The sequence below is a fragment of the Panicum virgatum genome, chromosome 6N (assembly GCF_016808335.1).
Source record: "Panicum virgatum strain AP13 chromosome 6N, P.virgatum_v5, whole genome shotgun sequence".
Classification (NCBI taxonomy): domain Eukaryota; kingdom Viridiplantae; phylum Streptophyta; class Magnoliopsida; order Poales; family Poaceae; genus Panicum; species Panicum virgatum.
Window position 1 is genome coordinate 11367299 of NC_053150.1, and position 71074 is coordinate 11438372.

At 46.8% G+C, this 71074-nt stretch overlaps 3 protein-coding genes across 6 annotated transcripts; 1 reads left to right on the forward strand and 2 right to left on the reverse strand.

Moving 5' to 3' along the window:
- Positions 1 to 3611: 3611 nt before the first annotated feature.
- On the forward strand, positions 3612 to 7138 carry LOC120677910 (acyl-[acyl-carrier-protein] desaturase 7, chloroplastic-like). Its single transcript, XM_039959098.1, has 2 exons — positions 3612 to 3659; positions 5901 to 7138. Exons 1-2 carry the CDS (start codon positions 3612 to 3614, stop codon positions 6891 to 6893), a joined length of 1041 nt encoding a protein of 346 aa, XP_039815032.1. The 3' UTR covers positions 6894 to 7138.
- An 11766-nt stretch (positions 7139 to 18904) lies between these two features.
- On the reverse strand, positions 18905 to 29746 carry LOC120679053 (obg-like ATPase 1). 4 transcript variants are annotated; one of them, XM_039960542.1, is made up of 12 exons: positions 29404 to 29746; positions 26285 to 28874; positions 25949 to 26072; positions 25349 to 25440; positions 25161 to 25259; positions 24930 to 25043; positions 23064 to 23127; positions 21351 to 21466; positions 20524 to 20644; positions 20138 to 20369; positions 19588 to 19638; positions 18905 to 19499 (listed from the first exon to the last, which is right to left on the reverse strand). In XM_039960542.1, exon 2 carries the CDS (start codon positions 28806 to 28808, stop codon positions 26355 to 26357), a length of 2454 nt encoding a protein of 817 aa, XP_039816476.1. In that variant the 5' UTR covers positions 28809 to 28874; positions 29404 to 29746; the 3' UTR covers positions 18905 to 19499; positions 19588 to 19638; positions 20138 to 20369; positions 20524 to 20644; positions 21351 to 21466; positions 23064 to 23127; positions 24930 to 25043; positions 25161 to 25259; positions 25349 to 25440; positions 25949 to 26072; positions 26285 to 26354. The 4 variants fall into 4 exon arrangements, with proteins under 4 accessions (XP_039816476.1, XP_039816477.1, XP_039816475.1 ...); XM_039960541.1 differs by lacking the exon at positions 20524 to 20644 and having other exon boundaries at positions 18907 to 19191; positions 19316 to 19499; XM_039960543.1 differs by lacking the exons at positions 20524 to 20644; positions 21351 to 21466; positions 29404 to 29746 and having other exon boundaries at positions 18905 to 19191; positions 19316 to 19499; positions 20138 to 20158; positions 20305 to 20369; positions 26285 to 26507.
- Positions 29747 to 31370: 1624 nt separating this feature from the next.
- Positions 31371 to 38412, reverse strand: LOC120679054 (obg-like ATPase 1). The gene is made up of 12 exons (XM_039960545.1): positions 38210 to 38412; positions 37105 to 37272; positions 36879 to 37002; positions 36290 to 36381; positions 36105 to 36203; positions 35874 to 35987; positions 34012 to 34076; positions 33325 to 33441; positions 32692 to 32767; positions 32310 to 32402; positions 31780 to 31830; positions 31371 to 31691 (listed from the first exon to the last, which is right to left on the reverse strand). The coding sequence occupies exons 1-12, from the start codon at positions 38291 to 38293 to the stop codon at positions 31593 to 31595; spliced, it is 1182 nt and encodes a 393-aa protein (XP_039816479.1). The 5' UTR covers positions 38294 to 38412; the 3' UTR covers positions 31371 to 31592.
- Between the last annotated feature and the right edge of the window lie 32662 nt (positions 38413 to 71074).

Consider the following 71074-nt stretch of genomic DNA (forward strand, 5'->3'; position numbering starts at 1 on the left):
AAAGAATACAATGATTAGTGAGAATGCAGAATTTAGAGTTTGAAAGCACCAAAAAGTGTAATGACTTACCCAAGCATCCCTGTACTAGGGAAGGCCTCGGCTGCCTTGATGGTGTGGCGCACCTTGCATCAACAAGCGGCGCTCCCGGCATAAGTTGTGCCGCTGAATCCACTCCTCGCTAAGCCACATGTCCACCATAATTTCCCAGCACGCGCCCTTGCCAGCACACCAGTTCGGAGGCACCTACACGTAATTAAGCAAAGTGGATGACATTTCCGAAAATGAAATTCAAAAGAAATGAGTAGTGATTTCGTCATTTACCCTCAAGTATTGTTCCCGCGTGAGAAACATATTTCTTGCTACGTCCTTGCCGACCTTCCTTTTTTCCACATCGGCGCAGTAGGTAATTACGGCCTGAACACGCGCCTCGTAGTGCATGTCCTTCACTAGTTTGCGACATGCTGTGTCAGCCACCTGAGCCGCTATGGCCTCGTATCCTGGCTCGCACCTGTAGAAATCCTGCATAGACTCGATAATTGCAGTCAATATTCAAAGAGTTTCAAATATATGGTAACTATTCACCAATATAGTGCGACGACTTACCCAAAATTCTCCCACCACCCGTCTCGCCTTGTTGCCGAAGGACCTCCCTTCCCGATCTTCTGCATCTGGGACGGCGATGTAGTGGTCCCACGTGTATGCCGGCTCCAGGTTCCCGGCATGCATCACCAGCCCAGGGAAGAGCTCCCTGCATAGGGTTCCCAGGATGCCGTTGGGCTTCCTTTTGTGGGCACCCGCCTGCACGAGCATCCAATACCTGTAAAAGTGTATAACATAAAGTATTAGTATCTTGTCATTTTGAACATATGAATTGAAAAATAAATGCCATTGTGTATAACATAAAGTATTACCTGTCCAGTACCGGTCGAATGATCGGGCGTCTCGCAAGAGGTATCGGCCGCTGCGGCAGTTGCGACGGTCCTCGCAACCACACCGCCCTCGTATCTCCTCCTGGTCCTCCTCCTCCTCCTGGTCCTCCGCCTGTCTCGGCTCCTCCTGCTCCCGCTCCTCCTCCTCCTCCTCCTCCTCCTCCTCCTCCTCCTCCTCCTCCTCCGCCGCCGCCGCTGCCGTCAAATCTGGAGGTGTCCTCTCCCTCCTGCTCCTCTCGTCCTCCCCTAGTCTCCACCACCTGTCTTACCTCCTCTCGTTCTCCCTGGCCCTCGTCCCCAACGCCTCCTGGACCCCTCTGAGACATTGGACCCCCCTGCTACACTGGACCCCTCAGGAGCCTCTTGCTCTCCACCACTACTCCTGTACAAGGCGCTCAGGAAACCAATCTTGCCCCCGCCTGGCATTTCGAATCAATAACCTGCAATCAATAATTTTAAATGAATCAGCAAAAATGAACAATATGTACTTAACAAATTCTGCAAAATAAACAATAAATATATCTACAAATATGCAAAATCAGTTCATAGAATTAAACAATTCGGTTCATAGCAAATTAAGCAAAATAAAATAATATATATACATAGAATTAAATAATTTAGTTCATACATGTATTAGAAATAGTCATCATAATCGGGATTAGCTGGATCATAATCCTCATCATCACTATTTGGCTCCTCGACTTAATCAGCATAATTCGAAGGAGGAATGTCATCTTCACTGTCTCTGCCCAAACGCAGCCGCTCGAGTAATTCTAAATCATGAGCATTTTCAACCTCGTATCCAGCTTCCTCGTCAGCAATCCTTTCATTGTCCACTTCCATTCCCATCACGTCACTTAAATGAACACGTTAAATGAGAGTGTGGTACGGAACCTCGAAACTTGAGTTCGTATATTTCTTCAAGTCTTCCATAATACTCGACCCCATCTTGGCCTGGCGTAAATACTCCAGTATTAGTGGTTTTTCGATTGGGCCGACTTTGCTCGTATCCTGTTGTGTGAAAGCGATATCCATTCACGTCATAAACGTTAAATGACCTAACCCTATAGCTAAATCCATCAGCCACTTGTCTCAACTCGGCACTCATGGACGAATCGGTTTGCCCCTGAAAGCGAAAGGGACAAAGTTCGTCATATTGTTCGAAATGTTAAATGACTTGAACCTATAGCTATAGCAAAGATCCTGTGAACCGGAGTTTACCTTTTGTTGCAACCAATAAATGAAATCGGGCTGAGAATTTCCGGCGCCATTTTTTAGAAGAGACTCCGATTCGTTCTAGGTTGGCAACCTTGAGCGACGCCAGAATTGACGAACAAATTGCCTGTGTGAAATATGATCAAGGGGTTGGATGCTGCTTAGTGCAAACGCAAGAAGATGTTAAATGAGATGCTAAATCGTGGAACATCGTGAACACGTTAAATGAGAACTTACCCTATGTACGGCTCCACCTCAGAAAGGTTGGTCAACAAATAAAGCATGATACGACGCCACTCTTCATGGTTCAGGGTCTTGTACCTCGCATCACTTGCACTTCCAAGTTGCCCTCGGAAAATACTAAGACTCGATTCATTATCGCCAGCATTGTAACGAGGAGGTGGATTATGCACGCTGGGAAGCTTCTCACCATAGTATTTAGTCGTGAAGTTTGACACCTCCTCCAAAATGTATGCCTCAGCAATCGAAGCCTCAATTTTGCATTTATTCTTACATTTTGTTCGAAGAACCTTCTGGCATCTTTCAACTGGATAGCACCAACGGAACTGCACAGGCCCTCCCATTCTTGCCTCATAAGGCAGATGCAGAAGCAAATGCTGCATTGGATTGAAGAAGGCTAGTGGAAAGATCTTCTCCAACTTACAGAGCAACACGGGAGCCATTTTTTCCATGTCCGCAATAACAGCCCGAGATAACTCCTTAGCACAAAGCTGACGGAAAAAATTGCTCAACTCTGCTAGCACGAGCCATACATTATCAGGTAAGTAGCCTCGAACCATCACCGGAAGAAGCCGCTCAATCCATATATGGTAGTCATGACTCTTTAGCCCGTTGATTCGCATAGTAGTCAAGTTCACACCCCTCCTAAGATTCGCTGCATATCCATCGGGAAATTGTAACTTTTGGATCCACTCTAGTGCTTCTTTCTTCTGGGCCCTCGTAAGGTCGAAGTCGGCCTGTGTCTTCTTCCATTTCCTCCCGGGTCCAGGAGTCCTCATTTCATATCTTGGTCTATCGCACAACATTGCCAGATCCACTCTTGCCTTTACGTTGTCCTTTGTCTTATCAGAAATATCCATGACTGTTCCAAAAAGTGCCTCCCCCCAATTCTTTTTAGTATGCATCACATCAATGTTGTGTGGTAGCAGAATATCATCAATATAAGGGAGCCTCCACAGCCCAGACTTCTGAGTCCAAGCATGTTCCTCACCGTACCCAACAAAACCACCGCCATCGTTGACTCGGAGAGCGTCTATCTGAGCATGAATCGCAGCACCCGTCATGATCGGCGGTGCAATTTCTGTAATTTTTACACCTTTCGTGAAGTTCTTAACGTCTTGTCTAAAAGGATGGTCAGCGGGGAGGAATTGTCGATGTTTGTCAAATGACGAATACTTACCCCCTTCCTCAACCAGATGAACTGCAGAGCTGCCTTGCATGTGGGACATGGGAACTTCCCATGAGTACACCAGCCGCAGAATATGCCATACGCGGGTAAGTCATGCAGGGAGAATTGGTACCAAACATACATTCTAAAATTTGTCTTTGTTGCTCGATCATAGGTCCACACCCCTTCGTCCCATGCCTTGACCAAATCATCAATCAGAGGCTCCATGTAAACACTCATTTTATTCCCCGGGTGCTCTGGAATAATCAACGACACGAATATGGACTGTCGTTGAAATAGGACCCCTGGAGGGAGATTCAGAGGGATAACAAACACATGCCAGCATGAGTACGAGGCGGCCACCATCCCATAAGGATTGAACCCATCTGTTGCAAGCGCAATACGTACATTACGAGCTTCATTAGCCTTGTCACGATGAATCCTATCAAAATTCTTCCATGACTCACCATCGGATGGATGCACCATCTTCTCAGGGTTGTATCGAACACCTTTCTTGTGCCAGGTCATCTGTTGCGCGGATTCCTCGGTCATGAATAGTCGTTGGATCCTCGGAATAAAAGGAAGGTAGCGTAGGATTTTCACGGGAATCGTGAGCTGCTTCTTAGCGCAGCCTCCGGGGGCGGGGAGCCGGCGCGGGCGGCCCCCGAGGTGCGGAGGGCGACCGCGGCCTCCGGGGCGGGGGCGGGGAGGCGGCGCGGGTGCGGCGGCGGGGGCGGGGGCGCGGCGCGGGTGCGGCGGCGGGGGCGGGGGCGCGGCGCGGGCGGCGGCGGCAGTGCGTGTGTGAGCGCGTGTGCGTGCGTCTGGTCTGTTGTGTGTGTGAGCGCGTGTGCGGGCGCCGCGACTAAGTGTCGCAGACTTTGCCGAGTGCCCCGATCTGGCACTCGGCAAAGAGAAAGTTTGCCGAGTGCCAGATCTGGGCACTCGGCATATTAAACTTTTGCCGAGTGCCCTGACTGGACACTCGGCAAAGTGGCCTTTGCCGAGTGCCCCGACTGGACACTCGGCAAAGTGGCCTTTCTGAATTTATTTTCAGAAATTTGTTTGAATACAATTTAAATTTTCACAAATTTCTTCAAATCATGGAAAATTTCATTGCCCATTTCACACAAGAATTCTTACTCATGTTTTACCGAAACTTTTTCCCATTATTTCAATCACAATTATTAGCTATATTTCAATTTATATGAACTAATTCTTTACATCACAAAAAAATAAAAATTACAAAACAAATTTGAAAAATAACCGAAATTTAACATTAACCAATTTATGCAGTCTATTGCATATACAAAAAAATTAGCATGCTACAGCAAAAAAATGGCATTATTTCATGCACTTTTAGTTCAAATTTAATTTAAATACTCTAGTTCGGAGAAAAAAAATAAAAATTGTCAAATGAATTCAAAAAATCTCCAAAATTTAACATTACACAATTCTTCATATCTTATGACTACAAAAAAAATGCAAGTAAAACTCCAACTCGAACATCACTCTGACTCAAAATCTCAAAGAATCCTTCTGAGTTCTCTGAAACTTCTTCGGAGATGCCTCGTTTGATAAACTACATACATGACAACTTTTCCAAAACCATTTCAAATTTTTAGCATAGACTCCCTGTATGAAGCCATGATGTCATGACAAATTTCAAGAATTTCTGATTACATTTGAATTTTATAAATTAAAAACCAATTTGTCCATAGCACACTTTGTCCCATTTCAGGATCAAGATGTTCAACTTTCCCATTCATTTATTTGAAAATGTCTCAAATTAGACTAAATAACATAAAAATCATTTTTCCATTCATTATAGTTCATTTATACTATATTTTGCAGTTCAAAATTGTATTATCCCCAAAATATCCTTTTAATGAAATAAATTAACTAAATATAGTAAACATAACAAAAAAATGTACCAAATGCTAATATGCAGTATTTTGTATAGTATAGTAGCTAAGGAAAAAGTTTGGACTGTGTTGGGGAAAAAATTTTTGTTGTTTCGCCGAGAGCTAAAGCGGACACTCGGCAAAGAGTCTGAATGCCGAGTGCCATTATAATTACACTCGGCATTAATAAATCTTTTCCGAGTGCCACAACCTGGCACTCGGCAAACGATAACGGTAACGTTTAACGGCTGTGACAGGCAACGGGCGCGGCGAGCGTACGCGTACACGTGAGGCTGTGTGCCGAGTGCTGCCCGCGTGGCACTCGGCAAAGTCAGGTTTGCCGAGTGTCTTTTGGTAGGCACTCTGCAATTTGTAACTTTGCCGAGTGCTCGATATATTGCTCTCGGCAACGCCTTCAGCACTCGGCAAATGTCGGGTTTCCGGTAGTGCTGGGCGGAGGCGCACGTGCTGCCGCTGCTGCGGCCGGCCGAGGTGGCGTGGCAGCCGTCGGACCTGCTCCCGGACCCGTCGGCGCTGGGCGACGACGGCTTCCACGCGGCGTGCCGCGAGCTCCGCGCGCGGGCGGCCGGCGTGCCCGACGCCCACCTGGTGTGCCTCGTCGGCAACATGATCACCGAGGAGGCGCTGCCCACGTACCAGAGCGTGCCCAACCGCTTCGAGGGCGTGCGCGACCTCACCGGCGCCGACGGCACCGCCTGGGCGCGCTGGATCCGCGGCTGGTCCGCCGAGGAGAACCGCCACGGCGACGTGCTCAGCCGCTACCTGTTCCTCTCCGGCCGCGTCGACATGCGGCAGGTGGACCGCACCGTGCACCGCCTCATCGCCGCCGGGATGGCCATGAACGCCGCCCGGAGCCCCTACCACGGCTTCATCTACGTCGCCTTCCAGGAGCGCGCCACCGCCGTCTCGCACGGCAACACGGCGCGCCACGTCGGCGCGCACGGCGACGACGCGCTCGCCCGCGTCTGCGGCGCCATCATGGCCGACGAGAAGCGCCACGAGGCCGCCTACACCCGCATCGTCGGCAAGCTCTTCGAGGCCGACCCCGACGCCGCCGTGCGCGCGCTGGGCTACATGATGCGCCGCCGGATCACCATGCCCGCCGCGCTCATGACCGACGGCCGCGACGGCGACCTCTACGCGCACTACGCCGCCGCCGCGCAGCAGACCGGCGTGTACACGACCTCCGACTACCGCGCCATCCTGGAGCACATGATACGGCAGTGGGGCGTGGAGGAGCTCGCGGCGGGGCTCTCCGGCGAGGGGCGGCGCGCGCGGGACTACGTGTGCGGCCTGCCGCAGAAGATCCGGAGGATGGAGGAGAAGGCCCACGACAGGGCGGCCCAGGCGCGAAAGAAGCCCACGCCTATCCCGTTTAGCTGGATCTTCGACAGGCCCGTCAGTGTCTTGCTGCCATAATTCATTCACTAGCTCCTCTTCTTCCACGAATGATAAAAGTTCTTCAAAAGTTTTACTCCAAAAGTTGTCGTCAATCTAAGCTATGCTGCTGTTTGCTTTCAACATTTTAGCATGTGATACTGATTGGAGACGTGTTCTTGAGTGTGTGAGTGTAGTGTGCATGTGTGTTGTCATTGTAATTCAGGAAACAGAAGTTGTGCTTCTACATGTGTCATGTGGTACTGCTGGTGATAATAATAAGGGTTCTCTTGATGAGCTAGGATGTATATGGTGAGCAATAATCGAAACTTTACTCTCTTTTTTTTTGGGATGTGGTTCACTGGTTCCTATGTTTGAAGCAGATCTGAATTCTTTTTCCTTTTTTTTTTGGTTCCAAGAATGCATAAAAGAAAAGAAGGTAGTAGCACAACGTCGTAAACTTGATACTTTGGACTGTAGCTAACCGGCGTATTCAATCAATCACGGGGGGAACGGACCCATGCATGCATACCCCAACAGCACGCATCACGGCCGGGCTCACGGCTGACAGGCACAGAGCCGGAGGTCGTCACATCAAAAGAAATAGAATCCTAGATAATTCTATCCTAAGTCAAATTTTACTGAGTTAGATCAAATGCGAGAAGACTATCAATATTGAAAGTCGATCAATTTTTTTATAATTTTGATCAAATTAAAAAGTTTAATTTAGGACTAAACTAAATTGTATTTTTTTATAATAAATTGTATTATTTTTAGGACGAAACGAGTAGGTATGCATTGTATTCGTCACCAAGCAAATAATTCTTCCCATTCATCTTCCTACTCATATATCAGCCGTAAACATGCATGTCTCCTATCCACCCAGGATAGAAAATTCTCTAGGCCAATCTCAATAGAAGTGTTATGAGCATTAAATTTGTTGGCATAACAGAAGAAAGAAGAGGGAGTGTCATGGGATGTGATAAAAATGTCATCACCATAACACTTTTCTAGCTCGGTTATCTAAACCTTATTTAGTTGTCTCCTTTGAAATGGAACCTTTGCACATTTAAAGTATTAAACATTCATTAATCACAAAACTAATTACAAAATTCATCTATAAACTACGAGACGAATTTATTAAGATTAATTAATCCAGCATTAGCACATATTTACTGTAGCAATTTAGTGTCTAACCATAGCCTAATTAGACTCATTAGATTCGTCTCACAATTTACAAGCAAACTATGCAATTTGTTTTTTTATTTCGTCTACATTTAATACTCCATGCATGTAAGATTCTCTTTCGATGTGATAGTTTTGGAATTTTGAATTTTACAACTAAACAAGATCCTAATTAACAGTCTTGGTAACTGTACTATCACACTCGCCACTAAGGCTGATCTAAATCATGCATTTGACATTTCATACCATCACAGACCATGCTTCCTTTTTGCAGACGCTGCTCCCCCTCGCCCATGTCTGTCACTCAGTTCCACCGAGAAATAAATTAAAACAACAAACGTGTCGGCATCGATCATCTCGGGAATTGCAACTTTCAAAATTTCTAAACAGAACAACAAGATATATATAGTTATAATATTCCATAATACATACATACATATACTAAAATAAGTTCTGAGTTCGAACAAAATCCATTGCGCGCTGTTCTGCCCATCTCCGCTGTGAGAATGAAGCCCTAATTTGCCAATTTGTATTGGAGGGCTCCGTCTCTTAGTAGGTAAGTAGTAAGTAAAACTTTCAGCAAACCCTCGTGTCTTGGCCAAAATGGGATATATATGCATCACACTTCTACAACAATCTTGTTTTTCGTCCCTTTGTTGAATTTCGTACAAAAGGACAAGTATTTGTGATTGAAAGATTTAAATGGCCGGAACTCGCCGGATGCAGGAACCTTACTCCCTCATTTTCAAATTATACACCGTTTTGATTTCTCTACGTTCTTAGTAAAAACTATGAATCTAAATATATATTACATCCTAATGCAGAGTAAGCACTATAAATCTAGAAAAGACGAAATAACATGCATTTTAAAACGGACGGATGCGAGCTAAGATTAATATTTGCCTCAATATGCTAATTAACATGTCTATTCCATGATTAAAACTAAACTTTTATTAATCCTTACATCGGAAAATTTTCCAATCCCTCGGTTCAATTTAAATCCAATAGGTTAACGATTGAATCGTCCCAATAATCCCCAACAAACTAGCAACATCATATCCATGAGTATTACTTCCATGAAAAAACATGTTGGTTTCTTTTTTCTTTTGGAATGAAAATAGGCGGATTTCTAGATTCATGTGCTAGAAGCTAGATCATCATAATTCCAGTTCCAATCCTAGAACTGATTTTTAGAATTTTATCTTCAAAAGTAGCTTCCAATTAGACTGATTTCTAGCATCTTTAAAAAATTTAGCATTTATTCGAATCTAGATCTGAATGGAATCGGACACACGGCATCAAATCCAAACATCTTAGCAAACAATCCTTGGGAGAGAAGGTTGGTAACTACTAACCTATTTTCACACCTCTTAACATGAGGCGTAAATTCATGAGCTGATGGATTTGTAAATCCCATTTGCATACCTAGCAAGTGAAAGGCGAGGTTCATTCCAATAACACAACAAAAAGTGCTTGCAAGAATAATCATCTTGTCCTTGCAACCATGATAGATTGTGATTTGTCATAGTTTACTCTTATCCCTGCAGAAGCAACAAAAGATTTAATGTGATGTGCAGCTCCTAATTTCACCAATTTGGAAGCTCATTAGCTCATTTGTTATGCAAAATAAGTCCTATAGATGTTGTATGCTAAAATTGGAGTTGTTTGTAATATTTTTGAGCTCCGAGGGCTATTTTGAAAAGTTTTCTTTATATGGTTCTTCCACACCTCGGGAATAGACAGAGAGAATTGAAGGTGCTTGTTCTTCCTCTTTATAGGGTAAATCACCGTGCGCATGCCCCGACGGGTCCCTCCGGGCAGACCTAGTCCATCGAAATTAGAAGTTCTAGTTTCTAAAACTAGAAGTTCTGGTTTCCACAACTACGCAGCAAGGAGTGTTGCTGCGGTGCATGTTTAGTGCTCAAGTATTTGGCGTGACACGTTTTCCGTCCACATCATGTTTAAGGAATCAATACTCTGGGGGTTATTTTGGTATATGCCTATAAGGTGTTCGGTGAAATTCTTGTAAGTAATTAGCTTGCTAATTTCGACGCTTCCACTGTCCCTCTGCGCTCACATTTAAGTAATACCATTAGCAAGTGAAGCTGCCTTGCACAATCTTGTTACTAGTCCCTCCATCGAATTCTTGTCGTCGTATAAGGAAATGATGAGATTCCAATATTGGTCTTCTGAATAATATTCATAATGTTCAGGAGCCTGCTATGTCTTGGGTAGGACGAGTGGTGCCTGAATCACATATTGTGCAATATTTACACGCCAAATAAACGGGCTAAACAGCCGGTAGGTGAATAATGGTATCAAGTACCTCCAGCATAATACACTATACAGAAAGACAAAGGTAGATTAATAAGACCTTATGCTTTGCGTTGCTACGGCCAGAGATTAATGCATACATTATTACCTGTTTTTTATTTTAGAAATAGTAGAGATAGAGATTAGGATTCCCAATAGAATTCGGATTGACGGCCTTGTGAATCATTGCTTTTTAAAAAAAATAGTCGAGATCGAGATTCATAATCGATCGCAAAAAGTTAGCCACCCTAGTAAACAGAAGGGTGGTATAAGGTCACCCTTCCTTGCCCGGTCCATATCAGCCAATCAACTAGCCGTGCTTTTCTCTCACAACAAATTAGCACCAGTCATAGCCAAGCGAACATAATGAATAGTGATTGGTTAGAATAATACTAACATACAGGTGTCGGAGGGGTCACCCTTTTTAACTCCTCTTTTTAACTCCTCTTGTGTATCTAGTAATTTTCAAATCTTAAAATTCTAACTTTCTTATGTCTATATTGATTGCAATCACGTACAATGGTTAAAAGAACAAGTTTAAAAAAAGTATAACGAACTTGGCATGCGCGGGCTGACGACCTACGCCGACTTCACGTTTTGGGCACAAAACTCAAAAAAAAAACGCATGCAATTGACGTACGTACGGGATAGATGTAGGACGGGCGTCAGAATGTCAGATCATGATCTGCATTAATATAATCGCCGACCAACATTACAACGAATCGGCATCACGGTTCTTTGCACCATAACGTAATTACCCCACTGGAACCGTACTGTTTAGCGTTAATACTGTGGCAGGCGGTCTGGAAAGGTGGCCTATCACCTATGAGTAGTGAGTAGTCGTTGTAGACTTAATGCCACGGAGCATGCATCCAGACAACAACAAAATGGTTTTATTTTTTAAACACCGACCAATATCTATGGAAGCTTGCAAAGCAACATTTAAGCATATGAATCTGCGATGGTTATCACTAGAATAAAGAAAAAATAGCTCTCAATAATTGTAGAATGGACAAATCATAAAGTATAATATATATTTTCCTTTTTCTCATATGCATTGAAAATATTTTCTAATATATAATATTTAATTGAGGACGGGTTTATTTAGCTCCCTGCAATGGTGGAGCCTCTACCAAAGCTCCTGAGAGCACTCTCGCCGCAAATTACTCAGTTTTCACATACGACAGTAAAAATCTAATCCAACCTATATTGCCCATCCATTTTAATGCCCGTTTGATTTGTTGACATCACGAGATACTCCGAGCATTTGTGAAGCGATTGGATTTACGTTGCACGCATGGGTCATCTTCTTGCGTGTAAAAAGCTATCTGTTTTGATGTCGCAGTAGTAAAAATTATATTAGCACCATGAGTAAAAATTTAGTGCGCACGATGGTGCCCTCGCCAGACCTCCGACAGTCTAAAATTACACCCTAAGAGCAAGTATTGTAACCGGCGGGAGAGTCGGCGAGATCCCAGGTGGCGGTGAGAGAAACGAAGAGAGAGAAGAGACCGGCATCTCGCGGCGCGCCGACTGACAGCCGGCGGATGCGCGCAGCGCGTGCTCTCATTTGCTGCGCTTCTACTGCGCCGCACTGGCCGCTTGCCGCAGCTGCCGCTGCCGCAGTAAATGTAGGCCACCCTGGCGTTCATTTCGCCCGCAGCCGGCGCATCTATAAAACATGCTCTAACACCCCGCGGTAGTAAAAAGTGTGTCCCATACCGTCCGTATGTCCTAATTTAAAGCTCACTTGTACAAACAACAGCAAGTTTGTCCTGATTTAATGTTCGCTTCACCAAACAGCCTGCTGCCCTCAGTGAGCGGGTGTTTAGTTGGTGAAAAATTTTGGGTTGGGCTACTGTAGCACTTTTATTTGTATTTGGTAAATATTGTCACACCATGAATTAACTTGACTCATAAGATTCTTCTCGCAATTTCCAGCTAAGCTGTGCAATTAGTTATTTTGTCTAACTACATTTAATGCTCCATGCATCGCGAAGAAATTTGATGTGATAAGCTACTGTAGCACTTTTTGGGTTTCTTTTTCGGAACTAAACAGCCCCTGAAGGTTTTGGCGCGATTTCAGTTGATCGGTCGTCGCGCGCGGGGTCATTGGCGGAGTTCCGACAAGCTAAAGTTATGCTCTCAGCGTGGGCAAGAGTAAAAAGCGAGCATGGGTCATCATCTAGTGCGTAAAACAAATTCGATTGATGTTGCATGTGGCAAGTGCTTGTGGCTGTACGTGTCGTCATGGGGACGTCTATTCATCGCGCGCGTCGCCGAGGAGGCTCCGGCGGTGAGATCCGGCGAGATCCGATGGCCGAAGGCAGGGGTGGAGGCGGCCGGAGGCGGAGCCGGAGGCCGGAGCCGGAGGACGAGGCGGAGGCGGAGGCGGAGGCGGGGGGGGGAGACGGAGGCGGCGGAGGTGGCGGGCGGAGGCGACGGAGGCGGGCAGAGGCGGCGGAGGAGATCGGGGCGGAGGATGAGGCGGGGCCGGCTGCGATAGCTCCACGCGAGTCGGGCGAGCTAGGAATAGACGTCCCCGGTCGTCACGGTGTTTGCTTTTAATTGCGTTGGATGTGGTGCACGCTGGTGGGGTAATAAGGGGGTGTTTTGGAATAGGGACTTAAAAAAAGTCCCAGGGACTTTTTAATATTTAGAAGTATTAAATAAATGTTAATTATAAAACTAACTGCAGAACCCTAGGGCTAAACTGCGAGACGAATCTAATGAGGTATCTTAATCCATGATTAGCGAATGATTACTGTAGCATCACTGTAGCAAATTATGAATTAATTAGGCTCATTAGATTCGTCTCGCGAAAAAGCACTCAGCTGTCAAAAAACATTTATAAACAGATTTTATTTAATACTATAAAATAGTAAGATTTCTTTTGATGTGATAGGGACTTCTGAAAAAAGTTGGGATCCAAACAGGGCCTAAATATCCCTACCCCTAAAGGACCAATGCAAATTACGCTCGGTCCACCCAGGAATTCCTCCCCCGCTGAGGAGCTGCGTCGTTGTGCACCCGCAAAATCGTCCCTAGAAAACTGTCTCTATGAAAATTGATGATCCAGATCGAAGCCTGGAAGGCTTCAACGCCATCCAACGATCCAAGTTTTAAGGATCATCCGCGTTGCGTTGAAGCCTGGTGCGATGCGTTGAAGCCTGCCCGCGTTCTGCGGCCGCGCGTCCCCGGTTCGAATCACACTCCCCTCTCTTCCTCACCCTCTCTTGTCTTTTTTTCGCCCAGATCTCCTGCGCCGCTCCTCCGCCCTCCTCGCTCCTCCTCGCTCGTCCGCCCAGATCCCCCCCTCCCTCCTCCTCGCTCGTCCGCGCCAGCCGCCACCGCGTGCTCCGTTGTACGCGCGGCGGGCGCCGCCGCTCGCCCGTGCCGGACGGCGCAGAGGCTGAAGCGGCCGAGTTCGAGCATGCGCTAGCATCACGCGGAATGCGTCGAGGGGCACCGCTCGCGGGAGCCATCGCCGGGCGCTTGGCCCAGAGGACGAGGGGGAGGAGGAGGCCGCAGACTGCTGCACGGGCGGTCTGCCGGCGTATCTTGGGGCGGCAGGCCTGGATCTCGGGGCGGCCCGTCTCGACCGCCGCCGGCCCACGCTTGGCCGCCAGGGGGAGGAGGGAGGAGGTGGAGGCCGCCGGCACTGCAAGTGCGGTCCGCCGGCGGCGGAACAAACACCTAGGCCGCCGGCGCTCGGTCCCCGTTGCGCTCGCGCCGCCCTCGCCCTCTCCGACGCGCTCATGCCGGCCTCGCCCTCCCCGTCGCGCTAGCGCCGCCCTCGCCCTCCTCCGCCGAGGCGCCAACCCACGCACCTTGTGCTCCACCCCTACCTCTCGTTCTTGTATTTTGCTTTGATGTCATTTTCTCTAATCCATATCCCTACCTCTCGATCTGGTATGCTTTGATGCTATTTCTCCTGATCTCTAATCTTGCCTCTCGATTCAGGTTGCTTGATAGATTTTTTTTGGTGAGTTTTGCAGGAATGGTTGGGTTGCGAATCTGATTTTGGGAAAAGACAGGTGATTTCACCTCATCTCTTTCCCTTTCTTTTGATTTGATGCCAAGCTGATTAGTTTAAGTTGTAATGCTTGTTTGTTTCTAAGCATGACTCAATCTTTAGTGACCATATGCAGTGATGATTATTCTGACTTTTTCACTCTAACTGATGATTATTCTAACTGATGATAAAGATGTTGTGAGGTACTGGGCGCCGATTATTCTAACTTTTCCACTCTCTATGTGCCCTTAGGCTCCAACATCATGATCAAATGATGATAATATTTTTCTGAGACCCCTAAGACCTGTTATTTATCTTCTTATGTTAACAAGTCATGGTGGATATGCTCTGATGATCAAATATCTTGTGAGGTACTAGGCATGGTCCTTTTTTTCTCTTTACTAGACTTCCTACCATGCCGTGATGCTCCAAGTTCACGAAGGTGGCTTTTCTCTATACTGGTAACCCCCACGGTGGTTTTGAAGGTGGCTTTTGCTGCCATTGCAGCTAATCTATTCTTTGATTTGATTGCTTCAAACTTTTTGTTTGTACTCTTTTGAGCTCTTAGATACTGATGAATATTGATTCGAACAGGGGACGCGCAGTCGCGGAACGCAGGAATCAAATGCGGGAAGGCTTCAACGCACCCAGGGATGATCCTTAAAACACAGATCATTGGACGGCGTTGAAGCCTTCCAGGCTGAGATCTGGACCATCGATTTTCATAGAGGCAGTTTACTCGGGACGATTTCGTGGGTGCACAAGGACGCAGCTCCTCAGCGGGGGCAGATTTCCTGGGTGGCCTTATCAAAAGAAACTTCGTGCTAAATTATTTTCCTTTTCTTGCACATGCCTAACTTCATGCAGTTACCTTCTATCTTGCTGCAATATCAGTGCTTCCCCTGCATGAAAATACTTTCAGTTACCTTCTTTTATCTCAAAATTTCTCACAATTATTTCTTGAGTTATGTTTAGGTCCTGTACTCCAGTTGGACCTGGGTGAGTTTGGACTCTGAAGGCATTGTGGTTTTGGCAATTACCAGGAACCTTTGGGCCATCAGAACAATTATGTCTGTGCTGTGTTGGTCCATTCTGGTAGTTCTATGCATTCCTTTGTTTGTTCAATTTTCTTTTCCACTTGTGTCTGTTTATCTTCCGTTTGTACTGTCCTTCAGTGGCAGCGATGATCGAATGCCCCATAGATCTATTGCTTTTTAGAATCCCTGAATTGTTGTTACCTTTAGTGTTTTGCTGCAAAACTAGGATGGCTTGTACCATTACAAGTAACCAGTTTTGCAACTAATTGCTGTCATTTTTGCTCCTTTGGCGGCGGCAAAGCCGGTGGTTGTGTAGCAGTAGTACATATTGGAATGAACGATCCTACTTAAAAAGTTCATTTCAGAGAGAGAGGGATGGGGGGAGGGAGGGAGGGATTACATGGTTCTTCCACCAAGTATTGTGTTGATATTGGGGGCAGATCTGAGCCATTTGAATGACCTTACTATTTTTGCTTTATCATTGTTTTTTGTACTTAAATACTCTTTTGCTCTCTATCTACTTATTCCTTAATGCTTATCCAGTATTTTTCTATGCGTGCGTTCAAATTGACTAAGATGTCAACTTGTCATCTGTCTTTGATGCATCCATATGTGGGTACATTCTTTGTTCTGTTGGATGAATTGCATGTCCATGTACATTCTAGGAATCAAAGATTGATTACTAGCATTATTTATATACCTGTTGGATGGTGACATTTTTCTAGCTAGCTCCCACAAGCAAAACATGATGCCCGCATTGCTATGGACCTGGTTCGCGTTCTCTTACTCTACTGAACTTATATAATGGAGACAATGGAATTTGACCAGTTTAAGTTTTTTTGCCTCAAGTCAAATAAAATCAGCATTGATTACTACTTTTTATTGAGATGGAATTTCAAGGAGACTGAAGAGGATGTGAGTTGCCCAATCTATTTTCTTGAGGCTTGGACTATTGGAATTTCTGGAGTATAAGATCTTTTAGGAGCCTATTTACAAAGACTTTTGATATATTTTTTGTTTTCAATACTATTTTGTTTGGCTAAGTTCTCTGAATATTTCATGGAATAAGACTATCTGAAACTTGGTCATATGCCCAGTGACATACTTTGCTCTTTTCTTTAATTGCGATTTAATGATACAATAGCCATAGCAGCCCAGAGATCGCTTTCTTTTGGCCTTTTATTTAAAGTTTCTAGAGCTAGCAATTCTTTTGAAAATTGGAAGCCCAAATGATTGCGGTTTTTGGGAGTGCTTAGGTGAGTTCATATTTGGAAAGCTTTAAAAAGGAGAGAGGATACATGATGGAGTCTGACAGACTGTCGGTAAGAAAAACACCATGGAAGACCACATAAGGTTTGATTTCAGTCTTCTAAAGATTAGAAATGCTATTTATTTCTCTTTAGTTTGTTACACTGAGAAAAATGGAGATACTGAAATGACTAGCTCCATTTTGGGACTTCTTTGGTCGGTCTCCGGGGAAAAAAAGTTGAGCCAGCTCGTCAAATTGCATATCAAGCTGTATGGATGTTGTACTGTATATTTGTTTTGTGCATTTAAGAATACATCAGCATCTAGCATAAAGTGATTTCTAAAATGCATTCCTGAAAGCACTAGCTCATGTATGTTCAGTCAAGTCCTGTTTTCCTGGAGATGAGTGTTGCAGACGGAACAACTGCGCCATCACCTGTGCCTGTCCTGTTTTCCTGGAGATGAGTGTTGCAGACGGAACAACTGCGCATCACCTGTAGCATCAGTGCCTTCCGGTGAGGTTAGCAAGAAAGAAAATGTTATAACTAAATCAGTGGAGAATGTCAAGGAGACTACAGCAGTTTTGTTTCTCGTATTGCTTTCAACTATAACAATGTTAATATTTTTGCGGTCGTGGACTCGTGGGTGGTGACGGTTGGATATTTGCAACTCATGTTTTTTTTTTGTAATCTGTAATTTATCCGTGGCGTTAGCACGGGTATCTTACTAGTCGGATGCAAATGGCTTGTGATTTTTTCTCACCGGAGTTGGGGCGGCGCGCCGGTGTGTTGAATTGTAGTCGACAGACTGTGTATGGAATAGTAGTTACCGTTTAATTGATACATAATTAGGCGTGGTCCCCCTATTCCATAAAAGGATTCATTGTTGTTCCAAATGCCAACAAGGCCCACTCTGCACTGGCCAGTGCGGATTCATTGCGCATGACGACAAACCTATCGACCTAGAATGCGATATGGTGTCTGGTACATATGCAATCAATCGGTGATGTACCGTAGCATATTCACAATGAACAATATCGATATTGTGAAGGGTTTGTTTGTTTACCACGACTTATAGGTACCTGAAGCAAAAGGTTAAAAATAAATAAGCTGACATAGAGGGACACAGATTATATAAGTTGGGGTGTTCTTGTTCAACAGAGTTTGTATTAGTTGATCATAAAGTTAAATAAGCTGAATTATATAACCTGGGGGTGTTGGGGGGGGGGGGGGTCTAGATTTTGCCAGTTATCTCCTAGCCTACTCACCGTTTGGGGGGAAAAAAGCAATCACATGTACCAGTTAGGTTTCTGTGGCGACATTGCGATAATACGGACTTTAACTTGGGGCATACATTAAAAGTAAGAACTTTTGGACTGAATGGGGATATAGTCTGTTTAGATGAGTTAAAGTTAAATACTAAATTTTAGCACCTATTAGCATTACTCTATACTTAACTTTTTCAATCTTTATCTAAGGTTTAGCCCAAACTATTAGCACTCCTGTTTGTAGTAGGAGTAACTATTGCTAAAGTTTAGCATTATTCGATATTAGCACTTGGATCCAAACACTCCTTAGATGTGCACAACAAAGAGGACTTGAAGTACGGAGATCTAGGTTTGAAATGTTTATGAGGGATATGAAATATGGTACCACGTTATTTGAACGATTGGCGTGGATGGCTAATACATTTGTTTTTGTTTGCTCGGGCACATGGTTAGCAATCAACTCTATGGATTGAGAGCAGGTGCTTTTAGTATGCCTGAACTTTATATATATATATATATATATATAGATGAGGCTAAAATGCAATAAGGTGCATTCTCTGTACAAAATGCACCATCCTGCAGTTGCAACTGAAAGACAACACCAATTGCAACTGGGAGAATAGACCAATTGCAACTGGACGGAACTGGTTGCAACTGGGCACGACCTGGTTGCAACTGGACATGAACTAGTTGCAACTCAGACCGACCTAGTTGCAACTCGACGTGAACCAGTTGCAACTGAACGCGAACTAGTTACAACTCAAATAGAATCAGTTGCAACTCAGACGACCTAATTGCAACTTAGACCCAATTGCAACTGGATGCAAACCAGTTGCAACTCAGACTGATCCGGTTGCAACTCAAACTGATCCGGATGCAACTCAATCTGATCCAGTTGTAATTAGAACAGTCACAGTTGCAACTGAGAAGGTAAGTCTATTCTCTATATAGAATGCACCCAGGTGCATTATAACAAAAACATTGGTCCTTGCATAATTGTTCTGTCTGTTTATTCTTTTTTTTTTTTGAACTGTATAGCGGGGGAGACCCCCACTGTCTGTTTATTCTTTGGTCAAATTCATTGAACAAATGGAGCCACATCCAACCATCTTAGCGTGCGGCCCAGAACCAGACCCAGTAGAAGGCCCAAACATGACACAGGCACATTCTGCCCTCTTCAGACAACTTCCCACCACAGCAAACAAATCATTTGCAGCATACCATGGTCCTCAATGTAAAGCCCAACAAAAAACAACTCCAGTGTTTCCAAGTTTCCTGGCACGCAGACGACACGGTAACAGTGAGCTCCTCATGATATACAACCGTACATGTTATTTGAATACAATCTTTCCAACTGTTTAAAGCTTCATTGAACAATCTTAAACTTGCACTCTGGTACCTGGCTAGTGGCTAGTGGCCTCAAAAATGTAGGAATCCAGGGTAAGATGTAACACACAACCAAACGCTACCATCTCCTGACGTTTTCACTTCTTCCCGCCATCAGACACGTTGAACTTGAAGAAGATACTGTCCCCATCCTGCACCACGTAAGTCTTCCCCTCCTGCTTGTATTTTCCAGCAGCCTACAGTACACATGGAGTTGGACTTCTAAGGCCAAAACTCAACACAAGTAATTGAATAAGAACGGTTGTTCAGGGGAGGCACACATACCTTGACAGCAGATTCACTGCCCAACTCTTTAAGATCATCAAACTTCATTACCTGACCCACAAAAGTAGATGCAACAATCACATACTCCTTCCAGCCAGGATTAGTTGACGTTTATCAGTTATCACAGCAAAATATAACCAAGTGCAGGCCAATTTGGTTGTCCTTTGGTTGTCTGAAACGACAACAAATTTTGACTCGAGGGAGTAACTAACTTGGTTCAAACATGAATAGAGCTCTAGTAAATGACTGACCTAAGTTCTACAAGATTCAAATCACATCGTTCAGGCTTTAAAAGGGCGTATGCATCTTGTATTTTTCCTTAATAAACGTGTGCACAAGTTTGAAACATCAATTAAAGAACTTGGAGTGCTGTTAATCAATGAACATCAACGACACAAATACATCAAGAGGTGATGACAAGTTACTTTACAAGACAATCAAAATGTTCAAGTAGGACAACTATGCAAAATCAGGTTACATGTAACTTACAGCTGCTGCAGATCACCATAATTAACAAACATATCAGCTACTTAAAATAGCAGAGGGTTACCTCAGCACATATCCCCTTTCGGTCTCATGTTTTGAGCTGGTTCGGAACTTTCATCTTTCTTCTGGTGCTGCCAAGACAAAATTCTTTTATTTTAGATAGAAGAAAAGTGACTCAATTGGCTGGCTTCCCTCAGCTCAGACTGGTGTCGCCACCTCTCCCAGGACCGGAATGAAATTGGAGTGAATTGCACCAGCAGCTTGAGGGGCCTTAGTTTGACCTGCCAACACTTGACCTGAACAAAGAATTCACAGGTGTCACTGAACCAGCTAATTCAAATTCATACTCCTAATGGAAAACTGAACACTGTTAAAGTTCAATGAAAAGCAAATTAATGGCACTCCATCCAGTCTTGACATTTGACATTTCTTACAACAAAACACAACTACCTGCAGACTAATTTGGCTGTCTGAAACACCATGTAATATTGACCTAGGTAGCATACCATTTTGTACCAGGCACGTTTTGTCCTGTTACATTTTAGCAGCACATAACAGAAGATAGACTATGCTGCAGTGAAATGAACAAGTACCTCATCAGGAACAGCAGTCAAAAAGTATATCAGATGGCTGTGTTTAGTTCGCGAAAAAGTTTGGGTTTTGGTACTGTAGCATATTTCGTTGTTATTTGACAATTAATGTGCAAAGATTCGATGTGACAAGTACTGTAGAAAATTTTTTGGGAACTAAAAATGGCCTCTTGAATTGCTGGAAAACCAGTCCTGGTAGTTTTTGGGATCATGCTGCAGGACATAATAGAGAAACTTTTCAGTTGAAATTTAGAACCAATAAGAGAACTCAGAAAGTTGTCAAATAACTGACACTTTAATCAATTAATGAGATAACTCAGAAAGTTGTCAAATAACTGACACTTTTAGGAAAATGTTTTTTTATTTTACAAATACTTGGCACTTCCCTAGTACTCTCAAAATGGCCCCCTTTATTTCTGCTTGAGATGATATTAAGGGATATTATACCACATTTTAACAAAAAAAGTTATTGCTTAATCATGTGTAATCGGTCAAAGTTGGCAATTATTTGAAAGCTGGGGATGTACATATAGAAGAATTACGTCAACTTAATAATTGCCATAGAGGTGAGTATTCCAGCTTCTAAAGTTTTAGAATTTAAATGTAAATTGTTCGAATTCCATGAATAAGAGAAATAAAATCTTTGTGTGTAAAGATGTTAGGTTGTCCTTGTAGAAGTTAACTTGCCTTGTTAATTGGTTTTCAGCACAATATTTGGCAGCTTTGCGTTCTGGCATATCCACTAGTTTTTGTTCAAAAGCACAGCTGAAAGGAAGTATGGTTTCACTTTCACCACCATGTTCCTACACCATGAAAAAATATATTTTATATTAGCCCATCTGTGCTTATAGCGCTGATGTTTACAGAACATACACTACCAAAGGAATAGATCATATTTTTTATCAGTACAGTGGCTACGACAAGCTATACCATCTATGGCTGGGCAAAAAACCCAATACCCGAAGTCCGAACCCGAAAAACCCGAGCCCGAACTCGAAAAACCCGAGCCCGAAAAACCCGAATCCAAATCCGGGTTTCAACCCACGGAACCCGAAATTAGTTCGGGTAATTCGGGTTTTGGACCACGGTACCCGAAATACCCGATCTACCCGAAAATTTGACAAGCCCATTAACTTCATTGTATTCAGCCCAACCCACTGACAGTCCAACACCAAGCCCAGGCAGGCGGGCAGCATACCCCCCGCGCCGCACCCCCCAGTCCCCCACCCCCGCGACCCCAAACCCAAACCCGACGGGGGGGGGGGGGCAGCAGAGAACCCTAGAGCCAGATGGCGACTAGCGGGCTGGCCAGCGGCGAGGAGGAGTCGGCGGCACCGGCGCCGGAGGAGGAGCGGGATTGGTCGGAGATGACGCCGGTGTGCCTGGCAGAGGCGTTCTCGCGTCTGGCGCTGGAGGACCTGTGGCGGGGCGCCATGGCGTGCTGCCGCTCCTGGCGCGATGCCGCGCGGTCCCGCCCGGGGCTCTTCGTGGCTCTCGACCTCGAGCCAGGGTTCGCGGAGTCAACCCCCGGCGCCGAGGCGGCGGCGTGGTGGACGCCCGCCTTCCAGCGCCGCGTCGACGCCATGCTCCGCTCCGCCGCCACGCTCGCCGCGGGGAAGCTTCGCGAAGTCCACGTCAGGCACTGCTCCGATGACGGGCTATCATTCGCGGCCGAGAGGTATTGATTTGTGAGAATTAATGCCTCATGGGTGTGTCGTGATGACCACAAGCTCTCCCATGACGAAATGTTTGAGCAAGATTGAGTCTTTTTCCCCAGCATGTATTGGTAGACCTACCGAACCCCGTGATCTGATTAGATGCTCAGATTTGCTGTAATGATGCATAGTGTGAGAAATTTGATATGTGAAGTGTGAGAAATTCGGATAATCCGGGTAAACCCGAACCCGAACCCGAATTTTCGGGTTCTTTTTTCAAACTAATTTCGGGTAGTATTTTTGGAAACCCGAAATACCCGAAACCCGAACTACCCGACCCGAAATTTTCGGGTAACCCGAACGCCCAGCCATACCATCTGTGTAACATGTATAGAAGAATTAAAAAAATGCAGGATTTTCTGTTCAAATGTAAAAAATATAGTTTTTTGGCACACGTCACTTAACTGATGTATTGTGGTCCATTTATCCAATTACACCACAAAGTTCCACCATGAACCAAAAAACAAGATTTCTTAAATCTAGATTCCATTTACAGCTGATGTGGGTCTACACTAGAAGCTAATGAGGGACCAACTTGCTAAATTGAATTAACATCTGCTGTCAAATGGGATCAAAATTTTAAACCCTGGTATTTGTATGTGCAAAATTTGACAAAATCTAGGGTTTTGTCACTTTGACCACAAAACCTAGCGCTTTGGGAAGTATAATCTTAAAGAAGTAATACCAAGCATGTATCTTGGGTAGAAACTTGTTCTTTTCCTCTGGAAGTCCTTCTCAATCATATTCACCTGCACAAATAACATATTGGTTTAAAACATACAGCACCCAAGTCATTTAAAAATGGTCAGTCAAGCCCTTGTGAAAGGCCTTGTAAAAAATCCATTGTAGAAGGCCATATACAGTTACAAAATTTAGCCTATCCATTTCAATTATTAATAAAGGTTCATATCAGAAGATCGAATCAGTTCTGGAAAAAAGATCCCAGTCCAATGGTTAATTTATAACCAGATTTGGTTGAATGTTGACTGGGTCCATTCATAGAAAAAATGCATTCTCTTCTGCTACGACACATGTATGATTAATTCGATATCAGAATACATCATATACGAATAATAATTTTAGAACCATTTAAAGCAAATGAATGACCTAGTACTAAGTTGCCTTTCATATAATATGACAATGTTTAATGGCTCCAAATAAATGTTGATAACAGGAAGGAGAGAAATAGATACAAGGAAACAGAGCAGAGAGCATTGCAGAAAGGAGCGATGTCATAAAAAGCACATGTTAGACACTTCCACCTAAAAAAGGCACATATAAAAAGAATAAAATCATATAGCTGTCTACCTTTTTTTCCTTAGGGCACCAGCAACAGGCCTACATCACTCTATAGCGGAGCCACGTCAGAGAGAAACTAAGAGAGAGAAGAAACTGTCCCTAGATGTAGCGAGAGTCGCCAGCACGCCACTCCACGCCATGCTGGCCCCACAACACGCTTTCCTTGCACCGAGCGGGCCTAGTGGAGATGGTAGCATGGACAGGAGAGACGTGCTGCGCAGCTGCTGGGGAAGGCGGGGGCGCGCACGGTGGCTGCCGCAGATGGAGGAGCGGCCGTGGCTGCTGCCGGGGTGGGCGGAGGGGCAAGCTCGGTATCCTACAGCATGGGTTGAGGCGGCCGCGCAGGAGGAGGTGCAGCAGCTGTCGGCACCAGAAAGGCCTGGGAGCATAGGCTACCTGCAAGGCAAGCCACGATCGCCGTCGGGGTGCGCTACCGCAAGCAGCGCGAGTCCGTAGCACTGTCGAGTCGAACTGCTCGCAGCCACCGCCGGGGCATGCGGGGGACGGGCGCGCACGGCTACTGCGGCCGTCCACTGCTGCACAGAGCCTTGTGGCCTATCTCGCCAGCCACTGCTGAAGCACCGAGGAGAGCACAGCTACAGGCAACAAGAGGTGAGGGGTGTGGCCGCCAATGAGACTTCGAGAAAGAAGATTATGATGAACAAATCTGACACGCGCATGGGGTCCATATAATGTTAAATGTTAGAGTAAATGATATAGATAACCTATTATGTGAATTGTCTACCATGCTCTCTATAGCTGATGTGGACAATGTTATAGAGAGTTGCTCTCTATAACTGTTGCGGGTGTCCTTAGAAACCCATATACAACAACAACAACATAGCCTTTTTTCCCAAGCAAGTTGGGGTAGGCTAGAGATGAAACCCGAAAGAAATAAGTTCAAAGTTCAGGCACATTGATAGCTAGTCTCCAAGCGCTCCTATCCAAAGCTATCTCTTTAGAGATATTCCAATCCTTAAGGTCTCTCTTAACCGACTCATCCCACGTCAGTTTAGGTCTACCTCTACCCCTCTTTACATTATCGACCCGCTCAAGAACCCCATTACGCACCGGCGCCTCAGGAGGCCTTCATTGGACATGTCCAAACCCATATGATACCCCAATTAACTGTGAGTCTGAATTAAGCACCATGGACATGGAGACATTAAAAACATGAAAAGAAAAACATCAAGTTTCTCGTAGTAGACAGTTGACAAATAGAAAGGGCATGTAGATGAACAAGAACCCATACCAAGTAGACAACTGGCTTTGCGGTAAGTAGCTGGAAGTTATTCAAGATCTCAATGTCAGCAGCTTTCCAATCGCCTAAGCGGACATCTTTCCCATCCTGGAGATGTTTTATGACCTGTCGAGAGATAAAACCCAAGTTACCAATAAAAAATATCTCATTTTCAGTTACATTTAGGGTCACTAACAGATACATGGCTATGAGGCAGAATTGAAGAAGTAATCGGTGCCCCACCCTCTCACATAATTCATGTTCAATTTTGAGCTGCTTATCATTGCTCCTCTTCATTGACTTCTCAAGGTCCTCAAATTTCTTATTCATGAAATCTATATCCTGCACAGAAAATACAATTAACCATTGTCAAAAGAAGCTTCAAATGTTGTACAACTGATGCGCCAATCAAAAAAAAAAATCCTATTAACCTTTAGTCTGAGCTCTTCACTAATAGTATCCAAATCTCTAACAGGATCTGCTGTATCATCAACATGAGTAATTTCTGAGCATTCAAATGCCCCTGAAAACCATATGCAGCGCCAGCACTCAATCAGTAAAAAGGTATAACAAAGAATGTGTAGTTAAATTAGTAAAAAAAACCTTGGTAAAGAACATATATTCCTTGAATGGAATGACATGAGCAATTAACCTGTTCATTTTGGTCTACGTTCGAAAATAATCTCTTTGTTCTGGAACAAAAAATTACTAGAAACACTATGAGGCATCAGCAGACAAGAAGATACAAAAAGGGAAAGAATGAAACCAATCACACATTAATCGCAAATGTTCTTTTGCCTCAAACTGAAATAATATGGTAACCATATTATCACTATATGTCAAGTTAATACTTCCAGTTTATATGACACTACAGACTAAAGAAGCATTAGATCAAACAAATTATAAGATTGAAGGTATTGTAAAAACCAAATGGATAATTTGCAGCATAGTGGTGAATGTTTACTAAAATGAGGCATAATTCACTAGTCACCAGAATACTAAACATTAACAAAACTAGAACAATAACATACTCAAGACATGAAAGATTCCATCAACCGCATGTATATGAGACAGGAACATATTGCCCAGACCATCCCCTGCATGAGAACCTCTAATAAGCCCAGCTATGTCAATTATTTCCAGATATGCAGGCACCTGCAGAGAATTCCCATGGTCACAATACAGCTGAAACGTGATTTCAACAGTCACTTTTCATCAAAACTTAACATAGGAAGCTAGTCCATACTTTATGAGCAAAGAAAAGAAACAGACCTCACTCTTTGGCTAAACATCATTATATTGGATAAGCTAAAATATTTAGTAAATCCATGATGACAAGATGAAATGCAATTACGAGACAACATTACCTTTATGTTGGCATGATCTCCAGTCATTCATCAACACACAGCCATGTACACCATAAATATGAATGAACCTTTATCTCCAGGTTCTCTGATGTAATACTGAAAACGTCAGTTCATCTGGCTTCATTCCCTTATCTATCATTTCTTGTAAAAGATCTTCAGCCTTAGCTATATCTCCCTGGCTGCAGTATCCATTTATGAGAGCTGTGTATGTGTAAACATCAGGAGTAAGTCCTTTCGTTAACATCTCATCGAACAATCCCCGAGCTTCATCTAGATATTCTGCTTTGCACTGTCCATTAATCAATACTGTGTAACAGGTTACATCAGGTTCAATTTCCATGTCTTTCATAGAGCTCAGCAACTTCTTATGCTCTGCTCTAAGATGAAAACTCTTCATTTCCTTGGATTCAAAATCCTGCCACCCTCGGAGCAGGATCTCCTTTAGGTGGCCATCCAATAGCACAGTGTATGCAACTACATCAGGCTTGATTCCTAAATTTCTCATTTGATCAAATAAGTCAAATGCTTCTTTAAACCGGCGAACCTTGCAATAACCATTTATCAGTACAGTGTATGCAATCACATCAGAAAGTCCTCGCTCGACCATATCATCGAACCATAAGCGAGCAATGTGCATATCTCCTGTCTGACAATAAGCTGATATAAGTTTGCTATAGGAAATTACATCAGGAACATTATTCTTTTCCAGCATCATACTACATACAGTTGAAGCCTCTTCAACTTTTCCATCTCTACAAAGGCCGTTTATCAATTTTAAACATGAAAATCGATCCACCATATTTCCTTGTTTAGCAACCCTAAGAAAAAGCAGGTAAGCATGGTCAGTCCAGCCTGAGTGCAAATAACCACAAACCATAGAACTGTACATCACTTCAATATTATTGATCCCTTTTTCTTCTACTATATTAAATAACACCTCTGCTTCACTCAGGTTGCCTCCTCTACAAAAGCCAGCAATAACTACACCATAGGTGAGTGAATTAGGCTCCAACCCTTGATCCATCATGTGCTCTAGAAGATCAAATACCTTCATAACAAGACCATTTCTGCTATATCCGCTAGCCAGTATGTTATATGTAACTACATCTGGTTTTATATTTGCCTTCAGCATCTCTTCAAATACTTGCCAAGCATTTTCTGCTTCTCCTTTTAGACAGTAACCGTTGATCAGGCATGTATAGTGGATTTTGTCTGGTACCAAACCTTCAGCCATCATTTCATTCAGTAGCTGAACTGCCTCATTCATGTTCCCGAGCTTGCAATAAGCATCCATGCCAATGTTATAAAGCACGCCATCAAAATGGACTCCTAAATCTCTAAATTTCTGGAAGTACACAATAACTTCTGATGTCATGCCTAGTTTCCTGAGGCACTGTAGAAGGTAGCCAACAATGTGACAATTTATATCAATGCCATGGGATACCATGGCTTCAACATGTTGCCACGCCTTTTCTAGGTTACCCATTTTGCAATAACTATGAATGAGATAGCTGTAACCATAGAGATCAGGGGCAGATCCATGTTTGGTCTTGTTTTCCAAGACTTTTTCAGCCTCCTCCATTTTCATTTCTTTGCATAGTCCATCAATTACCAAGTTATAAGCCATGGCTTCAATAGGAACCCTCTCCTGGGTGATTTCTTGTAGAACAGTATATCTGCTTACCATGTTATAAGCTAGTTCATACTTTCCACAATCACAAAGGCCAATTATAAATGACGAGTATCCACGTACATCTGGTTTCACTCCCATTTCAATCATCCCAATCCACACTTGGAATGCTTCATCTGCCTTCTTTGCTTGAAAAAGCGACCTAGTGACTATGTTCAATGAATGAGAATCCAGCGTCAACTGAAAGCACTTCATTTGATCATAAGCTGTGACAACCATATCCGACTCACCACTCTGAGATACAAATTTGAGCACAAAGTTGCAAGCCCAAACTGTTGGGAGAAATCCAAGCCTGCAAAGGTGACAAAATTCCTCTAATGTTGCTTGTGCATCATAGCATGTGGTGTATGCCTTGATCAAGCAATTTACTGCAAACGTGAGCACGTGAGAAGTGACACATGATTTCCTGAGGTGATCAAGCAGTGTTAAGATTTCTGGACCGCCACTATCAGTTGCTGAGATAATCTCACAAAACAAGGATACCAGCATCTTCCCCTGGAATGAATGGGATAAAATTTGTGTGATCTCGGAGAAGGTTGAGAAGTCATGGTGAAACCCAAGGCTCTGTGTATCTTTAAAGTAGGCAAATGCAACAGCAGGCTTCCTCCTCAGGCAGCGGAGCGTCTGCACAACACTGTCAGAGCTCAGATGCCGGCGTCGTTTCCGGAAAGGTTCGTTATCTGGAGCACAATTCAGCTTTTCATCACCGCTCGAGTCATCTAACTGAGCTGAAGCAGTGAATACGGAGAAGGGGCAGGAAGCAGCTTCCCAAGGGAAAAACTTCCTGTGCCTGAACCATTCAGCAGTGCATTTGGGCCACCGCCACAGGAGCATTGGAGCTATGAATCTTTCAGTTCTTCCTAAGACCCATCAATCATTATTGATAAAAAAGAAATATGCCTGCATCGAAAAAGAAATATCAGGAAACAGAACATTTAAATTCAATGCCCATTGCACATAATGGCCAGACCCAAGAGATGGTTGGAGGAAAGAATATTTCTTGTGAATTTCTGTGTCTCTATATAGTAATATTATAGTAAATCAGCTAAAACAGTTAAAGCCACTAATTACAAGTAAGGATGCAAGCAGGTGTTGCAGTACCCACCAGCTATTTATCTGCATGCTACAAACAGTGGCGGCCCTAGTTATTAAAACTAAGGTAGTCTTGGCAAAAATTTCAAAGCACAATCTGGTATACTCTAGTAGCACTTCGGCAACAATACGGTATATAATGGTCAAATTCACAATAACATAAGTAATAAGTCACATAATACATTCAATTCAACAAATTAGTTCAGAACTCAAATAATTTACAATATAAATAGTTGCAACATCAATAAGAAATTGCATAAATAGAGCAATGTTTCATTAGGTAGGATTGAGATGAAACCACAGAACCGCTTCATGTTTCTGAAAAAGAAGTACTTACCAGTGAGGGGATTGGCAATGGAGCTGGTCAGCTAGCTGCCTAGCTTCTGCAACCGGGTGCCGGATCGAAGGGTCGGGGCGGCGGTCGCGCGGGTGCGGGGACGGCGGGAGGCGGGAGAGACCGCCGCGCCGGGTTTGCCGCGGCCGCGTGCCCGCGCACGGCGCCGGCGGGAGGCGGGAGGCGCGCGCTCGCTCAGGCGCCCAGCAGGCACCAGCAGGGTGCAGGGGCCGCGGCCTGCGGGCGCAGTGCGGCAGGCGGTAGCCAGCGGGTGGCGCGGCCTCGCGGGTGGCGGCGGCCGGCGGTGCTCTCGGGGTCGGGTGGCGGCGGCCGCACGGGAGAGGGTGGGGGATGGCCACGCTTGGGCTGAGTGAGAGGGAGATGTGACCGGTTATTGTGCTGAGGGTTGTTGGGCCACATTTTTTAAGATCTAAAAATTGTTGGGCCGAATTTTAGGGTAATCCTGAGCCCACCGTTAGCCCGCCACTGGCAACAAACGTCTGCCAGGCTTGCCGGCTGAACCTGCCAAGCCTAGCAGAGCCGGCAAGCAGTCATCGATCACACAATGCAGGACAAGTAGAAGACAATCTCAAAGTAACAATCACGTTTGGACAGCTCTCGCAGACAGGTTTGACAAGTCAGTAAATTCATTCTTTTTTATCACAACTGGAATCACCAAACTCAAGTATAAATTACAAGGAGACTGGCATCGCAATCTTGGTGCAAACTGGTATATCTGGCAGGCAAACCAATTTAATCCTACAAGAAGGCTACAACCGGCTAGGAAAGGTAGGGTGGGGATTCTTCTTACCACAGAAGAAGAAATCAACCTGGCTCCGGACGGATGGGTGCGCACTGCACGCCGGCGACGACGACAGGGGAGCGCGGCCGCACTAGCGAGTGCTGCGTCAGTGGTGCAGGGGCAGAGAGGAAGAAGTATTAGGCGTATTCTTCCTTTAGGACTGTATATGGGGGTACAAGCCTAGCCTAGTACGACGGGCCTGTTTGGATGAACTAAAATTCGGTGCTAAACTTTACCACCTATTAGCACTTTATACTCTATGCTGAAGTTCTTGAGTTCGGGCTAAAGTTTAGCTCACATTATTACCACTCCTATTTAAAAGGAGCTAGTGCTAAAGTTTAGCACTTTTGGACATTAACACTTGAATCGAAACACCATGTGTATAGCGAAGAGGACTTGAAGGATGGAAATCTAGGTTGGAAATGTTTATGAGCTATATCAAATATAATACCGCCTTCGAAAAAACACTTCTATCTCTGCAGCAGCATCTCAACGGTTGGCACGAGTGGTTAATACATTTTCTTTTTTACTTGAGCACATAGGTTGCAATCATACTTCGGTTGGCGCAGTTGGCCAATACATTTTCTTTTTACTTAGGCACATAGATGGCAATATACTCTATGGATTGAGAGCACGTGCTGTTATTATGCCTGAACTTTTGTCAATTCTTTGGTAAGACCGTTTATCTTGGTTATGCAGAGATCACGAGTGTTTCAAGTTATTAGTGTGATATCTATGCAACGTTCCAAAAACTAGTAAAGCTTCACATAACACCAAAACGTTCCTTCAAAAGAAAAAGCACCAAAACGCTTTCAGATTAAAAGCAGATTCCTTCCATTGAACACAGCTTTTTTTTTCAACATTGAACACTTTAATGCCTCCTTCGAAGCGGCGACGGGGACACAAGCTCATTTGATTTTTGGGACCGAGACATAAGCAGATTCCTTCCATCGATTTGGGACCGAGACAAAAGCAGATTCCTTCCATCGAATAAAGCTTTTGCGGCCCATGAGCGCGGCCGAGGGCCAGACCCAGTAAAAGAGGCCCACAAAAGAGCACATTCTGCCCTGACTAGTTCAAATAACTTGCCTCTACAACTAACAAATCATTTGCCGCATGCCCGCATACCAGGTTACTCAATGCAAAGCCCAACAACACAACTCCAGTGTTTCCAAGTTTCCTGGCACGCAGACGACTCGGTAACAGTGAGCACCTCATGATATACAACCGTACATGTTATTTGAATACAATCTTTCCAACTGTTTAAAGCCTCATTGTACAATCTTAAACATGCACTCTGGTACCTTGGCTACTGGCTAGTGGCCTCAAAAATGTAGGAACCCAGGGTAAGATGTAACACACTATCAAACGCTACCATCTCCTGACGTTTTCACTTCTTCCCACCACCAGACACGTTGAACTTGAAGAAGATAATGTCCCCGTCCTGCACCACGCAAGTCTTCCCCTCCTGCTTGTATTTTCCAGCAGCCTACAGTACACATGGAGTTGGACTTCTAAGGCCAAAACTCAACACAAGTAATTGAATAAGAACGGTTGTTCAGGGGAGGCACACATACCTTGACAGCAGATTCACTGCCCAACTCTTTAAGATCATCAAACTTCATTACCTGACCCACAAAAGTAGATGCAACAATCACATACTTCTTCAAGCCAGGATTAATTGATGTTTATCATAGTGAAATATAACCAAGTGCAGGCCAATTTGGTTGTCTGAAACGACAATAAATTTTGACTGGAGGGAGTAACTACCTTTGTTCAAACATGAATAGAGCTCTAGTAAAAGACAGACCTAAGTTCTACAAGATTCAAGTCACTGTTCAGGCTTTAAAAGGGCGAATGCATCTTGTGTTTTTCAGTGGTAAACGTGTGCACAAGTTTGAAACACCAAATAAAGAACTTGGAGTGCTGTTTATCAATGAACATCATCGACACAAATATATCAAGAGGTGAAAACAAGTTACTTTAGAAGCATCTAGATTCAGACAATCAAAATGTTCAATTAGGACAACTATGTAAAATCAGGTACACATAACTTACAGCTGCTGTAGATCACAATTATCAGCTAAGTAAAATAGCAGAGGGTTACCTCAGCACATATGAAGCCCCTTTCGAAATCAGAGTGAATTGCACCAGCAGCTTGAGGGGCCTTAGTTTGACGTCTGATCTGCCAACACTTGACCTGAACAAAGAATTCACAGGTGTCACTGAACCAGCTAATTAAAATTCAAACTCCTAATGGAAAAATGAACACTATTAAAGTTCAATAAAAAGCAAATTAATGGCAGTCCATCCAGTCTTGACATTTCTTACAACAAAACACAACTACCTGCAGACTAATTTGGCTGTCTGAAACACCATGTAATATTGACCTAGGTAGTATACCATTTTGTACCAGGCACGTTTTGTCCTGTTACATTTTAGCAACACATAACAGAAGATAGATTCTGCTGCAGTGAAAGAACAAGTACCTCATCAGGACCAGCAGTGAAAAAGTATATCAGATGAATTGCTGCAAAACCAGTCTTGATAATTTTTGGGATCATGCTGCAGGACATAATAGAGGAACTTTTTAGTTGAAATTTAGAACCAATGAGTGAACTCAGAAAGTTGTCAAATAACTGACACTTTAATCAGTTAATGAGCGAACTCAGAAAGATGTCAAATAACTGACACTTTTAGGAAAATGTTTTTTATTTTACAAATACTTGGCACTTCCCTAGCATCAAGTCTTGTACTCTCAAAATGCCCCCTGCTTGAGATAATATTAAGGGATATTTTACCGCATTTTAACAAAAAAATTATTGCTTAATCATGTGTATTGGTCAAAAGTTGGCAATTATTTGAAAGCTGGGGATGTACATAAAGAAGAATTACTTCAACTTAATATTTGCCTTGGGGGTGAATATTCCAGCTTCTAAAGTTTTAGAATTTAAATGTAAATTGTTCGAATTCCATGAATAAGAGAAATAAAATCGTGGTGTTAAGAAGTTAGTTTGTCTTAGTAGAAACTGCCACCTCATGACATAGGTCCAATACGCATCACTACAAGCATTTAGCACAACCAAGCTAACCAATTCAAATATCACTGCAAGTTAACTTGCCTTGTTAGTTGGTTTTCAGCACAATATTTGGCAGCTTCGTCTTCTGGCATATCCACTAGTTTTTGTTCAAAAGCACAGCTGAAAGGAAGTATGGTTTCACCACCATGTTCCTGCACCCTGAAAAAATATATTTATATTAGGCCATCTGTGCTTATAGCGCTGACGTTTACAGAACATACACAACCAATGGAATAGATCATATTTTTTATCAGTACAGTGGCTCATCTGTGCTTATAGCGCTGACGTTTACAGAACATACACAACCAATGGAATAGATCATATTTTTTTTCAGTACAGTGGCTACGACAAGCTATACCATCTGTGTAACATGTATAGAAGAATTAAAAAAAACCAAGGTTTTTCTGTTCAAAAGTAAAAAATATAGTTCTTTGGCACACGTCACTTAACTGATGTATTGTGGTCCATTTATCCAATTACACCACAAAGTTCCACCATGAACAAAAAACAAGATTTCTTAAATCTAGATTCCATTTACAGCTGATGTGGGTCTACACTAGAAGCTAATGAGGGACCAACTTGCTAAATTGAATTAACATCTGCTATCAAGTGGGATCAAAATTTTAAACCCTGGTATTTGTATGTGCAAAATTTGACAAAATCTAGGGTTTTGTCACTTTGACCACAAAACCTAGCGCTTTGGGAAGTATAATCTTAAAGAAGTAATACCAAGCATGTATCTTGGGTAGAAACTTGTTCTTTTTCCTCTGGAAGTCCTTCTCACTCATATTCACCTGCACAAATAACATATTGGTTTAAAACATACAGCACCCAAGTCATTTAAAAATGGTCAGTCAAGCCCTTGTGAAAGGCCTTGTAAAAAATCCATTGTAGAAGGCCATATACGGTTACAAAATTTAGCCTATCCATTTCAATTATTAATAAAGGTTCATATCAAAAGATCGAATCAGTTCTGGAAAAAAGATCCCAGTCCAATGGTTAATTTATAACCAAATTTGGTTGAATGTTGGCTGGGTCCATTCATAGAAAAAATGCATTCTCTTCTGCTACGACACATGTATGATTAATTCGATATCAGAATACATCATATACGAATAATAATTTTAGAACCATTTAAAGCAAATGAATGACCTAGTACTAAGTTGCCTTTCATATAATATGACAATGTGTAATGGCTCCAAATAAATGTTGATAACAGGAAGGAGAGAAATAGATACAAGGAAACAGAGCAGAGAGCATTGCAGAAAGGAGCGATGTCGTAAAAAGCACATGTTAGACACTTCCACCTAAAAAAGGCACATATAAAAAGAATAAAATCATATAGCTGTCTACCTTTTTTTCCTTAGGGCACCTGCAACAGGCCTACATCACTCTATAGCGGAGCCACGTCAGAGAGAAACTAAGAGAGAGAAGAAACTGTCCCTAGATGTAGCGAGAGTCGCCAGCACGCCACTCCACGCCATGCTGGCCCCACAATGCGCTTTCCTTGCACCGAGCGGGCCTAGTGGAGATGGTAGCATGGACAGGAGAGACGTGCTGCGCAGCTGCTGGGGAAGGCGGGGGCGCGCATGGTGGCTGCCGCAGGTGGAGGAGCGGCCGTGGCTGCTGCTGGGGTGGGGCAAGCTCGGTATCCTACAGCGTGGGTTGAGGCGGCGGCGCAGAAGGAGGAGGTGCAGCAGCCGTCGGCACCAGAAAGGCCTGGGAGCATAGGCTACCTGCAAGGCAAGCCATGGTCGCCGTCGGGGTGCGCTGCCGCAAGCAGCGCGAGTCCGTAGCACTGTCGAGTCGAACTGCTCGCAGCCACCGCCGGGGCATGCGGGGGACGGGCGCGCACGGCTACTGCGGCCGTCCACTGCTGCACAGAGCCTTGTGGCCTTGCTCGCCGGCCACTGCTGAAGCACCGAGGAGAGCACAGCTACAGGCAACAAGAGGTGAGGGGTGTGGCCGCCAATGAGACTTCGAGAAAGAAGATTCTGATGAACAAATCTGACACGCGCGTGGGGTCCATATAATGTTAAATGTTAGAGTAAATGATATAGATAACCTATTATGTGAATTGTCTACCATGCTCTCTATAGCTGATGTGGACAATGTTATAGAGAGTTGCTCTCTATAACTGTTGCGGGTGTCCTTAGAAACCCATATACAACAACAACAACATAGCCTTTTTTCCCAAGCAAGTTGGGGTAGGCTAGAGATGAAACCCGAAAGAAATAAGTTCAAAGTTCAGGCACATTGATAGCTAGTCTCCAAGCGCTCCTATCCAAAGCTATCTCTTTAGAGATATTCCAATCCTTAAGGTCTCTCTTAACCGACTCATCCCACGTCAGTTTAGATCTACCTCTACCCCTCTTTACATTATCGACCCGCTCAAGAACCCATTACGCACCGGCGCCTCAGGAGGCCTTCGTTGGACATGTCCAAACCCATATGATACCCCAATTAACTGTGAGTCCGAATTAAGCACCATGGACATGGAGACATTAAAAACATGAAAAGAAAAACATCAAGTTTCTCATAGTAGACAGTTGACAAATAGAAAGGGCATGTAGATGAATAAGAACCCATACCAAGTAGACAACTGGCTTTGCGGTAAGTAGCTGGAAGGTATTCAAGATCTCAATGTCAGCAGCTTTCCAATCGCCTAAGCGGACATCTTTCCCATCCTGGAGATGTTTTATGACCTGTCGAGAGATAAAACCCAAGTTACCAATAAAAAATATCTCATTTTCAGTTACATTTAGGGTCGCTAACAGATACATGGCTATGAGGCAGAATTGAAGAAGTAATCGGTGCCCCACCCTCTCACATAATTCATGTTCAATTTTGAGCTGCTTATCATTGCTCCTCTTCATTGACTTCTCAAGGTCCTCAATTTTCTTATTCATGAAATCTATATCCTGCACAGAAAATACAATCAACCATTGTCAAAAGAAGCTTCAAATGTTGTACAAGTGATGCTCCAATCAACAAAAATCCTATTAACCTTTAGTCTGAGCTCTTCACTAATAGTTTCCAAATCTCTAACAGGATCTACTGTGTCATCAACATGAGTAATTTCTGAGTCTTCAAATGCCCCTGAAAACCATATGCAGCATTCAATCGGTTAGAAGGTATAACAAAGAATGTGTAGTTAAATTAGTAAATAAACCTTGGTAAAGAACATATATTCCTTGAATGGAATGACATGAGCAATTAACCTGTTCATTTTAGTCTACTTTCGAGCTACAACATTTATAATTTCTTTATTCTGGAACAAAAACTATAGTGGCATCAGCAGACAAGAAGAAACAAAAAGGGAAAGAATGAAACCAATCACACGTTAATCGCAAATATTCTTTTGCCTCACACTGAAATAATATGATAACCATATTATCGCTAAATGTCAAGTTAATTCTTCCATTTTATATGACACGACGGGCTAAAGAAGTATTAGATCAATAAAACAAATTATAAGATTGAAGGTATCTGTAAAAATCAAATGGATAATGTGCAGCATAGTGGTGAATGTTTACTAAAATGAGGCATAATTCACTAGAATAATAAACATTAACAAAACTAGAACAAAAACATACTCAAGACATGAAAGATTCCATCAACAGCACGTATATGGGACAGAAACGCATTGCCCAAACCATCCCCTGCATGAGCTCCTCTAATAAGCCCAGCTATGTCAGTTATTTCCAGATATGCAGGCACCTGCATAGAATTTCCATGGTCACAATACAGCTGAAATGTGATTTCAATAGTCACTTTTCATCAAAACTTAACCTACTTTATGAGCAAAGAGAAGAAACAGACCTCACTCTTTGGCTTGTAAAGTTGGCAAAGCCAGTCAAATCGCTCATCTGGAACATTCACACGTGCCTCATTTGGTTCAATGGTACAGAAAGGGAAGTTCTCAGCTGGGATTGCGAGCTTTGTTACTATGTTGAAGAAAGTTGATTTGCCAACATTCGGCAACCCAACCTGCAGAAACATCAATCCAGAAGGTGTATGAGGCCTCATCTTAGAGCTTACATTGTCATTGTATCAGGGACAAACAGGAATAAATCTAGTTTACTAATCTAGCTACTCCTAGGCACATGTGAACCAAGCCTACTAGTTTGAGCAATCCTATATCCCACAGAAACGAAGGATATGTAATCCTATATCCCACAGAAATGAAGGATATGTATGAGTCTTCCAGCAGTACTCAATAATGGAGCAAGTTTTAATACATCGAAATCATTGAAACTCTTTACTAATCTAGCTACACCATTCCACCATGGGATGGGAACCACTCAAATTCCACTGCAACCACACCAAGGTTTTTCTGCCAAGTTGTATCCCCAACAACACATCAGCTAAAAGTAAGAAATAAAAAACAAGAAGCACAGGAACTGAGGAACCAATAATAACATTGGCACTTCTGTCTTCCTCTTAACTCTAGTAAATCACTATCCGAATCTAGTGGAGGAATCATCCGGCACTTCAAGCTTTTCTATCATTCTAGTAAATCACTAATTAGCCGTATCGTATGGAACAACAAAAAAAACAAGACGACCGAGGCATCCAAACCAAATCCCTCCGCCCTAACCTGGAACCCGTGCACCACCCACAAGCACATGTACCGCGCGCCTCGAATCAACTCACTACAAAATTGCAACCCAACGCTCCCATTCACAATACGAAAGCACGGAGCCCCTGTAAACAACCCAGATCGTCAGATGAGCACGGACGGCGGCGACCGCAGCCGGGCCCGTAAACCCCAAATCCGCTGCAGCCGCGCTGAGATCGGTCGGCCCAATCGGAGACGCCTCCGAACGGCACGAGATCCATCCACCCGCAGCGGCTAGAACTAACGAGGAAGGGGAGGGAAGCGGAGCGGAGGGGAGTGGGGGTAAGGGGGCGAAATTGGGCTTACGATCCCGATCTTGAGGTGGGAGGAGAAGCGGCCGAGGATGGGGCGCTCGGCCGGCGCGGCGTCCTTCTTCGCCTTGGGAGGCATCGTCGGTGGCGGGCGGCGGCGATGCGACCGGGAATGGCTAGGGTTTTTGGTGGGAAGCGGAGGGGCGGCGGCGGTTGCGGCTGCGGCTCGAGTGAGTGGGAGAAGAAGGCCGCTGGGCTGGGCTGGGCTGCGAGATGCTGTGGGCCCCTTTTCTCGGAGGGGGTTTTGCGGGAAGGGGTGATTTCTGTTTTGTGCCAAAAGAAGTCCATAGTTTCACTTTTTCACATTAAAATACAACAAATAAATACTCCTCATCCTTGATCTCTATCAATATTATCTCTAAAGCAAGCAACATTTTCTTGATCCGTCAATTGAAATCCAGACAAACTAATTGGAATTCTAATCAAAACTTAGACAAATTAATTAGAATCTCGATCGGAACACAAACAATCAATGTCTCACACTATCACAACACAATCTGTATATGAAATGAACGAATACAAAGTTGATATTATTACATAGATCTATTATATTATCTGTAGCAATACACGGGTACTATGCTAGTCTAATTCTAAAGAGCAGACTGTTTCTCCGGTACATTAACTTTTGGTTCATCATAGTGGGTCCCATAGCTTATATATCTATATATAGTTTTTTGATTTCTTGATAGTCTTGCGCTGTTTGGCGGCTGAACGCGCGGCCCAGCGCTATCGCTCGCCCTCCTCCTACCATGCTACCCCAATATGTCGTCACTACCGGAAATATTATGAGTTACACGAGTGATTGACAGTCAAACCATCGCATAAGGTTGAAAAAAAAATCACGTTGCTGGAACAATTGTTCCAGCTTTAATAAAAATTGTTCTGCGTTTAAGAAAATGTTCCATACAAAACTCATCGAACTGTAAGCTTGCTTTAAAGATTTCATCGTAGCGAATATAATGGTGCAATCGAATTTTGATTTAAATAATATTTTTAAAAAATGTGACCGTGGGACACCTTAACTATGGTCACACGTACGACTCCTAGCAGCCTCCGTTGCCGCGCTCTCTCCTCGTTGCTTTTGCCGCTGTGCCGTCCCTGCCGCTGTGCATGCGCCCTGGACCCAGTTGCACCACGCGACACGGTGCAGCTCTCGTCGACAGACTAAGGTTGTCACCAGTTCTGTGGAGGACGGTGAGCTGGTGAAGGAGTTGTCCAACGTCTTCTTGGTGCACCGCAGTGGCGGAGCTCGCCAGGAATTTTAGCTGGGGCAGAACTCACTTTTGTCCCTACATGCCAACCACAGCCGCCGCTTCCTAGCTCTCCTTCCCCCTCCATCCCTTGGTTTAGTGTCACCAACTTTGCCAAATTTATCCTAGGCATTATTATCAACCTGAAATTGCTTCCTCTTGCTCAATTCCATAGTTTCCCATTTGCTTCCGAACTGAACGGAAGGCTTTGGCAAGCATTCCACCAAACACAGCGTGCACTTGTTTGCATTGGCATTTCAACGAACACTTGAGGGACGCACTGTGTAGCAACTAGCAAGCGACTGCAGCAAAACGAGAGGTCGAGAGCTCATATCTTCTGAAATGTTTTTGGCTCGGTGAAGATGGAGGAGTAGATAGCCCGGCTGCATTACCCTTGCTGCCTGGTGCTGTTGCCGCCGCTGACACTCCACGTCCCCGGCCGTGTCCAGCAGGAGCATCCACGCCGCCGCCGGCACCTTGCTCTACCGCCTCCCCATCCATGAATCAGACCGGGGCACGGCCAGCGCACAGTGCGGAGGCGCGGGGCAGCAGATGGAGGGACCGAGGGAGGGGATTCAGGGAAGGGAGCATGGCCGCAAGGAGCCGGCAGGCGGCGGCCGGCGAGCTGTCGAGCGGCCGAGAGGATTGACTGAAAGGAGGAGAGGTGTCGGGCCACGAGCTTCATTCAGCAGTCACTGGGCCAAAAATAAATGGGCCTACTAGCCACTAGCCAGGCACCGGCCCAATGCCGTATCGCCGTCTTCTACCTCTAGCAGCAGATAGCGCCGCTGCTTCCTGGAACGCCATGGGAGGGACCGAGGGGAGGTTCTGCGCTTCTGCTCCGCCAGTAGCTAGGGCAGCTGCCCCACCCTGCGTGATGGGGAGCTCCGCCTCTGGTGCACCGCCTCCTTCACCACGGCGTCCGGCAGACCTGGTGTATGTGCGCGCCGTCGGCAACTCAGCGCCTCACATCGAAATAGGCGATGTATGGCGTGTCGGGATCCATCCAATTCCTCGCTGAGTCAGGATCGATGTTCCTCAATTCAGATTTTGCACGGTTCAGTCCTGCTGATACCTATTATGCAGTTTCAGTTTCCAGCTGATTCTACAAAACTCGACGATGAGGAATGACTCAAGGCGATCCTTAACATCAAAGCAACTTTAAATTCAGATTGCTTAGGGCTCAGAAAATTAATACAGGAAGTTTCGCTGATGTTATATATACTGCATATTTGAGTAGGCGCTTGCATTGGTTTCCTTGGGGGTTGAGCTTCAGTGCTAGCTTTAGTATGGTTAATGTTTGGCATTGGAGTGCATATCAGCATATGCTCGAATTACTGAAATCCAAAGCATAATTAGTACTCTGATATTATCTCACTATATTTTTATTCCTCTTTTTGTGTAGGGATATATATTACATTAAGCTGTAGCAGTATGTACTAGCTACTATATTTCTAATCTAATTGCATGCAGTAGGTGCTGTGATAGATTAGATTATCATGTTTCATTAATAAGACTAGTTTTTATTGAGACAATTATTTATATTTTTGTAGCAATGCACGGGCATATTTGCTAATAAGTAATGTCACTGCTGGAAATGGGCGACTACAAAACTACTCGATTGCTTGATTATTGTGCGCTTGATCGGATATGGTCTAGCACGCGAAGACTCGAGGATTTAGACTGGTTCGGGCCTGAAAATGCCCTACGTCCAGTATGGGGGGGTGGTATTCTTGCTCTATTACTCTCGAGCCCAGGTGCTCAAAGTTCAGAGGGGAGCTTACAAGCTGGTCTAGTAGTGTCGAACCCGTGGGAGTCCAACCAACCCTTTTCCTACGTGGGGGGCCTTCCCTTTTATAGTCCAAGGTAGGGCCCCCATTTACAGTTATCTAGCGTTATGCCTTTGCACCGTCGGGGCGCAAATCGTCCTTGTCAGTCGTCGGGGCCCACTCAGTCGGTCAGGAGTGGGCGAGGTTGATCCTGGCGATCTTCTGGTGCAAGGAATGATCCTGGCGATCTCATTGAGCGGTGTGTCCCCCTGGCGTTGTCCCATCATGGCTCAGTCGGGGCGGCGCGACTACCCGGTCGGTCACTCGGGGGTCTCCTTCGGTCTTGTCCGCCGGAACCTGAGTTTCTTACCTGGGGGGCTATCTTACGTAGCTCTGTCACCAGACGGCGCGCTTGGTGAGGGCTATCTTACCGAGGCCTGGCCGGGGGCGTCCGGTCACGATCGCTGGCGTAATGGAGTGGTGCGCAGAGGCGACCATCATTACGGCGAGGGGAGGCAGCGTCTGTGAACGCCCCCTCCCGTTGTGTCAAGGGGCCCGCGCGAGCAGCGTTGTCCCCTTGTCAGGGAGGCCTGCTGGCTTGGCCCTTGGCGCAAGATAAGGAGAACCGACGCCTTGGGTCTTGCATGGAGGCTGTCTTGGCCGGCACGCCTGTCAGGGGGCGTAGCGCCCTTGGAGCGCACGTCTCAGGACACCAGCATGGCCTTGACCCAGAGCGCTAGGTCGGGGGGCCGCCACGTGTCCGGGAGGTTGGGCTCCCAGACCCATTCGCTTAGCAGCGAAGGCAGTTCCCCGTGCGGCTTATCGGGTCGTCCCGTCCTTGGCCCAATAAGTCTGCTCGGCCTTGCGTCACATAAGTTGGGCCCGTTAGGGACCCCTGGTTTATTCCCCATCAGAGGCCCCCGAGCGGTTCTACGATTTTAAAATAATCGTGGAGCCGCTGGTCTCGGCTTTGATGGTTCCTAAGCGGGACGTCCCATCCAACTGCTCGCGCCTTCAGCTTTCGGCGTGCGCTAGGCGAGGCGTGACGGGGTCAGGCCCGTCTTGATGGCCAGCTGACGGGTTGTGGAATCTCGAGGCCGGTCATCACGTCTTGTCGTTGTACCGCAGACGCCTCGTTTTCCCCCGCTCGGGGCCGCCTCCCATTGGTGGGTCGTGCAGCGATCGTGCCCCGAGTGGCGCGGCAGTTGCCGGGCGCATTGGCGCCGTTCCATTGGCGTCTTTAAGAGTGAGTTTGGATAGGTGAGGGCTCTTGGTGTGCCCCATTCTGGCCGGCCCACTGATTGCTGGGACCGTTGGTGCCTTCGTTGGCCTATAAATAAGGGGATTGTGGATACATGGTTCCACGCAAGTAGACGGATCATGGATTTCCATTCGCCAGTTCTCTTCCTCGCACCCCACACCCGTCCTCCAGATGAGAGTGGGCATGGCTCGTTTTTCTGGTGCTAGATGAATGCTTGCGAACGGTGGGGGATCTTCTTTAGACGCGCACTTGCTATCGTGCTCCTTCAGCTAGTTTCGTGTCGGCGTTGAGGAACGGGGGTGCCGCGGGGGGAGATTAGGCGAGCCTGACCACTGGTTCCCTTTCCAAGGGGCGTGGTATTCCTTGGCGCCGGCGTGGGCGGAGGCGTGGTGCTGCAAGTGGAAGGTGGAGCTCTCGGAGCGCCTGACCTCGCGTCGGCTTTGGAGTCTCCCTGCGTCGTGGCCTCCCGTGTCGCCCACCGCTATGGGACTTCTAACGAGACGGGCTCCGGGGGGAGGAGGCGGCGAACACCCTAGATAGGACCCTGTGGGTTCTCCTGAGCGTGTCCTTTGCTTCTTACCCGGGGTGGTTGCCGTCCCCGTCCTTTGCAGCTTGGGGGACGAGGCCATAGCTAGAGAAGGCGTTCTTGGAGTGCCTTCCCGCCTTTTTCTTTTGGTTTCCCATTTTGGGGGAAACCTGTGGATTTGATCCTTTGTATTTGTGTTTTTCTTGAGTTGGGATCGGATCGCCCCGACTCGTTGTAATGGCTTTTGGCCAATTATCTGAATAAACCTGATGTGGAAGTAAATCTGCTCTGCACGATCGGACTTGGTTCCATCGTATCCGTTGGATGATACTCCGATGCGCACTGCCTTGGGCGGGAGTCATCTTTTTCACGAGTGACGGGCTCAAAAGAGAATCGTTGTCCTTGCTTTTGCTCCGTTCATCGTCCTTGGGTTCCATGGACCTGTGGGGTCTGTTGATGCCCAAGGAGAGGTCGGGAGCGGTAGGGCTCTGGCGAATGCGTAATAAGTGACCGGCCCATGGGGCCTGGCTCGCCTTCGGCCCGGAGGGGGAGAATTCTGGTCGCGTTTCGACGACGCGTCTCTCGGAGACCCACGTAGTCTGGTGGGGCCCATCAGCCTGAATCCCTCGGCCTTTTAATATGCGGAGTGAAGGGTTTGTCTCTTTATTTACTTGCCCCCCGACCCCCTCTCTCCGCCGCCTTTCAGCATTCGCCTCCTTCTCTGCTCTTGCTCGCCGCCCCCCCAGCTTCCACCCTCCTTCTTGTCGCTCCGTTTGTGGTTTAGGTGTGACCATGTCACTGTGGAGGCCGTCTTCTGTGACCGAGGCCCAGCTCGTGAGGCTGGCCGCGGAGGGGCCGATTCCTCCCAAGGATGTTGCTCACTGGAGGGCGCCGCCGCCTGGAGAGGTAAGTCCTCATCCTCGCTCCGACGAGGTGGTCACCTTCCGCATCTTTTATGCACGGGGGCTTGGCCACCCTGCCCACCCCTTCCTGCTGGGCTTGCTGGAGGGGTGGAAGATCGGACTGCATCACCTTAACCCTACTGGGATGCTGCATATCGCGGGCTTCGTGATGGTGTGTGAGGCGTTTCTTGGGATAGATCCCCATGTGGATCTATTCCGGGAGATGTTCGTTGGCCGCCCGGTCACGCTGAGGCGTGAGGCCGGGGCGTCGCGCTCGGAGACGACCATCGCGCCTGTGGGCGGCTTCGGCTTGCAGCGGAGGCCCGGGAAGACCTCATACCCCCGGTATACTCCTGTGGACAACAACCAGGGGTGGCATGATGAGTCGTTCTACATCCGGACTCCCTCCAGGAGGGAGGAGGCATTCCCGGCGTTCACCAAGAGTGCCCCGGAGAAGCAGGACAATTGGATTTGGGGGGCTTCCCGGAGGAAGAAGAACAATGTGGGAGTGATCGAGGAGGTGCTGCAGGGTTTGGTGGCCCGCGGTTTGGACGGCGCTTGCGTTTTCGCCACCATCTTCCTTCGCCAGGTGCGCGTTCTATCGGCACGGCGAGGGAAGATGTGGGACTATGAGCGTGACGAGCCGCAGGAGGAGTTGCGGGATCCAGCCAGCTCTGGGCTGTGGAGGTGGCTTGACGGCCTTTTCGCGGGCAAAGGTCGCCGTCCGATTGGCGGTCCGTCTCCTTTTTGGATGGGGTCGCCCCCTAATTCGGTAACCACCAGTCTGGTTTTTCATCTCTCGCTCCTCGTTGTAATGTCCTGGTCCCCATCCGTCTCATTTACCATTTGTATTGGCAGGGATTCGGCAAGCCCAAATCTCTTCCTCATCACAACAAGAGGCCGAAAGGAGCCGCTCGCCAAGCCAAGCAGTAGAGGAAGGCCGCGGAGAAGAAGAAGAAGAGGGCGCTTCGTGCCCGGGTGCATGAGAGCCGCGAAAAGGAGGTCGCCAAGCTTATCCGTGAGGGGATGGACCCCGCGGAGGCTCAGGACTTGGTCGATGCCCAGATCCCGGAGGATCCGGAATCTAGATCCGATGAGGAAGAGCAAGAGGAAGAACCGGAGTTGCCTGGGGACGTGGACTTTGGTCCGGACATTTCCCCTTGTGGGATGAGCGAGTCCGGGGCCCCCAAGCGCGCCCGTGATGAGGCGGAGCCGGAGCCGGCGAAATGGTTCCGAGGTGAGGGTCTGGGTGCACTGGGGGTTGTTAACGACGTCCCCCGGGATGCTGATGACATGTCCACCCTGAGCCGCAGAGAGGCTGATGGACCGCCGCCGCATATTGCGGCGCCCATCGCGGCGCACCCGCCTCCTTCGTCGTCGACCGAGGTTGCCCTTCCGAAGAAGACGACGAGAACGCAAGTGCTCTTGTCGTTTCCATTCTGCCGTTTCTGGAGGAACGGCCTTTTGGTGACGTGTTCTTTTGTTCTTGCAATACAGGGTCTCGACCGGTTTTCAGCCGGCAGCCGATCCGGTGGAGTGGACCGAGCACCCTGAATTGGCGACACTGCTCGCTAGGTGTTGGGTAGGGCGCGTGCCTTTGGGCACGTCTTCGTCACAGGTGGTGATGGTGGCGATGCCGAGCTCCATCCTCTCGCCGGTCGGCACGGTGCCGGCGTTCGTGCCGCATTCGGCGGGCCATGCTGGCGCTTCCGCCGGGAGTTCTTCCCTATCGCTTCTTGTGGGGGAGACCGCTGCGTCGGAGAGGCCGCCGTCAGGGGAGGGCGCTCTGGTCCCATACCGCTTGCCGGAGGGGCCACTGGAGTGGTCGTCTTGCGACGAAGGTGGTGACGCGCGGTTCGTGCTGAACGATTCCCGGGAAGACAAGGTCTGGCGGCATGTGGGTCGGCAGGGCCTCGAAGCCCAGGAAGCGCTCGCCTATGTTAAAAGTCGCCTCACCCTGGCGTTGAAGGAGGTGGAGCGAGCTGCAAAGCTTGTTACCTCCGGCCTGCATCCCGCTGTTGGGGTGAGTTCTTTTGCGTCGGGTCTGTTCAGTCCTGTCCGCAGGTGTCTTGTTGTGACCCCCTTCCATTTTCCAGGTGTTGGAGAACATCTCAAAGAGGAAGTCATCTTTCCTGCGGGATGAGTATGGTCGCGAGATGGCGAGCGAGGCGGCGCACCGGGACCTTACGGAGCGGTTGCGCTCCGTGGAGGCTACGCGTGCTTCGGATTCTGAGGAGTATCGTTGCAACCTTGCGGCCGTGGAGGCCCAACTTGAGGGAGAATGGGCCCATCGTGTCCATGCGGAGGCTGACCTGGTGAAGCAGGAGGCGAGCTGCCAGGCGATGGAGAAGGCACTGGATGGTAATTTTCCTCGCCTTCCTTCCTTTTGATTATGCTCGCAGTGCACCCTCATGATGTGGTGATGCTTGCTTTCAGAAATGACTACCCGGCACCAAGGCCTGCGCCGTGAATTTGATCGACACCAAGACCTGCGCCATGAATTTGACCGTCTGCAGTCGTTGGCCCGAGAGGTTTGCTCCTGCGTCTGTGGCTCCCCGCCCTCAAGTCCCTTACAGGATGAACTCCGGCGGATTCCTAAGGAACTGGCTGCGTTGACGGCCATAGCAGCTTACCATGGGGCTTCGACCACGTTGAGCGCCGTGGTGCTGCGGCATTCAGAGCTGGATCTGGCGGGCCTTCAGGATGATCTCTCCGGTGGGAAGACATTTGAGGATGCTCTTGTGGTGGCCAGGAGGCTGGAACCCATCGCCGAGAAGGTGGCGCGAGGCCTGACCTTCGCGGCGGTGAGGAACGTTCCTCGTGCAGAGCTGGAGCTGGAGGTCAGCGGCGGGAGTACTGGGGTCGTGACAGACGCGTCGTCGATCGCCGGGTCTGCCGTTCCTTCCTCGAGTGTGGATCCACCGTTGCAAAGATAAACGATATATTAGTTTTTGTATTCATGAAGGATTGTTGGTGAGGAAAAAGCATATTGCGTTTGGTGGTTAAAGTACTGCTCTATGTTTTTCCGAAAAAGGTTCTGCTGACTGCTTTTCTACCTGCTCGTGAATGTTTTTGGTCTTCTGCACTCCTTTCTTTTGGAACTGTGTGTTGATCGTAGGCTGCGACGTATAGCCGGGAGCTGTCCCCGAGGCATCACTCGCTAGGTGCCGTAGATCGTTGCACGGATCCAATCGATCGGATAGTTCGAAAAAAATGTTTGAGTGGGATGAAAAAGCATGTGACTTGGCAGAAAAAGTTTGTGTGTTGTGTGACGAGGAAAAAAGATGCGTGAGTGCTGCACGATTTGTCCCAATGAGGCCCCTGAGCGTCTGGCCTGAAAGTGTTCAGGGCAAGGGGCTGTAGAGACGGGAAGCAACAGAAAATAAGATGGTTGAAGACCATGGTCTGGCCCCCTAGCGCTCCGAGCTAAAATTTGTATGGGTCGGGGGTGCTGGATACCAGAGAGCTTGTTTGTGCTGTGAGCATGCAAGAAAAAGGAAGACAGTTGTCTGGCCCCCGAGTGATTCTGGGCAGTGAGTGGCCAGGTCGGGGCGCCGAGTGAGTGCACTGTGTTGTGCGGGGAGAAAAAATCAACAAGTGTCGGGCCCCCGAGTGCTCCGAGCTGGAAGTGGCTGGGTCGGGGCACTTGGACTGAGCCGCTAGTGCTGCTTACGGAAAGAAGCAACGTAACTGTTCTATGTTCCAAGAGTTGGTCAGAATGTTACCGTCGGAGTCTTTTAGCTTGTAGGTGCCTTGTCGTATCACCTCTACGATGTTGTAGGGTCCTCCCCATGGCGGCGAGAGCTTGTGCTTGTCCTTTGTTGACATGACCCGTCGTAGCACCAGGTCTCCGACCTGCATCGTCCTTTCGCGTATGCGCCTCTCGTGTTACCTGCGTAAAGTTTGTTTGTAGTGAGCCGATCGGAGGAGCGTAGCTAGCCTTGCTTCTTCCAAAACTTCCATTGCGTCCCTCTGGGCTTTGGCTGCCGTTGCTGGGTCAAAGGCTTTGACTCTTGGCGCACCGTAGTCCAGGTCGGAGGGCAGCATGGCTTCAGAGCCGTATGTTAAGAAGAAAGGCATGAGCCCTGTGGATCGGTTGGATGTGGTTCGCAAGCTCCAGAGCACTGCCGGCAGTTCTTCCACCCAATGACCCGCGAACTTTTTGAGCATGTCAAAAATGCGCGGTTTGAGCCCTTGGAGGATTAAGCCGTTAGCTCTTTCTACTTGCCCGTTCGTGCGCGGGTGTCTGATCGATGCCCAGTCAATCCGGATCCCGTACCCTTCTGCGAACTCTTGGAAGTAATGACCTGTGAAATTGGTCCCGTTGTCTGTGATGATGGAGTTGGGCACCCCGAATCTGTAGACGATGTACAGGAAGAACTTGACGGCCTCCTTGGAGTCGATTGTGGTTATCGGTTTTGCCTCTATCCATTTTGTGAACTTGTCGATTGCGACAAGTGGGTGGGTAAACCCTCCTGGTGCCTTTTTGAGTTGCCCGACCATGTCTAGGCCCCTTACGGCGAATGGCCATGTTATGGGGATGGTCCAGAGCTCCTGGGCTGGTAGGTGGGTTTGTTTGGCGTAGAACTGGCATCCTTTGCACGCACGGACGATGTCTTCCGCGTTGCGCAGGGCTATTGGCCAGTAAAATCCCTGTCGGAACGCCTTTCTGACCAAGGAGCGTGGCGCGGCGTGGTGTCCGCAGATCCCGGCGTGTATCTCGAGAAAGAGCTCCTTGCATTGGGCAATGGGGATGCACTTCATGAGAATGCCAGTCTCTGAGGGACTGCGCTTCTAGAGTTCGCCGTCGATTACAGCGAATGTCTTGGCCCGTCGGGCGACGCGACGGGCTGCATTGCGATCCTCGGGGAGGACTTCGTGTAGGAAATAAGCCAACAGGTCAGCTGTCCAGTCTGTGTTGTCTTCTGGCTTGGGTCAAATTGCTCCGTGGCGAGACAGGTTGGGCCCCCGGTTGTCTGGTCGGGGGCTGGGTCGGAGGGAGCGTGCTCTGTTTTTTGCGCATGCTCTGTTTCCTCTGTTTTTGCCTTGTCTGTGGTCGGCTGTCTTTCACGCGCTGACGACGCGTTCAGGTCGTTGATAAAGACGCCGCTGGGTGCCGGCTGGCGCTCGGCGGCTATTTTTGCGAGAGCGTCCGCGTCAGGGTTTTGCTTCTGTGGGATGTGGTGGAGCTCCAGACCCTGGAATCTCCCTTCCAGCTTACGTACCTCCTGGCAGTATGCGTCCATGAGAGGGCTCTCGCAGTTGGAGTTCTTCATGACCTGGTTGATTACCAGCTTGGAGTCACCATAGACGTACAGGCGGGTTGTCCCGATGTCGATGGCTATACGGAGGCCGCTGATGAGTGCCTCATACTCTGCAACGTTGTTGGATGCGGGAAAATGGAGGCAAAACGCGTACTGGAACTTGCCTCCCTCTGGGGAGACCAAGACGACCCTGGCCCCCGCGCCGGGTCCCATGACCGACCCATTGAAGTAGAGGGTCCAGTACTCGTGAGAGATTTTTGGGGTCGGGGCTTGGACTTCCGTCCACTCGGCGATGAAATCGGCCAGGGCCTGTGATTTTATTGCTGTGCGTGGAACGAACTTGACGTCGTAGCCCATGAGTTCGACCGCCCATTTAGAAATCCGTCCCACGGCATCGCGGTTGCGGACAACTTCTTCGAGTGGGAACGAGGTGACGACAAACACCTCATGCTCGGTGAAGTAGTGTTGGAGTTTTTTGGCTGCCATGATGACGGCGTACAGAAGCTTCTGTGTCTGAGGGTACCGTGACTTGGTGTCTGTTAGTACCTCGCTGACAAAATATACGGGCCGTTGGACCTTCAGGGCGTGTCCTTATTCTTCCCTTTCAACTACCAGCGCGGCACTGACCACGTGGTTGGTAGCTGCTAAGTAAAGTAAAAGGAGTTCGCAGGGCTCCGGCACCACGAGCACCGGTGGAGAGGACAAGAGAGCCTTGAGGCGTTCGAGGGCCACCTGGGCCTCCTCCGTCCAAACAAAAGTGTTGGATTTCTTGAGGAGTTTGTATAGGGGCAGGCCTCGTTCTCCCAACCGAGCGATGAATCGGCTGAGCGCCGCCAGGCATCCTGTTAGTCTCTAGATGCCCTTGACGCCACGGATGGGTCCCATGTTGGTGATGGCCGTAATTTTGTCGCGGTTGGCTTCAATGCCACGCTCAGACACCATGTATCCGAGTAGTTTGCCCTTAGGCACGCCGAACGTGCATTTCTCGGGATTCAACTTGATGTTGAATCTCTTGAGATTTGAGAACGTGGCGCTTAGGGTAGTGACCAGGTCGTCCGCACGTGGTGTTTTGACGACGATGTCGTCGATGTAGACCGCGACCATTGCCCGAGGCGGGTTCGACCGGTCGGGATCGATCGGCGGGTTGATCTGGTCGGAGAAGCAGGATTGCATGCATCGCTGGTATGTTGCTCCCGCATTTTTGAGACCGAAAGGCATCGATATGTAGCAGTATGAGCCAAACGGCGTGATGAAGGATGTCGCGAGCTGGTCGGATTCCTTCATCGCTATCTGGTGATAGCCCGTGTAAGCGTCTAGAAAGGATAAGATCTCGCACCCGGAGGTCGAGTCGATTATTTGATCTATTCTAGGCAAAGGAAAAGGGTCTTTGGGGCAAGCCTTGTTCAGGCTGGTGTAGTCAACACACATCCTCCATTGACCGGTTTTCTTTCTTACGAGGACTGGGTTAGATAGCCAGTCGGAGTGGTAGAGTTCTTTAATGAAGCCGGCGGCTTTAGCTATCTCCTCTCCTATGGCCCTGCGCCTCTCATCATCGAAGCGGCGCAGTCGTCGCTGGACGGGCTTGGATCCCGGCAAAATGCAGAGCTCGTGCTCGGCGACCTCCCTAGGGATGCCCGGCATGTCGGATGGCTTCCAGGTAAAAGTTCCTTGTTGGCGCGGAGGAAGTCGACAAGCACGTGTTCCTATTTGGTTGGCAGTTGGGAGCCAATCCGCACCGTCTTGGTTGGGTCGGTGTCGTCGACCACGACCACCTTGGTCTCATCGGTTGAGGTGAAGGCCGGTGCCTGGCTGGGCTTGCCAGGGTCGGGGCGGCACTCGGCAGTGGTGGCGCGAAGCTGGCTGAGTTCGGCCGAGTTCACCGCGGTAGTGGCGAGATCGTAGTACTTGCGGCTGCTGACGTAGGCCTGCTCGAAGGAGCCGCTCACGGTGATGACCCCGTTCGGGCCCAGCATCTTGAGCTTGAGGTAGGTGTAGTTGGGCACCGCCATGAACTTGGCATAAGCGGGGCGCCCAAGGAGGGCGTGGTACACTCCCTTCCAGTCCACCACCTCAAACGTGTGGGTCTTGATGCGGAGGTTGGTCTTGCTGCCGAAAGTGACTGGCAAGTCGATGTTGCCGACCGGGTATGCCTTCATGCCCGGCAAGATGCCGTAGAAGGGGAAGGGGGAACACCGCAAGCAGCCTCGCGGGATTCCCATGGCTTCCAAAGTGTCCAAGTAGAGGATGTTGAGGCTGCTGCCCCCGTACATCAGCACCTTGGATAAGCGCATGTTGCTGATGACGGGGTCGACGACAAGGGGATAGCTCCCAGGTCGAGGGATGCTTGCCGGATGATCGTCCTGATCGAAAATAATGGGTGTGGACGCCCACTTCAACTTTCTAGGAATGGAACTTGTGGCTGCACATACCTCACGGAGTCGGACGTCGCCGGGAGCATTCGTCCTCCTGGCCGCCGATGATCACCATGCACTGGTCCACGTCCGGAAACTCTCCTTCCACCGGCTTCTCTTTCTCCTGGCCAGTGTCGGGCCGCTTATCGCGGTCGTCGCCGTCGGTCTTGGCTGTCCTGCGGAGGAGGCGCTTCATCATATCGCAATCTTTGAACTTGTGGTTCACCGGATAGCCATGGTTGGTGTACGGCTTGTCCAGGAGCTGATAGAAGTGGTCGTTTCTCGGTGGACGCTTGTCCTGGTGCTCGGCTGCCGCGACCTCACCGGTGGTGGGAGGTCGGCAGTTCTTCTTGTTCTTCCTGTCCTTGCAGCCCGAAGGAGGCCTGTCGCGGTCGCGCCTCTTTTCTTTCGCCGCGTGCTAGTCGCGCTCGAAGACGGCCCCGACCAGCTCCTCACCGGAAGCGTGGTTTGTGGCAATCTCCAGGCGCTCGTGCGTGGTACACGGCTTCTGGCACCCCAGTTTGTGGACCAGGGTCTTGCAGTGCGTCCCGCTGAGGAACTCACCGATGATGTCGGCATCGACGATGCCCGGCATCGAGTTGCACTGCTTGGAGAAGCGCCGGATGTAGTCGCGCAGGGACTCACCGGGCTCCTGCTTGCAGCTCTTGAGGTCCCAAGAGTTGCCAGGGCACACATACGTGCCTTGAAAGTTGCAGATGAAGACCTTGCGGAGGTCTGCCCAACAGCCAATGGAGTCGGCGGGCAAGAAGTCCAGCCAGGCGCGGACGTTTTCTCCCAGACATATAGGGAGATACTGGATGATGAAGCGTTCGTCGATCGCTCCTCCGGCTCGGCATGCAAGCCGGTAATCCTCCAGCCACACTGCGGGGTTCGTATCCCCAGTGTACTTCACGACGTTCGCCGGCGGTCGGAAGTGTTGGGGGAAAGGTGCCCCCCGGATTGCTCTGGAGAAGGCGTTTGGCCCGGTGGGATCCGGACTTGGACTCCGGTCGTGATCCACGTCGGGGTTGCAGGGACGTCCTCCGTGGCGGAGCAGTCAGCATTCCTGGTTGGGGGCATATGCCTGCGCATCTTCTGCCCGAGCGGCCATGCGATCAACATCGGCGTGGTGCCTCGCCTGCTGCCGGCCTCGGATCACGCTGCGCGCGTCGTAGTTAGGATCAACGCGGTCATGGATCGGTGGCCTCGGCGGGAGAGGAGCGGATGCCGCTGCTGGGTCTGGCACGCCGCCCGCGTCGGGCTGCCGTGGAGGCGGGGTGCATTGCTCTTGAGATGGCTCCCGCCCACCATGGCTTACGCCGCCAACTGGGCATGAGGCAGCAGCCTGCCGGCGGTGGAACGAGGAGCTCTCTGCTTGCTGGACGGCGGCAAGTTCGACCAGATTCCTCACCTGACGGTGAAGGTCTCTTTGGGCCGGATCTTGCGGCTCTGGCAGCGTCTGCAGCAGGATTGCGGCTGCTGCGATATTTTGACCTGCACGGAACTCCTGCGGGAGCTGCATGCGGGCGTCGTTGATGATGTTGTGGTTGACCGCATGTGCGTGTCGACGCGCGGAACTTGTGGGGTTCACCCCCTTTGACCCGGAGGGGGCCCGCGGGGGCCGCTCGACAGGCGGAGGCGCCTGCTCGCGATGGCGAAGGTCATCGCCGTGGGCCAGCGCGTTGGCGAGTGCGTGCTCGCGGTGGTCTGCTGGGACGTGCGTCTGCTCGGACGGCACCACCTCTGGCGGTGGATCGACGTCGGCCATGGCGCACATGCGCAGCGGCGTGGATGTCCCTTCCAGGCAGTTATCCCCCGTGCTGGAAGAATCGCTCAGGGGATCCTCGTTGCACAGGAGGTCGTGGACGGAGTCAGGGTAACTCTCCGTCATGCCCACAAACTATGACGCAGGCTGGTATCCCTGGGTGGCCTTGCGCCCCTCCCGAGCGTAGACGTTCGCGGCGTTGCGGAGGCCGAATGGAAGTCGCTCTGAGAACGAGCGAGGTGGGGCGAGCGAAGGTCCGCCCGCGAGCTGCCGAGAGATGTTGGCCAAAGAGAAGAGGACCAAGTTGATGTCCTCGACGGTGGGGTTGGAGGCCATCATGAGCGAGATGCGGCGGAGCACCGCACGGGTTGGCTGCGATGGCCTGTGCTTCTTGATGCGCCAGCGAACTGACCGCCAACGCCTCAAGCAGTGAGGCTTGGGAGGAGGAGCTGGCTCCCCAGTGTCCGCCGGAGCGGCTACCTCCTCGTGGAAGTGTAGTGCACCGAGCTGGTCGGTGATGAACTCCAGGCTTCCGAACTGGAAGGTCTGGGAAGGAGAGAATGGTGGAGGCGTCCACAATCCATCGCGAGGGATTGCGGGGAACTCCAGCGAGCCGAAGCAGATTGTCTCGCCGCTGCTTGCCGCTGGAGTAGCGAATGGAGTGATCGAAACCATCCGATCGTCGATGCAGTGAACGCGCAAAGCGCTCCCCACGGATGGCGCCAAAATTGTCGCTGCTGGAAATGGGCGACTACAAAACTACTCGATTGCTTGATTGTTGTGCGCTTGATCGGATATGGTCTAGCACGCGAAGACTCGAGGATTTAAACTGGTTTGGGCCTGAAAATGCCCTACGTCCAGTATGGGGGGTGGTGTTCTTGCTCTATTGCTCTCGAGCCCAGGTGCTCAAAGTTCAGAGGGGAGGTTACAAGCTGGTCTAGTAGTGTCGAACCCATGGGAGTCCAACCAACCCTTTCCTACATGGGGGGCCTTCCCTTTTATAGTCCAAGGTGGGGCCCCCGTTTACAGTTATCTAGTATTATGCCTTTGCACTGTCGGGGCGCAAATCGTCCTTGTCAGTCGTCGGGGCCCACTCAGTCGGTAGGGAGTGGGCGAGGTTGATCCTGGCGATCTTCTGGTGCAAGGAATGATCCTGGCGATCTCCTTGAGCGGTGTGTCCCCCTGGCGCTGTCCCATCTTGGCTCAGTCGGGGCGGCGCGTCCACCCGGTCGGTCACTCGGGGGTCTCCTTCGGTCTTGTCCGCCAGAGCCTGGGTTCCTTACATGGGGGGCTATCTTACGTAGCTCTGTCACTAGACAACGCGCCTGGTGAGGGGTGTCTTACTGAGGCCTGACCGGGGGCGTCCGGTCACGATCACTGGCGTAATGGAGTGGTGCGCAGAGGTGACCATCATTACGGCGAGGGGAGGCAGTGTCTGTAAACACCCCCTCCCGTTGTGTCAAGGGGCCCGCGCGAGCGGCGCTGTCCCCTTGGCAGGGAGGCCTGCTGGCTTAGCCCTTGGCGTAAGATAAGGAGAACCGGCGCCTTGGGTCTTGCACGGAGGCTGTCTTGGCCGGCACGCCTGTCAGGGGGCGCGGCGCCCTTGGAGCGCACGTCTCAGGCCACCAGCTTGGCCTTGACCCGGGGCGCTAGGTCGGGGGGCCGCCACGTGTCCGGGAGGTTGGGCTCCCAGACCCGTTCGCTTAGCAGCGAAGGCAGTTCCCCGTGCGGCTTATCGGGTCGTCCCGTCCTTGGCCCAATAGGTCTGCTGGGCCTTGTGTCACATAAGTTGGGCCCGTTAGGGACCTCTGGTTTATTCCTCCGTCAAGTAAATATTAGCAAGGTATTTCTTTAAAAAATTTAGCAAGTTATTGAATATCTTATACCATGTTAACTATCATTAGTCAAGTAAAGGTAACTCATATAGCATTTCTAACACCCTAGAAAAACCCGAGAAGGCAATTAGTGTTGCTATGCATAGTTATTAGGATCAGACCGGAGATCGAACCGGTGAAGCTATCGGTTTGCTTGTTCACTAGTCCAATCGTGACGAACCAGTTGAACCGCTGGTAGTTACCGGAGAATTGAATCACAACGAATAGTTTCAAACTAGTGCAATATCATAATATATAATTGATAATTAACATCATAGATTGAGTTTACCACATGTACAAATAAACTATTAAATGACATTATATAAAAAATTCCAACTAATCTAGCCACAAATCCATAAAAGGTACTAAAAAAATTATCATTTTGTGTGTTCGTGGTTGTTAACTCAAATAATATGATGGTCAACATATAATAAATTAATAATACAACAAAATAATAATGTTTCATAATGCATCATAGCAAGATGTGTCTTAGTTTAATAAATTTCATAAATTTTGGTGCTCTAGAGTAGTTTTAGGGACATACCAAAAACAAATATGCATGAAAAGATAATATATGTGGCGTTTATGAATTAAAAAATACTTAATTTAAGTATTTACCATTATAAGACAACCTCCAATGCTAAAGTAAAGTTCGCCATTGCAAAGAGCTCGTCGAAATAATCAGTTGGTTTGGAGCCCATATGAAAAACCGCCTGGTTCAATTGAAACTGCCGGTTCACCGATTCTGTAAAAAAATGGTTGGTCCAACCGGTTTTTACCGGTCCGATTGCATTGACGGCCTATAAAGTGAACCGAACCGATATAGTCTCTGTTTCGGTCTTTCACTCGTCGGACCACCGGTTTAATCGGTTCCTAATAACTACGCTGCTATGGAGCAATGTATATCATCTAAACTCCACAAACTAAGGCCCTGTTTGGCAGGGCTCCAAGAGCGGCTCCAGCAGGAGCCCTGCCAAACGGTGCATTTTGCACCAGCTCCAGGTTAGAAGCCGCCCATGGAGCCCCTCGCGGCTTCCACAGGCGAGGAGGAGCCAGGGAATTGTGGCTCCACGCGGCTCCGCCCTCCCTTTGCCATCACTGCCCCTACGTGGGGGCTCGCTGGGGCACGGCCTGCGGGAACGAGGTGGCCGGCGGCGAGACTAGCGGCGTGGCCTGCGGGCTGGGGACGAGGGGGCCGGCAGCGAACCTATGTGCCTCTGTTAATCAAATAAAAAAAAATATAAAAAAAGAAAAACCCGCCACAGGCCAGCCGAGCCCATCACGGGCCCAGTGAGCCCATCGCGGATCCGCGCGCCGCCGGCCGCCGGCTTGGCCCTCCGCGCACCGCCGTCGCTCCAAGGCGCTAGCTAGGCCTGGCCTTCGGCGCGCCGCCCGCCGCTGGCCGCGGCCTGCGCGCACCGCCGCCGTCGGCCTCCAGTCTCCGCCAGTCGCCCGCCGCCGGCCTGTTCCTCCGCCCTCCGCGCACCGCTCGCCGCCGGCCTTGGCCTTCACGAGTAGCCCACCGCCGGCCTGGCCCTCTGTGGCTCCGCAGGGAGAAAGGGAGTGGCCGCTGCCGGTGGATCCCGCCGATGCCGGTAGAGGCCGGCTGGAGCAGAGGAGCGGGGGCGCCCCGCCGCCGGATCCCGCCGATGCCGGCGAGGCCTGCCGGAGCAGAGGCGCGGGTGCGCCCCGCCGCCGTATCCCGCCAATGCCGGCGGAGGCCGGCCGGAGCTGAGGTGCGGGGGCGCCCCGCCGTCGGCGCGCCCCTGGCCGCGCTTGGGAAGGCCGCCAGGAGAAGGAGAGGCGGCGCGCTGGAGGTCTCCGCTGCCACCATGCCGTTCGGGAGAGAGAAAGTGAGTGAGGGAGAAAGAGAGAGACCAAACCCTAACCCTATCTAAATATATATGTGCTTGCAATCGGGTTTTTTGGGCAAACGGGCTGGGCCTATTTTTTCTGAGGCAGGCTTTATAGCGTAAACGCCTTAGTTAATCGATTAACTGAGGCGGACGCCTTAAAACAACCGCCTCGGTTAATTGTTATTAACAGAGGCATTTATTTTAAAATGTGTGCCTTAGTTAATTGATTAACTGAGGCTTGATTAACTGAGGCGTTTTTTCGTAACCGCCTCAATTAATAGGAAACGAACGCCTCTATTAATGCTGGGCATTAACAGAGGCGTTTTCTTTTTGTGTACGCCTCAGAGGCCTTTTTCAAGTGCCTAGCAAAATTCAGAATTGTAGTAGTGTACGAGCGCGGCTTGCGGGGTTGGGGATGAGGTGGCCGGCGGTGAGCCTAGGGGCGTGGCCAGGGAGGATGTGGCCGGCGGCGGCCGCGTGGAGGAGGTGGCTGGCGGCGGCCGCAGGGAGGAGTAGGCGCAGGTCGCCGTCTCCAACATCGGATCCGGTAGCGACGGGGTGTGGGATCCGGTGGCGGCCCTCCGTCGCGATGTGCGGGGGGGGGGGGGGGGGGGTTGGGGGGGAGGAGGTGGAGGTGTGGGCTGCCGCGATGGGAGGAGGAGGAGGCGTGGGCCACCGCCGGAGGGTGGAGGAGGCGACGGGAGCCGCCGCTTGGCCAAGCGGAGGAGGAGGAGGCGGCGGGTCTGGGCAGGAAGGAGACGGGCAATTGGATAAGAGGAGAGAAGGAAAAAGGAAAAGGGAAAGAAAAGGAAAAGAAGAGGAGCGAAAAAGAAAGAAAAGAGAAAAAGAAGAAAAAAATAGAAAAGGGCAATTTAGACTTTTTACCACCTCAATCGAACAAGTGAAGCTATTTTGTCAAACGTTTTTTAAAACGGCTCCAGCTTCACTAGAGAAGCCGCTCCACCTGAGGAACCAGAGCCGGAGCTGTTTTTGAAAGAGCCGGAACCCTGCCAAACAGGCCCTAATAAAGGCAACAAAATGACTCCTTTTGGTTAATTTCAGTAATGGTGAGTGGACATCGTTTAGCAATTAAGAAATACTCTTAAAATAAATATCATCCGTGGTGGGTAGTGCGTGTGTGTATCCTTTTGCAATTTCAAAATTATTATAGAGTTAATAACAAGCTTTGAGAATACACAGACAGTTGTTGAGTCATTTATGTTACGAGTTATTTATCCATCGAAACACATACAAACCACTTCTCAAGATAAATATATAGAATGCACAGTTATTTCACAGTATGCAATGAGTAGGTGTGTAGTAGGAAAAAAAACCCAGCTAGCTTATTGCACCGAGTAAGTATTGTAAAATTTCGATGGTCTTATCAAAGGCCAATAGGAAAGGGAAGCAACGGGAATTCAAGTTTAAGTCAGACCATCACTGCTGGATACTTGAAGTTAGAGCAAGGCTAGCTACTGCGATGCAGAGACCCCATCCCTTCCTTCCCCATGGCGAGTCGCGGCCGGAGGGGTGCCTGGAGACTAGGAGCAGGCGATTTGGCCTCAAGCGAGAGGAGGAAGAAGAGCTTTGTATTGGGCTAGCGGGCGGACTAAGTAACGGCCATGGACCAATTCAGTTTTTGGGCCAGCGTTGCACCTGAACAGCCATCATCCGCTTGACTCGAGCGGCCTCTCCGATGCAAAGTCTGTAATAGCGTGTGCTACGTCTTTAAGGGCCACCAGGCATGTAACAGCGTGTGCTAGTCAGTGTTTAAAATAGCGGGCTAAGATATTTAGTGTTTGGTGTTTGTAGAGGCTAAGAAAAGCTATAGCAGGCTATAGCCTAGCTAACCCATTTAGCGGATCTGTAAATACATTGTGTTGAGAAATTGACACCCCTAGCCTTAACACTAACTTCTGAGAAGTTGTACTTAAATAGTTTGATACCACTTCTTCCGTGGACCCTATACCTACATTACACCAAGAAGACCTTCACCTAAACACTAATATGAGAGACCAACTCTATATGAAACTGAACTTTTTATTCACCATAACTTTTTAGTACAACACCTTGAGACCTCTTATGCCATAGTAGGGGAGTATCCCTATTTATAGGACTTCATGGCTCATATGATTTTTCCATGTGTCTATCTTCTGCACACTTTACAAATATTAATTCTAGAATTTTTCTTTATACTTATCTAACCATACAAATATCTAATTTCTAGGGTATTCCATATTTCACAAAGAAGCATGGTGACCATTGTTCATGCATATTCTCTAATATTCTAGGAGCTCCTGATAATTATGCATTTCTATTTCAACATCATTCATAAATCTCTGAGTAATTTTGCATATAGATATAAAATCAAGAAAATTTAATGTACTGAAGTACATATTTGGTTTCATTCCCTTGTTACATGGTTGACAAAACACTAAATTTTGTAAATGACAAAGATCAATACTAAACTAACAATAAATAAAAACTAGTTATATGATTTAGCTGGCTAAATAACCTTTAATTTAGTGGCTATCGCGGGATATAGCCCGCTATTAGCGGATTTAGCCTTTTAGAGCTAAGAGACGGATGTCCTAGCTTTCTCCTCTCCCAAAGGCTATAGCAGGCTATAGCGGTGGTTATAGCCGGCTATTTAGAACCCTGGTGCTAGTTTATAAAGAAAAACATCCATACAATCGCTTGCTTGTTGCCTTGCCTCTTTAGTAGCACACTTGATCTTAGCTTATGTCATCTATCATCATTATTCTAAAGGATTTGCATAAAATTTCATCAAACATCATAATTGTGTGATTTATGTGTTCTTCAGCATTCCTATAGTAGTTGACTTCGATGTACAGAGGTACATCAGTAGTTAGTTATTTACTAGTATAATAATGATATAGTTATGAATTATGTTATAATTTTAAAGACACTGCTACCTATTTTATTGATACGTGCCATCACAAACTTTTAAATGATAATTAGTCGTTTGTGCTTTCGTTATGGTGATTTTTAGCTGTGGTTATCTCCATTGCACAAGTATGCCTCACCTAAAATTTTGGGTGAGCTAGGCCACTAATTTAGCTAGCTGTTGACTATACTATATATATGTGAATTGCACCATTAATACTTGATCCATCCTCCCTCTCTCATTCTCTAACCGTTGGAGTCCAGATGTACAACCGGCTCAGAGCAGGATGTAAACTTGCATCCCGCTTCTCTTAACTTCTCTCCTCCCTCCAACTTATTAGCACAAAAATGATGTGATACTTCATTTAGCCCGCCTACATCATCTTATTATACTTGCTCTTACGAAGCTGCATCACAAATGTTGGGGCAACTGTAGTTTTGTATAGGCAAGTAATAACTAGCAGCCTCACTATCTTATCCTCGTCCATTAGCACTCCAATTCAACGGTGGATTTAAGAATTGAACAGGGGGGGGGGTTGGTGTGGGGGGGGGGGGGCTTATTTCTTCTTCTTCCTCCTTCCTCTCTTTTCCTTCTTCTTTCTCCTCCTTTTCCTCTTTCCCTACTTCATCCATGGCTACAAAATGTTGGGGGGAAGGGGGGCTTTGGGAGGCCTCCATAAGATACATGGGAGTAGGGAGAGGCTCCAGCCCCCTTGAACCCATGCTGGATCCGCCCCTTGCTCCAAATATCATGCATTTTAATGGACATGTTATAAATTTGACTAACTGATCATCAATAATTAAAGAAAATTCTTATATCTTGTTACCTATGAATCAACAATTGATCGATATTTCCCAAGTGTCTGACATAACTAAACTATGGAAATACCTTTCCAACACCCTAAAAAGTTGAGAAGCAATATCTGCATGTGTGTGTGAAGCCTTGGAATCGATGCACCTGGTGCTAGGGTGAGCTGAGGGGGGATAGCCTAAGTGAGAGCGAATGTGTGTAAGCCCATTCAAAAATTCCTATTCTAGGTGGGGCGGACCATCAACCTTCGAATTGGGCTGAGCTTGAGGTTTTCGTCGACAAGGAAATTAGGCTAGGCCTCCGCCGACGTTCCGTCAACAAGCATGCTAACTCAAGCTTCCATTTCATCTCCTTTTTTATCGGCTGATTTCCCGTCTGCTTTCCATTGCAAGAGTTGCATTGATGGCTCGCAATGAACGCGAGATGGATTGGCACGCTAGGAGTGATAAGTCCGGCCCAGGTGGGATTGTATGAAAAGCCCAATGCACCGGATCTGGATTTCCCGAATCCCGCAATCTTAGGACCGATAGCCGAAAATAGGACGCACCGATCCGGCTTCAGGAGTCCACTAGGCCCAACGACCTAAATCTTGGCAATCTTAGCACCATACTCCGACGCACCCCTCGGGGAAAAGGCCCAATCACCCCAAAAGACTAGTCTGATAGGAGAAGGGTGGCTCTCTCTTTTAAGGTAGCTTCCTCCTCCCAAGCTAAACAAGGTGGGATTATTCAGAGGCTCACATGGTCGCCGCCCGACTACAACTGGACCACTTTAGCCTATTTTTATTGCGTCTTTGCCAGCGTGTAATAGTGGAGGATGTCCTCATCAAGGAGCCCCGTTCACGGAGATCCCATGGCAGCCGTGAAGATCAAGGTTCTTTAGGCCGACGCGATCATGGCGGCCGTGAAGGTAAGGTTCTTCAGGCTTATGCAATTGTGACGCCAGGACGAGCGCTGATCGGCGCGGGGAGGAGCTCGCTAGAATTGAAGGCGAATCTTCTCAGCATCAACGCGCCCGGTAGGTTCTAGCGAGGGGGACGCGCATGCGCCTCGCCGTGAACAGTGATGAGGATGAGCCCGCTAAGATCTCACATGCAAGCCGGAGGAGGGCGCACAATGATGGGAGCGCTCTTGGTAGTTGGCACAATGACGATCTGTGTGTTATGACGATAGCTGATGAGTACATACTCAACTATGAGTCATCTGGACTGTCGTCCCCAACAGAAGCTTCTTCGAGGAAGAAGGGGAGGAAGCGAGTAGCGATGAAGGTCGCCGTGACAATGAATCTACCGACCCGTCACCTGAGGGTTCGTCCAAACTGATGCACCCTACTAAAGCCTAGGAAGATGCATTGGTTGCACCATCTCCTCGTTCGCATGGCATGTCTATCAAACTGAATCCTTCAACAACTTTCGACGGAAGTACATCTACCAAGACACAGGCGACCGCCCAGAAGGTGACTCACTTCTGAACTAATGTAATCTAAACGGAGGAGCATCTCACAGCCATGCATCCTTCCTAATTGCTTTTTTTTTCAGGATAACGCCACCCAGCTAGCAACGACGAACGGGCTGTCTAACTTGGACCATCTTCCACTATGCTCAGATGTAAGTTTCCTCTCGTAATCCCTTTTCTTTGTATGATTTCGGAAGTGACTTCCTTTTATTTACTCTTGAAGTGGCCTGAGGACGTGACTTTGGATAGTCTCATGTCCATCCTTGAGGTTCCCGATGACGATAGTTGATAAGCCGACTTTCAGTTCACCAACCAAGGAGGCTTTGATCAGCTCGCTGGGGAACAATGGGTCTAGGTGTGAGCTCTCTGATCTCTTCTTGGATGTGATGATTGACTCTGGTAAACTGGATTTGTGCAATTTCTCTGTAGCACTAATGCTGATACTCACTTCTTACCATTGCAGTTTTTAATAGTGATCTTGTGCCAAGGTTATTACCCTGGAGTGGGCTTGAATCGAAACAGAAGCATCACTTAAGGAAACAGTCTGGATCGAAACAAGACAGGTAGAAGCTTGGCTTAAAGTAAAGAGGACGAAGCATGGATGGACAGTGCAAAATATTAAAACTTGCTTTCCGTGTTTTATGATTTAAGTAGTGCTGTTGATGTGGAGTCTAGACATCATATACTCGCAAATAAATGTCCAGGCATCATGTGGAATTTTCTGGTTGTCTGGAACTATCAGTGACATGACGCTGATGAACTTCTATTTGCTTTTGAGATGGTCTATGTCAAGTGGTATTGTGTCGTTATAGAATGTAATGGTTTTGCTATAGTGTGAGCAATCGCTGTTGTGTTCCTCCATGACGTGTCGCGTGCGGCTGGAGGGCTCATGCCTCTCCCTCACCACTGCGAGCATAAATGCATATTTGCTTATGAGACTAGAGGAGGAGATCATCCTGAAACTTTAAATCAAGGAGTTGGGTTTATCTTCATGTCTGAAAACTTTGGTCCAAAGGATGCAGATGAGAACTGAACTTTTTAAGTGCTGATTCTGAATTTGAAGGGGGTTGTTAGTCCAAAGGGATTCAATTTCATTGTCCTAGAGTGAGCTCAGATCAATATTCCTAGAAGACCAAAATTTAGAGTTGCGTTGGCACATCAGGAAGAGATGGGGGCAATCGGTCCGATCATATTTTACTTGTATAAGCGAGCCCTCCACTAATGCATATCTACTTGTATAAGAGGCCCCATTCTCTATTGTAGAGAGGGCCCCATGCCTCAACATTCAAGTTGCCTGGCAAATCTGGATTACCACGTGTCCCTAGATCCGCACAATGCCGGCGCTGTGACTACTTGTTTATTTCATTACTTATTTGGTTTCCTGAATACTTGTTGTATGTAAATTCAAACGTTGTAACTACTTGTTTATTTCGTTACTTATTTGGTTTCCTGAATACTAGCTGTATGTAAATTCAATTGGTCAATTTATGGACATGCCACACTGTACTCCTGGTGACTTAATGGCCTCTCACAGAATATTCTTACCAAAGAATAGAGTATCTTTGGTGGATAAAAATTGATCAAATGCAATCCACATCAGCAAATGGGGCAGATGTGGTCATAGCTGCAAAAGTAAATGTCACACTAGCTGGCTGTTAGTTTCAGTTGGCTCAAGCCTCAAGCAATATCGAATGAGTCATTATGGAAGATCTGCAAAGGGAGTTCCCGATCTACTATTAGAAGTGAAGGTGTTGTGACACCATTTGCATCAGCTTGTTCTTGCTACCCATGCTTACAGTTTAATTGACTGCACTGAACCAACGAATGTAATATTAGTATATGAAAAATTGCTGGTCCCTAAAATTTCATATGTGAAGAAGACCAAGTAAGAAAGCATTGTACTCGCTAATTGTTGTTATAGATTATATTTTTATTGTCAATATTGGCTACATTTGGAGCTGTTTAATCACTGCTTTGTCCATTAGGCTCTATTTACAAGTAATAAGTTGATGGTCGGAAAATGAGAAACAAAAAACAAAAACACACACACATGGTTCATGCAAACTTGCTGCAGAAAATGAGCATCAGAGCATGGTAGAATTAAAAGCAACCCAATACACATAAGAAATATAAATAAGATGTAACGGAACTTCAGGGGAATCAACAACAGCTTCAGTTTCATATTTATTGCTCAATTGTCCATAACATAGGATCATTACTTGAATTAAAACGTTCGTTGCATCAAGATTCATTGATTAATCAACCCACCAATAGACATACACCAAAATCCTTGAATTTCAGGTTTCACTATCATTGAAAAAAGTTCACCCACAAAAGAACCAAGTAAGAGCAAGATCAATCAAAACTAACACTTGATAGAAACCGGTGTCAAAAGAGTAAGCTTCTCCAACGGCTCCATCACTCATTAGTCAAGCTTCTCCTACTGCTCAATTACTCTTAAATTTCAAAAACTACTGTCACAACTGAAAAAAGATAAGTGGGGTCTTTCGAGTCCCAGATCAATACAAGCTGCTTTGAAAACATCTTTATCTTCGACCATTTGAATTCTGACATAGCCATTTCTTTGGTATATCAGGTACCATCCTGGGCTAACATATCCAACAAGCCTAGCACCTACTAGTGCGGCATCAGTTTGCTCATCAGAAGACCTTCACCTAGACACTAATACGTGAGACCAATTCTATATGGGAACTCAACTCTTTATTCACCATAAGTTCATGACTTAGTACAACACCAGACTCTTGCACTATTTATGTGGCTACCTTACCATGACACAAATACACTACTCCCTCCGTCCCAAAATAAGCGCACCTTTGCAATTTGAAATTTGTCCCAAAATATTGATACATAGGTCCGGCGTACAGGTCACAACAGCTAGCTTTTCAAAAAAAAAAAATAGGTCACAGCAGCTACCAACTGCAAGTTCTGAAACCAACGAATGTTGTGCAACCGTGCAGCCACGTGGTTCTCATATATTAAGTCTAGCCAGACTGTGTTAGTATTTTATTTGCAATTTTATTTGCATGCGAACTATTACCGTAATGATGACTGTGTGAACTGAACAGATGGCAGACACTTTTTATGGGCATTTTGGTAATTTCATAGCTTCACTAAGTTTGCTCATTTGAACCTATATGTGTGCTTATTATGGGAGGGAGGGAGTACATTGTAAGCTTGTCATCTCCTTCTTAAGACCTCTTATGCCATGTTATGGCAAGAGGGGAGGGGATCACCCCTATTTATAGAGTACTCCATGGCTCATATAGTTTTGCCATGTGCCCATCTTCTACACAATTCTTTACAAAAATCTCACTCTAGAATTTTACTCATGCTTATCTAACCATAAAAGTATCTAATTTCTAGAGTATTCCATATTTCACCATGAAGCATGGTAACTATAGTTCATGCATACTCTCTAATCTTCTAGAAGTTTCTCAAATTATGCATTTCTACTTCAACACCATGCATAAATCTATGAGTAATTTTGCATGCAAACATGAAATCAAGAAAATTTCATGTATTGCAGTATGTCTTGGGCTTCATTCCCTCCTTATATTGTTGATGAAATACTAAATTTTGTAAATGTTGAAGTTCAATACTAAGCTAATAATAAATAAAGACTAATTATATGGTTTAGCTGGCTAAATAAACATTAATTTACTGGCTATAGCGGGATATAGCCGGCTATTAATGGATTTAGTCTTTTAGAGCTAAGAGATAAATATCCTATCTTTCTTCTCTTCCAAAGGCTATAGTAGACTATAGCCGGCTATTTTGAACCTTAGTCCTAGATCCATGTTAGGGGAGCGTCCTAGATCTGTTTTCAAGGAAATTGAACATTTTATGAACTTATAGTTGCCAGGGTATCGGTCATCATCTTAACAAATCACAAATAATGTGTACAGGACAGTTTCCCACTCTGGTGCAGCTGCGACCACTATGCCATCATGGAAGACATGCAGCATAGCGTCCCATGGAGCACACACATGGTTGGATAGGCATCCAGCTAAAAGATGGTGATAGACGTCCAGGTTAGTTTTAATGGGTGCATGAGCATTAAATTTCATACAACATCAATAAAATTGGATAAATTGATGAATCTAGGAGCTAGCTTCATTTGTGTATGACCTTTGACAATGTCTGTAGAATTACTCAAATATCCATGCACTAGTAGAAAACAAGCCAAAGGTCCACCCTAAAAGAACCGGTACCTATATTAGCATAGGTACTGGTTCATCTTCATGCCGGTACTTTTGGGGTTGATGGAATCTATGGATGAATCAACACCAACCGGTACCTAAGGCTCACCATAGGTACCGGGTGGTAACTTTTAGATTAGTACCGGGTGGTACCATCAACCGGTACCTATGCATGAGCCTTAGGTACCGGTTGGCAACACCAACCGGTACCTAAGGCTAACACCAACCGGTACCTAAGGCTCATCCAAGGGTTACTTCAAAAGGAAAATATCTCTCTTCCCAGCACAAGTGATGTGTAGGTGAGATGGTAAAGTAGGTGAGATGGTAAAGAAGGTACACGTGATGCAGGAGGTCCCAAGTTCGAATTCCAGCCACCACTCGCATGCATATTTTTGATAAAAATGAGTGCCTTAGGTACCGGTTATTTTACCCGGTGTTAAAGTCAAGAGCATTTGGTCTCGGTTTTGTGATACCGGTTGGAAAAACCGGTACCTAAGGCCCTTCTCAACCGTTGCCTAAGGGCATTTTTCTAGTAGTGATGGGCAAGCTTAGCACGACATTTTGAGCTCAAAGGAGCAAAGAAATTGTTATCTTCCTTGTAAGATATTTTCGACCTGGTGACACTATCAGTCCCACTCGTGTCTAGCTTTCAATAGTAGCCACCTTCTCACACAAATTTATCAGATTTTCTTGAATTAGGAAGCATAAATCTACATTTTATGAAGGAGAATAAGGGATCGGTGACAAATCTACATTTCCATGCAGATGTCAAGGCACTAGAGCAACAGCACTATATATCAATGACTACTATGTGAAGACTGGAAACTTCCCAGATGGTCGGTGAAGATATGCATATATAGTACTTGCCCATAATAAGTGAGTTATGGTCCACCGCTCCATTGTACAGTGCATATAGACAACACATAACCCCTACACATGGATCGAGGATAGAGTACAGACTGCACCACTATGTGATATATTCGTGTCAACTTGATGCAGCAGGACAACTACTTGTCTCATCCTCGTTCACACGAAGCAAGAAGAACAATAGAGGGAGGCGCTAGCTACAGACTAATTTAGCTAGGAATGTTCAGCGGGAATGAGAGGTTTCAAGCATTCACATTGAAGTGTGACTTGATTTCTGAGCCAACAAGGTCAATTGGACAAATCTACGACCAATAATGCATTCTAAATTGGTTGTATACTATGCCTATGTGTGTCGCTGAATTCATACTTGTTCTATTTTCCAGAAGAAGCTAGTACTACAATCGGATCCCAATGGGCCAAGTGGCTAGAATGGCGTGAACAGCTTATAGCTATCAGGTTGGTTCAATATTATGCAGTATGCCACTATGATGATACTTAGCATATAGTGTTATGTGATTTCAGTTTTTTTTCAAACTATGCAGTTTCGTTTTTATCTGTCTGTTAAGCCTCAGTTTTTTGGGGTCAGTTTTGAGTTGATCACTACCGGAATCGCGTTGTTTGCCAAGTGCCTAGGGCACTCAGCAAAGGCCTAAATGCACTCAGCAAAGGCTTTGTCAAGTACCACTCACGGCATACCTCAGATGGCAACCAAAGACTCGGCAAAGCCGAGTTTGCCGATTGTTGTCTATCGGGCACTCAACAAAGATTTGGTACTCTGATAAAGTGACAATCTTCACATGCCAAGGATACACATGATAATTTCTTATTCATTTTTTCCACAAGCAACAACGAATAGTTTCATGGACAATAAAGACCATACCATGGCTTCCATGTTATGTACGGAGCAATGGTAGTTTGGCAAATTGCATCTTTGGCATTACATGACGATATTTATAAATTACTATATGAGACTGAAAAATGGTTGGTGACTAGCTGGTATGTACATATACACCACGAGATATGCATATGCTGACAGTGTGCCCAATTGGCACACTTCCCTAAACACTGATAGATCGTGAGAACAACACCTCATATTAAGAAGTCCCGTTTTGTGCAGCAGTACGCTAACAAGTAACAACTAGACTCTTCTCATTCACAAAGAGAGCAGATGGAGACAGAGGCTGGTGAGAGGGCGAATATCATGGCAGAGTAATTTAACTGTGTAATAGGGAATGGGAGGCATCAAGATTGACGTCACGGTAATGAATGAGAGCTGCTGTAGCTTTCCATTGTCACGATGACGAAAGTCCAATTGTAACCTCAAGAAGAAGTGGCGCTGATGCTATTTCTCAAGTGGTATGATTTGGCGAAACAGGAAAGCAGCCTAGCTCAAAGATGCAGGCTGCTTTCCCATCATGATCCACTCTAGTCTATGGAGTGATGAAGTGCAGAAGCGGAAGGTTTGGTGCTCAAAGGATAATTGTAGAAATCACAAGTGAGGTTGACATGTTGGATGGCAAAACTCGCGGCTGGTTGGTAATTCTAACCAAGGGTATGTAATATATCCACAAGTAGGTGTTGAAATAGAGGGTAGTGTTGGTATGATCACTACAAGAAATCATTTAATCTATGACGAAACAAATTTGTCACAGATTGCTAAAAAAGCATCGCAAAATAATATCTATGACGATCTCATGACAATTTTGGATAACGTCATGGAATGACCTTCAAAGATTAAATCGGTCGACATTTTTAGTAAAATCGTCACAGATTGAAGCAATCCGTGACGTTTCTTAAGCGTCATAGATTGGTTTTGAGCCCGCATAGTCCAGCCCAAGCCCAATGTTTGTGACAAAAAATAAATGTCATAATAATTGTCATAAATTGTATTGCCACATGACGTGGCTGCTGACATTGATGGTGACGTGGATGATGACATGGCTGCCTACGTGGACAATAATGCTGCTGCTTACATAGATGATGACATGTCTGCCTAAATGGACGATGTGGATGATGATGTGGCCACATCTCTAGCCCACCAGATCTGTACAGCACATAAAAATTCTAGCCCACCACATCATATTTCAGATTACAGTTCCAATCCATAAAGCCCATTTTAGGATTATAATTCCGGCACAAGCTTAGCAAAAAAACCCATAATGATATCTTCATAATTTTGTACAAGTTTCGTAAATAGAATAAGACAATCAAATCCAATAGATCATGTACAAGTTCTCATCCAGTGACACATCTAGCATTACATCTTAAACTTAGAAGCATAGAAAATATGGAGATAAAAGATCATCTCTGTTCCTTGCATACGATCATCCTCAGCCTGAAAAGAGCACATTGCCAAAATGTCAAATACTTAAAGTCGGCAACATTTGCGATAAAAAGAATTGTGAATCAATGGACTACTATCTAATTATAATAACAAGTAATAGCTCTAAGTTACTAATGGAATTCAAAGTTATCAACTTTACATGAAAAAAGATGACACCATCTCAGATCCTAAACTTTGACTGTTTTACTAGATAATAACTTACAGGGATTAGATGTCTAAGACGAATGGAATTGATAATGTCTAAGGTGACTAGATAATAACTTACAGAGACTAGATATCAACTAATGGAATTGTTCTACCAAAACACCGTATAAACATGTAGAATGAAATAGTAAGAAGTCTAAAAGCAATCTGATAATGTCTATGTTAGTTGTAAACTTGTTCTACAGATCAAGTAATTGATCAAATTTAGTTTGGCTTTCCACATTTTGAACAAGCAACACAGGAAGCCAACTCAAACTGAACATAGTACAGACTAGTAATTTTCAAATTGGATTAGATCTATAGTTTAGTCTTTGTCAGTCTGAAGTCTGGATTATATTGCAATTTGGGACAGTAATCATAGTTCAAAAAGGGCACTGTGATCTAATTACAAGGTAGACTGAAGATACAAATCACATTTACCTAGCTAGGATTTGCATCACTCACCATATCAATCAGCTTGTCCACTTCAATGATCTTTGAGGGATTCTTAAGGAGCCTTATCAGCTGCGCATATAAGTACAAACACAGCTGCAGTAGTAACCAATACCTATACAGTCAGAATAGAATAAACATACCATTACTTAGAAATTGGATATCAGATAAAATAATAAATGGAAGACTTCAATTAGGTTCAGTGTCACACCCGGTTTTAAGAACAAAACCGAATGCATAACTATATGTATGCTAGGATCAAATTTCATACATATAGTGATATTATAAGTAAATAATCAGCAACAGTATCACGTAAAAGAAAAAAACAACAAATAAAAGACTATCAGAGTTATACAGCTTATCCTGGAAACAGAGACTCCAAACTTTACAGGCAATCGACTAGGGGTTGCGTACGCCTAGAACTCAGCAACATCTTCAACAGACTTGATACATCTTTACTTCTAAGCAGCAGTAAGCAAGGGTGAGTACCCTTATGGTTGGTACTCAGTAAGGCCACAAGAAATAACCAGAAAATGATTTAAATACATCTTTAAGTTTATTAATCATGTGAGGGTCCAAGCCGCTCTTGACCTTGAGCACGGCTGATATATCAGTTTTACAATCTACAGAGGTTGTACACTTTCACTACAATTCGCGTAAAAGTTCCGAAGAACTTTGAACCCAACAACGCATATGTGCTGATCAGGCACAATACCATACTTCCGAGGTGTGATTGCATAGGG

Excerpts from the sequence above, each read along its gene's own strand:
- LOC120677910 (XM_039959098.1), top strand. The coding sequence starts at position 3,612 with ATGGGAACTTCCCATGAGTACACCAGCCGCAGAATATGCCATACGCGG. Across the intron at positions 3,660-5,900 it reads GCAGAATATGCCATACGCGG|TGCTGGGCGGAGGCGCACGT; the intron begins GTAAGTCATGCA and ends GGTTTCCGGTAG.
- LOC120679053 (XM_039960542.1), bottom strand. The coding sequence starts at position 28,808 with ATGCTCCTGTGGCGGTGGCCCAAATGCACTGCTGAATGGTTCAGGCAC.
- LOC120679054 (XM_039960545.1), bottom strand. The coding sequence starts at position 38,293 with ATGCCTCCCAAGGCGAAGAAGGACGCCGCGCCGGCCGAGCGCCCCATC. Across the intron at positions 36,382-36,878 it reads TGGAATCTTTCATGTCTTGA|GGGCATTTGAAGACTCAGAA; the intron begins GTATGTTTTTGT and ends TATGGTTTTCAG. Across the intron at positions 34,077-35,873 it reads CAAAGCCAGTTGTCTACTTG|GTGAATATGAGTGAGAAGGA; the intron begins GTATGGGTTCTT and ends TTATTTGTGCAG.